At 30.6% G+C, this 51,123-nt stretch overlaps 6 protein-coding genes across 10 annotated transcripts; 4 read left to right on the plus strand and 2 right to left on the minus strand.

The window, feature by feature from the left end:
* Positions 1-510: 510 nt before the first annotated feature.
* On the plus strand, positions 511-5,629 carry LOC113847194 (DNA repair protein recA homolog 3, mitochondrial). Its single transcript, XM_027476141.1, has 8 exons — positions 511-758; positions 979-1,033; positions 1,372-1,589; positions 1,724-1,811; positions 2,431-2,603; positions 2,920-3,066; positions 4,033-4,167; positions 4,906-5,629. The coding sequence occupies exons 1-8, from the start codon at positions 702-704 to the stop codon at positions 5,293-5,295; spliced, it is 1,263 nt and encodes a 420-aa protein (XP_027331942.1). The 5' UTR covers positions 511-701; the 3' UTR covers positions 5,296-5,629.
* Positions 5,630-7,727: 2,098 nt separating this feature from the next.
* Positions 7,728-12,070, minus strand: LOC113848503 (putative transcription factor bHLH041). Its single transcript, XM_027478055.1, has 8 exons — positions 11,955-12,070; positions 11,679-11,810; positions 11,413-11,518; positions 11,295-11,309; positions 11,117-11,179; positions 10,394-11,023; positions 9,523-9,915; positions 7,728-7,847 (listed from the first exon to the last, which is right to left on the minus strand). The coding sequence occupies exons 1-8, from the start codon at positions 12,068-12,070 to the stop codon at positions 7,758-7,760; spliced, it is 1,545 nt and encodes a 514-aa protein (XP_027333856.1). The 3' UTR covers positions 7,728-7,757.
* Positions 12,071-17,954: 5,884 nt separating this feature from the next.
* Positions 17,955-21,947, plus strand: LOC113848501. 3 transcript variants are annotated; one of them, XM_027478054.1, is made up of 8 exons: positions 17,955-18,004; positions 18,135-18,219; positions 18,315-18,433; positions 18,520-18,602; positions 19,364-19,485; positions 20,089-20,250; positions 20,538-20,631; positions 21,454-21,947. In XM_027478054.1, the coding sequence occupies exons 2-8, from the start codon at positions 18,195-18,197 to the stop codon at positions 21,653-21,655; spliced, it is 807 nt and encodes a 268-aa protein (XP_027333855.1). In that variant the 5' UTR covers positions 17,955-18,004; positions 18,135-18,194; the 3' UTR covers positions 21,656-21,947. The 3 variants fall into 3 exon arrangements, with proteins under 3 accessions (XP_027333855.1, XP_027333853.1, XP_027333854.1); XM_027478052.1 differs by lacking the exon at positions 17,955-18,004 and having other exon boundaries at positions 18,023-18,219; XM_027478053.1 differs by lacking the exon at positions 17,955-18,004 and having other exon boundaries at positions 18,039-18,219; positions 18,303-18,433.
* A 1,043-nt stretch (positions 21,948-22,990) lies between these two features.
* LOC113848500 lies at positions 22,991-27,749 on the plus strand. Its single transcript, XM_027478051.1, has 8 exons — positions 22,991-23,198; positions 23,813-23,931; positions 24,082-24,164; positions 24,775-24,896; positions 25,329-25,490; positions 26,575-26,668; positions 27,179-27,380; positions 27,495-27,749. Exons 1-7 carry the CDS (start codon positions 23,006-23,008, stop codon positions 27,378-27,380), a joined length of 975 nt encoding a protein of 324 aa, XP_027333852.1. The 5' UTR covers positions 22,991-23,005; the 3' UTR covers positions 27,495-27,749.
* Positions 27,750-28,909: 1,160 nt separating this feature from the next.
* On the minus strand, positions 28,910-33,658 carry LOC113846397 (CRM-domain containing factor CFM3, chloroplastic/mitochondrial). Of its 3 annotated transcripts, XM_027474597.1 has the most exons (10): positions 32,800-33,636; positions 32,170-32,340; positions 31,860-32,118; positions 31,650-31,780; positions 30,590-30,940; positions 30,351-30,507; positions 29,954-30,249; positions 29,822-29,881; positions 29,634-29,726; positions 28,976-29,471 (listed from the first exon to the last, which is right to left on the minus strand). In XM_027474597.1, the coding sequence occupies exons 1-10, from the start codon at positions 33,601-33,603 to the stop codon at positions 29,382-29,384; spliced, it is 2,412 nt and encodes an 803-aa protein (XP_027330398.1). In that variant the 5' UTR covers positions 33,604-33,636; the 3' UTR covers positions 28,976-29,381. The 3 variants fall into 3 exon arrangements, 2 of the variants coding, with proteins under 2 accessions (XP_027330397.1, XP_027330398.1); XM_027474596.1 differs by having other exon boundaries at positions 28,910-29,471; positions 31,860-32,340; positions 32,800-33,658; XR_003501676.1 differs by having other exon boundaries at positions 28,975-29,471; positions 29,954-30,271; positions 31,860-32,340.
* A 13,766-nt stretch (positions 33,659-47,424) lies between these two features.
* Positions 47,425-50,837, plus strand: LOC113874738 (cytokinin dehydrogenase 3-like). The gene is made up of 5 exons (XM_027512951.1): positions 47,425-48,052; positions 48,728-48,855; positions 49,572-49,847; positions 50,079-50,347; positions 50,513-50,837. The coding sequence occupies exons 1-5, from the start codon at positions 47,425-47,427 to the stop codon at positions 50,835-50,837; spliced, it is 1,626 nt and encodes a 541-aa protein (XP_027368752.1).
* Positions 50,838-51,123: the final 286 nt, after the last annotated feature.

Genomic DNA, 51,123 nt, shown 5'->3' on the forward strand with positions numbered 1-51,123 from the left:
ATTGATTCGGTTTTGGATAAAAAAGGAAATTCACTGACCCAACCCGACTATAAATGGATTGGCTTGGCTTAGTGATGTATAAAAGAATTAAAATTCTGTATATAATTGATGATCCAATTTTAATATCTTAAATACTAAATGTATTAAAATTAAGTAAAAATCATTTTTTAAAAATATAATATAGTATTAATGAATTAATATTTATTTAAAATAAGAAGTTAAAGCAAAATAAAGTAAAAAATAAATTTTGATAATTTTAATAAATCATAAAGTAAAAAGTTCAATATTCATTTCACATTTAAAGCAAATATAATATAGTTTTTATTTTTTAATTGCACTGAGCTGATTGTTTCAACAAAACTCACCAACACCTCCGGAAAAATTGTATTTGGAGTCTCAATTTGTTTTAGTTGCGATCAACCATAATTTAGTTTTTTTTTTATGTAGTGAATGATAGGCCCGGCCCAATAAAAATGTATTTTTGTTGTTGTTGATGTATCTCCAGAAAACAAAGCAACGCAAATCGCTCGGTTGTGTTCTCTTCCTCAGAGCACGATCCTCTCTCCGACGTTGTTGGGATGGAGTTGAAAAGGGAGGGAAATCAAACGAAAAGCCTCATAAAACGCTAAATATATATTATAAAAAAACTAACAAAAACGTTGGGAACTCACTTCACTTGATGACATGCCAAAGCTGCTTCTATGGCGAGGCTGCTTCGGAACATTTCATTTCTCACCCGCTCCCTGTTCGTCCCTCAGGTTCATCCATCCTTTCCTTCTTCCTAATCACATGATTACGTTTATGCACAGTGATCCGTTCTTTTATGATCATCTTTTTGTCACCAAACACCTTCCATTCTTCGCTCTTTCTTCTTCCTCGTTATGCATTTGATGCAGTTTTGTTATTTATTTTTCTTCTTTTACTTTTACTTTCAGATACTGATAATGGTGCATAATCACTTCTTGCTTCCACTTGCAGGGCTTTAAACTTGGAATATTCGGCACTTCTCAGATTTTGAACTTTTCATCTAAAGGTTTATTGAAATTCTCTTGCTCTCTTCCCTTCCTTTTATCTGAAGCCTAAATTTATTAATTTGGAGGAAATAATTTATATTCCAAGGTTATGTGGGTGAGAACCAAGACTTGTGAATTGCTCGAGTATATGTATTTTTATTCTTTGGAGAGAGTCATACCAGTTCATGTACATATCTATCTCTGCTATTGATGTCGTACTGATATCAATAGCAGGTTTATGGTAAATGGTGCAGCGTTTCAGATCAATCTGCTCTAGTTCCCTACCATCTCTGATTTTTTCTTGAAGTTTGAACTGATTTGAAGTTGACAACATTTTTTCATTTCTACATACCTGAAGGTAGAAGGCGCTCTAAATCTGATGGAAGTGACTCAGGTGAAGAAAACATGTCTAAGAAAGAGTTGGCCCTTCAACAAGCTCTTGATCAGATCACTTCCACATTTGGAAAGGGATCTATAATGTGGCTTGGTCGCTCTGTCTCACCAAGAAATGTACCTGTTGTGTCTACTGGTTCTTTTGCTCTTGATATAGCACTAGGAGTTGGTGGACTTCCAAAGGTATCCTTATATCCTTGCATGAAGAACTTTCTTGCTCATTTGTTACTTGTGAATAAACTCTGAACCTTTTTTAATAACATCTACGTGGTTACTGGTAAAAAACTTTTCTATTGTCCTCCAATTTATGGCTATAGGGACGTGTTGTGGAAATATATGGTCCAGAGGCTTCTGGAAAAACAACTCTTGCTTTACATGTGATTGCGGAGGCGCAGAAGCAAGGAGGTTATCTTTATATCCTACTTTTACCATGATAACTGTAATGTCTTTGATTGCATTGGATTTAGGATTCTAAGTTCTAACTTTTGTAGATGTGACCATAACCTTGTAATTGTCATTATTATTGTCATCACAGACTATCAGTTACAGATGATTTAATCTCCTCATCTCCCTTCTCTTTACGCTTGGTAGTTGTAATTCCATGTTTTCTTTTCTTTAAGAATTCTTAATGAAGTTAGAAGTGTCTAACTGGCAGTTTGATTCTATACATGGTTTCTCGCTGTCTATATTCCTGCTTCATCACTGTGCCTACAATTTTTAGGTGCTAGGCTCCTGGCAGTTTCTCATTTGTAAATCTTAACTTGGGTATGTTCTGCTTTTCACTTCTCTTGCCCTTTTAATGGAGAAGGGAGAGTTATCTGTGTCTGATTTTAATTCTAACAAATAAGTATATTGGGGATTGTGTTAATCTTTCAGACAAATTTTTTCATTAGTTTAACCATAATAAATTAATAATGAAGATAACGATGCCTATATGTTTAGTTCTATTATTTACTTGCTTAGAATCTCTGTTAAGAATTTTGCAGTTGGTTTATGCAGAGATTGATATGTTTGTTTCATACAGGGTACTGTGTCTTTGTTGATGCTGAGCATGCCCTAGATAAGACACTTGCAGAGTCTATTGGTGTGAATACAGCAAACTTGCTGCTCTCCCAACCGGACTGTGGTGAACAAGCACTTAGTCTAGTAGATACGTTAATCCGTAGTGGTTCAGTTGATGTAATTGTTGTTGACAGTGTATGTGTGGAGCTCTTTTCCTATTGGTTCTGTCAATACTTTTCTTGGTTGTCATTGTAATTGTTAATGATTGTACTGGTAACTGTAAAAACATCCTTTATCTGTTATAGGGTTCATTTAATTGCTGTATTGAGTGTCATGCTTTCACCATCTAATAACTTATTTTAGGAAGGTGATTTTAGCCAATCACCATTGAATTCTGCCTAGATATTGTAAATTACTCATCAAATAACATATTGTTTATACTATGTCATTCAAATCTTGTCATTGGTGCAAATACGTGTGTACTAACAATTTGTAGTCATTTTATTAATAGGTGGCTGCTCTTGTTCCTAAAGGTGAGCTTGATGGTGAAATGGGTGATGCTCACATGGCAATGCAGGCTAGGTTGATGAGCCAGGCGCTTCGAAAATTGAGCCACTCTTTGTCACTTTCTCAAAGTATATTAATTTTTATAAACCAGGTATCAAAGTTTTTACCAACAATGTTGTCAGTTTTCCTTTGGTCAGATTATGAATATTATTCAAATTTAACGCAAGCAAGTTACTGTGTATAGGAAATTTTTGTTTGGGTTAGTCTGTCCTCTAATTATATCATCCTTGGTCTATGACTATACACTTTTGACTTGTGCTGAGCAAAGTTCCCCTTATCATGAATCATATATTTATTTTTGTTGAGATCATTAAACTTTTTTCTCTCGGCTAATTTTGTTCTGCTGCTGTCCTCTCAATATAATCGCATAGATTCAATTCATCATCTTTCCTTTTTATGCATGTAAAGCTGCATTGATGCAAATTTTATGGTATGGCTTTGTGTAAATCTTAGATAACAAAAGCTATTTGCTGCTGGGGCGTCATGAATCTTTTTTTTTTTTTTGAAATTACTAAATGAAAAAAAAATGTTAAGAAATAGAGTGTGTCTGGATAATTGTTTATTTAAGCACTTATTCATGAGCTCTTTTTAAAACTATGACTTTTGTCTTGAATTTAATAATGAAATTTATTGGGATAAGTTGAAAACAACTTATGTTGATAAATTATACCAAAAAACTTATTGAAATAAGCTGAAAACAGCTTATGAGAATCATAAATTGTTTTTCATAAGCTATTTATAGGCTCTACCAAACGAGCCCATTATATAGTTTTGGGTCCATTGCTGGGTTAAATATTGCCCTAAGCTTTAAACTGAGAAGATGGAATTCCAAATTATCTGAATTGATTAAAAGTAGTAATTATCTTCTGGCAATGAATTGGTCAGCTGTGTAAACTTATGCATGAGCTGAGCTTGCTCTGCCAGGACTAAATTTGATGATCTTTTCTGTTTGTAAATTCTGTAGGAATATATTAACTTTTGGGCAGAATCTGTTCAAATTACTCGAGTGATGTGTTTGTCTTTTAGTAACAGGATTTTTTTTTTGTATGTATCTCAGGTGAGGTCAAAGATTTCGACTTTTGGGGGATTTGGTGGGCCTACTGAAGTTACTTGTGGCGGTAATGCATTGAAATTCTATGCTTCTATGCGGTTAAATATCAAGAGAATAGGGTTTGTCAAAAAGGGTGAAGAGGTAATCATATTTTTAGTTCTTCTTTTGTCATGATCATTGCTTTAGTATTGACATGCCTTCTCAAGTGTTTGTTTCAAAGAAGTAAATATGTGAACTCTGTTTGATGGAATCTGCAATGTTCTATTATGATTAGACTTTTGTTCTTAATCTATCTACCAAATTGCTTTATCTGGTTCATATGTTTTGGACATGAGCAATATGGATGCCAAGGTTTTGAACGCAGTGATATTCTTTGAAATTTCTTGCTTGTTTACATTAAGTTCAAAGTAATTAATTTTTTATAATAAACAGATTTTACGTCCTGCAGTAAAGTGACTGTTGGTGTTTAGTATGGAGTATAAACTGCAAAAAGAGAAAATGCAGTAGAATTATTTATTTGATACCAATGTCGTATTCTTTCTAAACATGACGACACATACCGGTTTGATTGTGCAAGAAGTTATCAGCTGTAAAATACAAATGCATTGAATATACTTTTTAGTACTTCAACCTATGCACTTCCTATATTTGGATGGTAGATATCTATTTTTTAATTGCTTGTTTATTGGATTATTGATCTAAAAATGTCCTCCTTACAAAGTAGAGCTTTTTAATTTTTATGTTGGATACAACCCTTTCTTTTTCTTACACTTAATATTTTGTATGTTATCTCTACTCGTGCAATATTTTGGGGGTCTTCAGATTGCGTTGAATCTAATATCTGAATATTTATCCTATATGGTCTTTTTATTTCTAAAGATTTTAGGGAGCCAGATTCTTGTCAAGGTTGTGAAGAACAAGCTTGCCCCTCCATTTAAAACTGCTGAGTTTGAGCTTCAATTTGGCAAGGGTATATGTAGAGAAACAGAGATTATAGAATTGAGCGTAAAACACAAACTCATCTTAAAGGCTGGTGCAATGTATTACTATAACGAGCGGAATTTTCGTGGTAAGGATGCTCTAAGAAGTTTCCTGGCTGAGAATCACAGTGCATTAGAAGAACTTGAAATCAAGCTCAGGGAGAAGCTTCTTAATGGTGATGAAACAGAAAAGGTGCAAGAATCAGATGTGATTAGTGGAGAAGTTACAGAAGAAATTGCAACCATTGATTCTACTGACGAGGAAGCCACAGATGTTGTAGAAGCATGATTTTATGAACGACCTTAAAGTATGGCTCACTATTTTCCCTGCCTCAATATGGACCCATGTGATTTATGTATGCTGAGATTGATGAATTTGTCCACTCAAATGAAGGTCCTAAGAAGCAATGCATGCCTCCAATGCTTCTATTTTGGAATCTCATTCTTGCCTCACGTTATTGATTGCACTACCTCTAAATTTGACTTTGTATAGGCATAGTAATATGGCACATATAAATTTAGAATGGAATGGATTGACTGCTTTGGTAGCAAGGTCATTTATACTCCAGAGTTGTAAGGATTTTCCAATGCAATTTGTATATTGATGCATATGTTTCTCATTTGATAACTTCCTTTTTATTTTCCCCCTCCGTCCATTGCTTCTTGGGACCAGAATTTCATATCGGGCGATGAAATGAACTGGGTTGGTTTTTATTTGTAATTCGAAAATGTAACTTTTACGATACTTAAAGATTATGTATAATAGAATAATCATTACTATTAAATATGTATAAAACATAGTGGAGATAAACGGTCAATCTTAAAAAAATATAAATGTTTTTTAATTTTTAAAATATTTAAATATTTATAAACATCGATTTAAGAATAATATAAAATGTCATTTCAAGTTTATAGATACAGTAGAAAATACTTTAAAAACAGTGTAAGATGAATCAGTGAAACTACGTGTCTAATAACTTGAAATTTGTATAATAATATTTTATATCTTTTTTTTTTTAAATCTCTGGTAAAATAAAAAAAACTCAATTATTTTGGCATAAAATTGAAATATTAAAAGAAAGAGAGAGACGTGTATAGATATAGGCAGTAAATTTTTATGATCAAATAGAAATACTAACAGAGTAATATCATAAAGAGATATAAATAATAATAATAATGGAGTAACATTATATTTATAAAAGTAAAAAATAAATCCTTAAATAACCAAAATAGTAGTACGATACTATTATAAAAGGGAAAAAGAACAATAAAAATAAGAAATTAGTTAAATCATAAATTGAAATTAAACGACCAAATTTTTTTTAAAAAATATTTCAGTAATATAATATAAAAATTTCTTATCCTATTTTACATTAAACTGAAGCAATTCGTAAGTATCTTACCTTAATCCATACCGGAGCACCTTTAGTCTAATAATAGTTAATATTTTTTTTGGTGAAAGATAATAGTTAATTTTAATTGCATATCCTATTTTACGTATATATTTTATCTTAATTATATATTTTTTATGCCATCTTAATTATATTGATATTCAAATAAAGACGACGCATGACTAGATAGTGACCGTTAATTATGAAAATGTAAGTTTTAAAAAATGAATTCGCCAAAAACTTCTCTCACTTTAATGAGACGTGAATCCTCTGATTCTAAATCTCAGAAAATAATCGGCACGATGCACTTAAAATTCAACGATGACTCTGACATTTCCCAATAGTCTTTTTTTTTTTTAATTTCAGAATAAAAAACGATTTTTATCTCATTTATTATGTACATAAGTAAAGGATTAAAAAATCATTAGAAAGAAAATTATTTCATTAAAATTATATGAATAATCTATTATATCGAAAACATTTAATTTCTTAATCTGTATGGATAAAACTCAAAAACACAGAACTTAAATATTGTGATCCACTGTACTTTAAAAACAATGGCAGAGATCCTCCAACCTTTTTCTTTGGAATAGAAGAGGAGTTCTCTAGTCATCCACTTCCTAAGAAGCATATATGCTTCTAAATGACAGCTGAGTTACAATGTTATTAGATATGTATGTTTGTGTTATATTATATTCACATATATATTTTTAAAGATAATAAAGTTATTCATTCATGTATAATTCAAAAGGAAGATTATAATCTTTCAAGAGTGATCTAATACTTCAATGTATAACTATTACACATTAAAGTATGTTCACTTAAAATAAGCAATGAATAATAAAAATTAAATAGAACAAATAATCTCTTTAACTATCGTCATATCAAACCATTCACTTCAAGCAATAATTTTTTCCTAACCCTTCATTGTTATTATTTTTTTCCCTTTTTGACTTTATCTTAACTCAATAAAAAAATTAATAAAGTTTTGTATTAAATTAGTCAATAAAGGTTTATCTACCATGAGTCAGAGTCAACCGTGATTTTAACAAACCTTAGAAAATTAAAAAAAAGAGTAAATATAATTAAAGAAAACTCATAAAGTAATAAAGAAGTAAAAGAATAAGAAATCCATATAGTGATTAAAGATAAATATATATATATATATATATATATATATATATATATATGCATATAGAATTAGCTTAGAAAATAATAAAAACAACTTACAGTAATGATAAATTTTTTTAACTGAGTGTCACTTTTCCTCCATAAAATTGAATCAGGTGTTAATCAATTTTTCATTAATTGTGAAACTACGAAACAAAAGATAAAGTAAAGATGATATAGCTAACGTGGGTTAAAATGATTGGTCCACTTGGCATTGTACCAAATCATCAACCACTCTTCTGACAGCTTCCAGGAAGGCAGGTTCGTCCCATTCACTTCCCTACGAACAGACACAGAGGCATATTATTCTTCTTCTCAAAAACTATACTTTTTTGGGTATTCTGAGTTATTGGGTGTGTCTCTTTTTTTTCTTCTATATGTTGGATGTATTTTAAGAAAGTTAAAACCTATAATTTGTTAATATTTTTTAGATATTTAATATATATATATATATATATATATATATTAAACAGTAAAGGTTGAAAAGCTTTTTAAAATAATATTACTGATAAAAAAAGTTCATATAATTTTTACGTGCAAGTTATCTATAATTATAGGTATGGTGTATTTGAGAATATAACTTAATTAAGTATCTATTCAATAAATTTTTCAAGTAAAAACTTTTATCATAATTTTGATTATAATTATTTAAAATAAGTTTAAAATATTTATTTTAATATATTATATTAAAAAATTATTCAAAAAAATTAAAAATAACTTATAAAAATTATAAGTTTTTCAAATAATCCGTGCTATCTATTTTATAAAACACTAATAATTTCTACATGAATGAAGTAAACTAACCTCTCATTTTTCTTTATAAAAATAAAACGATAAAAATAATGCTCATAATATACGTCCAAGAATGTTTTTTAGGTTATTTTTTTTCCAAAACTATAGATAAACTTAAAATATTATATACACATCTTAATTAATGCGAATATAAATCTAAACTTTAAAAAAAGTGTATCCTTCTATTTGTTAAAGTGTTCCGAAAGTGTAGCATTTACATAGTATTGTATTTCTTATAAAAGAGAAAGATCCTTCACTTATTTTTTTAGGAGTATAACAATAAGTTACAGGTTAGATTAACTAATTAATTAAAATACTTTTAAAGGTGTAATTACTAACAAATCTCAGGACAGCACAGCACACCAAACCAACTTCACAATTACAGCTGCACTTTCTGAGCACCTTCCTTAATTCAACACGTCAATGTTGAACATTATACGATATTAAAAAAAAAATTGATTTTATCATTATGGTAAGAAAGGTTGAATCTAGGATATTATATTATATTGCAGCTGATACTTTTTCTGAAATTGTGAGATCGAAGAATTCTGTTGTGATGATAGTGCAGACTATAACTAGGTCTAGAGGTATATAGCTTTGGTTAAACCTAGACCAGTGAGCAATACTACTAATAAATAATTCACAAAAATTGTTTCCGTTGATTATCCCCTACATTTTCATTCTCTTCTCCACTATGTTCATGTTAGAACAGGTTAATCAAAGGTGAAGTGCCTTGTGGTTTAACCAAAATACTTACGAAGTGTCCTAATTAATATATATAAAATTTCTATGTAAAGCCTGCACAGCTGGGGGTGTACGTGCACTTCACTGGCTAACACTCTGAAAGAAAAACAAAACTATAAATGTAGAGGTTCGGAAATTTTCTATAAATAAGGTTCGTCTAATAAAAATTAAATATTAAGATAAACATTAAGAGTCTATACTAAATATAAATAATAAACTATTATATTAATAATGTGATTTTAATATATATCGATTTTTTATATATTAATAAAATTATTAGGTAGTATAATATATAATGTTTATATTTTGTTAAATAAAAATATACAAATAGAGACAAATGATTTTATGACCATAAATATATACGGTTCCAAAACATGTTACGTACTACTACTTCATGAAGTGTTGTTTGTGGTACATACCTCGAGAATCCTTAGCCTGAACGTTAATTGATTAATGGCTGCCCTTTGTGTAATGTGGTTGTTTGCAGCCATGGAAATCAAGCTTACGTTCTGAAGTCGTTCTAAGAATCTCAACAAGCGAATCAATATATCAACTTGAGAACTTTCTCCTCTCACACTGATCACTTGCAAGTCCACCATTCGTCCCTCTGATGAACTCGATTCCAATACATCCGAAACCTCAACTTTGAATCTTTCATTTGAGGAGATAGCTATGTTTTCTTCGGTACTAAGAGCTCCTTTTTCTGACAAAAATGTCATCAACTGCTGATTGCTTATGTAAAGCTTTTCAATTTCATCCATCAATGATTTCATTGTTTCCTTTGCTGTTGTAAGGATCGACGCTTTGTCTTTCTAAACCGTCCAAATTCAAACCTCCCAGTCAATAATTTGGAATTATTACAGAAAAAAATCATATACATACTAACCTAAAATAATTCTAGGTGTTAAGATTGCCTCTATCAATACATTATTATCTAATAAAAGTTAAATTACTAGTGTAAATATTATGAATTTTATGTTAATTAATAACATGGTAAATATCAATTTCATATAGTAAAAAAAAAAAATTGATTGATTAATTATACTAACATGTATACCTGTATATATATAGGAGCATTTTAAGTGAAACAATTTTGTTATTATGAAAAGTGAGAGACATTAATAATGACCATTGAATTAAATAAAGAGTTTATATTTGATATTATTATTCCACTATCTACTTTCTTCTCTCTATTACCAATTAATTTTCTTTTTTCACCTTTCTTAATAACAAATTTTTCTCATTTGAAATATCCCATATATATATATATATAAAAGGTTTGATACATACCTTAGTTCCTGGAGGAAGTATTGCTCCAAGTGCCTGAAAACTCTCATTGAGTTTTTCACGCCTTCGTCGCTCCGATATGATATGATTCAGTTGGGTACCAGTAGGAGGGGCTACATGAATGGGTTCTCTCATTCTCACAAAATTTAAGCTTCTAAGGAGTGAAAATGATCTATTCAGAAGGCTTTGCCTCTGAAAATTGGACCCCATTTGGGGTGTTACATTTGTGCTTACATCTGATCTATATCTCTTGAAAGCAGTACTTTCTCGACGTACTACTGAAGTATAATCGGGCAAATTTTGCTGGGGTTGATGCTGTTGAGAAGTTGAAGAAGAAGGTGAAGATATAACATGCAAAAATGCTCTTATCAATGCATCATCTTCGCCCTCTGGTGTGGGGAAATGACTTGGAATGACTTGAGCTAACGGTTCCATTCTTTGTTGTTGTGGGCTAGTTTGTGTGGTTGGCATCGCGGGAACCACACCAAGGGTTATTTCAGGGCTACCTGTAGATAATGATATGAAAGAAGAAGATGATGATGTTGATGAAGGTGGATTTTTCTGATGAATTGATTGGCAATGTGTAGAGAAATCTTCTGGAAATAAACTCCAAAGTGCTCTCTGAATGTCACCCTGTAGGATACAAGTTAGTATATAGGATATTGTAAAAATAATGATTGATTAAATATTGGAATTACATAATAAATATAATGTAGTATTGTTTACTTGAGACATATATGAGAACCCAAGTTCAATTTCTCCTTTGTTGCACCCCATGAAAACAGCAGTCTGTGAAAAAAGAGCAACTACTAAATATATTGAATTTTTTTTTCTGCTTCATTAATTATAATTTAGGAAACAACCATTGACTAAGGGTTTTCAGTTTTTTGAACCATGAACCTACCATAATCCTTGCCTCCTGTAAAAGCACAAATTACATTAGCAAACGTTTACTTCATAAAGATATATAGCTTTAATTCTCAGTAAATTAGTTATTTTTTTTTTATTTGTAAAGTGAATACCTCAATGAACTGTTTTTGAATTTCTGTTGATGAGAGTCTTAGAAGATCCAATTGTTGCAGCTCTAGGTAGGGAAGGTGGTTCCTGAAAGCGACTCCAGGAACACAGCTAAGATCAAAAGAGAAACCAACAATTATTACAAAAGAAATTTGATGACGATGAAGAAGAAGAAAACAACATTTACATACTAATTAATGCAAAAAAAAAGATCATGTTAATTTGCATTAAAAATAGATAAATCAGAGAAAGCAAAGTTAGTTAGCCTTACTCATCATTAACATCAAATGTTAAACGCTGATATTGGTGAAAAAGCGTTTTGGCTAAAGTACTCCCTAAAGATGTGCTTGGCTGCAATTGGTTGTTCGTTACATTGTAGAACCCATCCAAGAAGAATAAACGACTATATTCATAAAAAAAGATGCAGATCTAAAGATAAGTGCAAGCTTAGAAATCAGAATTTAATATACAAGTCACATTCACAGATTAAATACCAATATATCTAATGATATGTGTATATATATATAGTGAAAAATATATATTATACTTGTATAAATCGGAATCATGTCTCCACAAACAAACATAAGCGCAGCCAAAAGAGTGCACTAAAGAGCGGAGAAAATCAGTTCTGGCGGCTTGAGGGAGGGCGAAGACGCCATCCATGGGGCGCAAGGAAATTTGATGCTAAGGCTTTTGCATAATGATGAGATCAGAGTGTTTGTATATTTTGGGTCTCTATGATTCTCTTGTTTCTACCTTTATATGTCATCTTAACTGATTGCTTAATAACGTAATGGAATTACCAATCTATTCCTATATGGGGGCTGGAAATGGAATGACTTGGTTTCGTAGATAAGAAATTGGAACTTTATAAAGAATATTAAATTGTCTATGTGTATATATAGGGAGAAAGAGAATTGATGAAAGAATCTAAGCTAGTTGGTGGATTAGGAGACACTTGATCGATCTCGTTTTGCTGGTCATAGTTCATGAAATTGTTAATTTATGTTTGAAAGGAAAGCAAAGATGAAAGAGAGAAAGGTTTTTGAAAAGTATGGAGATGGGGTGGTGACATCTTGTATGCTGAGAAAAGTCTAGCTCACACTATGTAACGTGAAATTATTAAAGTGTGAAACCCAATGAAAAAAGGGAAAAACATAACACTAAACTTACTTAAACATTTAAGACATGAGAGGGCTTATTGAGTAGTCGCACGTAACTGGAAGCTAGCTTTGAATCTATATATACGTCATAATAGTGAAATTAATTACAGACTAGGAAGAAAAGTAGAAAGTTAGTGGTTGATGTCATCGCATAATGTTTTGAAAATCAAAATTGGACGGTGTTTTTTTTTTAAGAAAAAAAATTGGAGTGCATTTTTTGGGGCAATAAAAAAAAGAAAAACGATTTAGAGAGATATATAATTAATTGTATATAATGTTATATATAATATTCTTATTTTCATTGTAAATAATGAGACTGAGATGATATTTGATGCTGTGAACAAAAATTTATTTCCGCGTATATTTCATGAATTCATATATATATATATATATATATATATATATAGGCATATAGTATAGTTTAATATGTTTTTATTTTTATGAAACATCGCAAGAAATAAATACCGTTAAATTTGCAAAGCATTGATAATTTAGAATCGAAACCTTATTGTGATTCTCAAAAAATTCTTAGGACATTGAGTTAATTTTAAATACATTATGATGTTATTTTATTCGTCAAAAGATACTTTTTTAAAGCATAAAATAATTCTTTATTGTTTAATAAAATGTAATTAATGTTAAGTGACAATGAAAACCATCATTTATGAATCAGTTTGACAATGCTAATCTTTGGATATCTACGCATAAAACTTGAGATGGATGCATTTGTGAGAAGTTTTTTTTACGTGAAAGATGTGGATTTTATTTTCTCTACCCATTTATTGAAGGACAAGAGTTAACTTTAATTAAGCAATTTTTGTTCAAATTTATTTTTTTATAAATGTTATAATAAAGTTCAACATTGAATATCGGATCTCCTTGTAAGAATAAATTTTAATTTAACTGAAAAAATTTATTTGAATTAACTAATTTTAAATGAAAAATGAAAAAGACATTTGGAGCTAATTTGTAGACTATTTTAAATTAACCAAGAGGCAAAATACTCTACAGCTGAAAAGAAAAATAACGTAGACTAAATTGCAAATTGACTTATTTAATTACGGCATTAAATAGGATTATTAAATAACGACCAATTTAAATATGAATATATAAAAATTAATCTGTTTAATCATATCTTTATGTAAAGTGGTACGAACGTGGCGCAAGGTTTATTTATATATAACGTTTGATATGAGCAGTCTTTTATTTTTAATCAAATTACTTTCTTAATCACATTCTTAAAAATATTTAAATAAAATGAATTGTCAATTTATTTTATGATAAATAGAAAATCAACGATAGAATGTCATGTCAGTAAAAAAAAAAATATAATGACATGATTTAAAAATATAATAATAAAATATAGTTAATTCCAGCAAATATTTATTTATGTTAATCTAAGTTATATGATAAAATTAAAAACAGAATTTAAATTTTTTAAAATACTCATTTATGAAATAAAGTATTTAGTTATACTCTTAATTCATATGATTTTATTTTCTAAATTATATTTTAGAATTATCATATTTTGTTTATAAATTTATTCTATAATCATATTTATGTTATTTTTATATAATTATTCTTAGAGTAAATTATCTTATAAATCGATCCCTGTTGATTTTTTTTTCCATAAACTGCATAAGATATGAAATAGGGTTTAAAAAATTGACACATTTTTAAAATTTTTGCTTGGTATATTTTGAGCAAAAGATAATGTAATCATTTTAATTTTCATTTTTTTAACAAAAATAATAATTTTAGACTTTTAGATAAAAGAAAATGAACAAAAAAATCAAATTTAATAAATTTTAAAAGTAAAACAGTTTAATTAACTGAAAAAAAACTAAGATTGCATATGACGTAAACTAAGAAGACAAAAAAAAAAAAAAAATTTGAACATTTAATTTTTTCCCTTTTTATTGATTAATAATATTCTCATATATTTTTATAATCGTAAAATATATTTATGTTTGTGTTGTACATCGAAAATGCTTATTTCCATAGTAAATTACTTCATCAATAACATTAAAATGATAAAATACTGAGTCAAAGTTGACGCTCTGAAAAGATTTGAAATTGGTCAATGGAGGAAGCCACGCAGTTCTTTTCCAATCTCCATCACACTTATTTGTTTGTTTCCTCACGCAACCACCCTTTCTGAAATTCATTGTCAAACATTACAATGTGGACACATTTTGTTTTTGCTATAATCAACACACTAGAATAATTTATTAACTATTTATATCCAAGTATAATTGAGTTAATAAGTATAAACAACATTCTTGGGCAATTCGATTTTCCAACTACATGAGAACTTTCCTTTGGCTCATTGTCAATGAGAGGCTTTTCATCATCATCTAAATGTCACCATGCAATCTACCAACTCGATTAACAATTGACACAGATGTCAATAGGTTTGTTTTGGGTTCATAGTCATTCCCCTCCATTCATCTTAACTTGCTTCTTCTAGTCATGGATCACAAATTTCTCAACTAGTCCAAGTTTCAACTACTCACATCATGCTTTCCTTTCAACCTTCTATTTCCTTTCATTTTGAAAATTGATCAATCGAAATTCATTAAACCACAATATGTCATGACTCATGTAATAGAAAAATATATGTAGAAATATAAAAAAAGATTTATCTTTTTTTTTTGAAAGATTTAAATACATCTTGACTCTCTCTATTCTTCTTAGCCTTCCAAATATCACCTACTAACATCTGTTGAAACTTTTTCTCCACATCAAAAAGTTTCATCACAGAATTTTTATCATCAATCAAACTCAACTCAGTTGTCAAATCAGATATCACTTTATCAACATTTCCAAATATCTCAATATTCTATTTTTTCAATTCAATCTTAACATTTCTTAACCTCTGGCTAGCTCTCTGGGCTCCCCATGGGAGGGTAATATCTCTTTTCCACGCTTCCTCCACCACCTCCACAACTTCTTTATGAGTCAGCCAACAATTATTAAATCGAAACGGCTTCGGACCCCAGTTAACCACTTTGTGCTTAAGAATAATGAGACAATGATCAGACACATCTCTGCTCAGAACCTGAATAAAACCATCTCTCCAGTAATCAAGTCAGGAACTAGAAACAAGGACTCTATCCAGCCTGCTTATCATAGAAGCATCCTCTTTTATTCATGTAAATTTTTTATCCACAAGTGGAAGATCCACAAGTTCCATTTCCTGAATGAAAGAATTGAAGCCCTCCATTTCAGAGATACCATGATCTGCTTAACAACCCTTCCTCTCTTTCACTTGTCTCACAGCATTGAAGTGACCCAATATACACCACATAAATTTGTCAAAACTCCTTCTTGTCATGAGCAAATCATCCCATAACTTTCTCTTCTCACTTAGTCTACACGATGCATAGACATTCACCACAACACATAGGTTTCCAGTAGCCAATACCTGCAAGCAAACACCCAAGAATCCAGTACCAGAAAAGGAGAAAAGTATTTTACCTTTGGAAGTATCCCAAAGTGAAAGCATACCCCCACTTCTGCCAATGGAAAGCAAGGCACACCAATTAAAATTCACAGAACCCCACAGACGTGCACATAAATTACTATTACATATTTCAAGTTTTGTTCCTGAATCGCCAAGAACTCAAGACCTTCAGAGCGAACAATCTCACACACCTTCTTTTGCTTTACCGCGCTCCCCAGCTCTCAACAATTAAATGAGCCAATCTTCATTTAGTATCAAAGCGAACTCCATATTCTTTCGCAATCATTCTATCACGTAACTCCATCTCAATCAATTTCTCTCGAATCTGCTCATCATTCCCATGTACAACCAAACCAACCTTCTTGCCAATGTCTAGTAACTTCGATGTCATTACCTCATCATCACAATCTGTAGCAACCATTCGCTCCCCCACCTCCACTGAAGGATTGGAAGGATGTGAGTTGTAGGAGCTCTTGGAAGCATTAGCTGAGATTTCATCAGTTAGCGATACCTGTCCTCTAAGTTGCGATGGCATTGACGCTTCTTTATTATGATTCTTAGGGTTTTTTTGAGAGGGTTCTATGAAAACTGCGCTCTTATGTCTCTTCCCTCCTTCATTACCTCGACTACCTTTCACAGAGCGTGCCTTCCGAAAAGATTCACGCACATTGACCCTATTTTTCTCATTTTTGGATTGAATATCCCGGATTTTTTCAAATCAATGCGTCTAATCCAAACGAGTCTGACAAATTCAATCTATCTCTTACTATTTGGACTCCCCTCTCCATATTTTCAGAAGGCTCATTCACAGTATCATAGATAGCCACCGTCGGACCCATAGCATCCACACCACCAGCCCCCAAACCCTCATCCACCAAACACCCTTTTGGTGACACTTCACCCCTAATCACAGAATCAACCAAACGACCCTTACTTCTGATATCACCTTGCAGCACACCCTCCTTCTCACTAGAATAGTTATCCAACGCTTCCAACTCCATTGAACCAACCTCAGAAGAGTCATTGTCGTCCTCAGAAGAGTTAGCCACACCTTCCTCTGTTGCGGCTAATACGTCACAAGCATGCTCTTCAAACATGACTATTGAGTAAAAACGATCATTGACTTTCACTGTAATGTTTTGCTTGATAAGCTCAGCAATAGTAGTACCTAATTGTATCCTCCCATAACTCAATCGTCGTCTTTCTGCCATGACTTGGTCTATCTGGATAAAATCACCAAGTGAAGAAACTAACTTACGGAAGAATAATTCACTCCAAGCATGCAAAGGGACCCATAACAACGTACCCAAGTCACCCTCCGCACAGCTACCATACTTGGGTGCCACTCTCGTAGATTATAGAACCATTTCTTCCATATATTTAATCTTATTGGTACAAAATTCATCATCATATGGTTTTAATATTTAATCTTATTGGTACAAAATTTACATAAATTTATTTTATTTATGTACATAATAATTTACATAAATTCTGCTTCGTGTCTAATTGTTATTTAATACATAAATTTTTCAGAGTTTTAAATTTTGTACCAATAAGATTAAATATAATCAGTCACTATTCTTTCTTTTACTCTAATTTATAACAAGAAAATAATTTTTTATTATAAAAATTTAATTTCCATTGTTATTTGAGTGTATAACTCAAATTATTGGCTCAAGACTAAACTGCACTGCAGAGGGTCGGTTCCGTTAATGTGACCATACATATTACTCCTTATATTTTACATTAGGTAATTTTTAATTAAATTATATAAAATAAAAATCGTTAAAATTAATTAACATTTTTTTAAAATAATGTTATAAATTTAATTATATTATCAATAATAAGTACTTCATAAAAATTATAAAAAATTTGGAAACATTAGAATGATAAGAGGGAGTAACACATTGTTCCTATGCTGAGTGAGAATTGAGAAGCAGACAAGTAGAGACAAACACAAGGTAGCGGGTAAGTAACTGTAAGGGAACTCAACGCTTTCCTAATGGAAACCCTTTGGCCAAAAAATGCTTCTTCGATTTTCTCTAATTCATCACTTTCTATTACGCTTTCTTCATTGTCTAAATTTTCCCATTACCAGGTTCGCGTTTCCATACCACCCAATCGCACACGCAGAACCAGAAGAGCCTTCAATTTGAGCATGGCTTCGGCTGCACACACCCCAGGTGATATATGTTGCGTTTTTCGTTGCAAAATTGAATTTGTAATAAATTTAAAAAAAATGAAACTGATACATTTGATCTTTTAATTACCCTTTTAGCCATTGAGCAACAGAGAGTTACAATACCCAACAAGCACGGTGAAAAACTAGTGGGTCTATTGCACGAATCTGGAAGCAGGGAGATTGTAATCTTGTGCCACGGTTTTCGCTCCTCAAAAGTTGGTTTCTTTAATATGATGTTAAGCTTTTATGCATACCCCTTTTGCCCCAATTAGTTTCATTGCTTTGGTTTTCTTATCTTCAGGAAGCCAATGCCTTGGTGAATCTTTCTGCTGCATTGGGAAATGCCAGAATCAGTTCCTTTCGCTTTGACTTTTCTGGCAATGGGTAGGTTTAATGCTAGTACGAACCAAACCCACGAGTTCTAAGGATTTTATTGTATATACTTCCTCGTGATTGAAATATGCAAGTGGCTTTATTTGTTAATGCAAGTGTTGTGAAACTGGATTTGCGAATGAAAAGAGAAAAAAAGTGGCCTTGTTAAGGTTTGGATTGCTTGAAAGAATGTGTTTGATAAAAATACCAATATTTGAAAACATTAAGCTTGGGTCCAATTGAAAAAAAAAGGAATATTTAGAGTTAGATTAGATGAATAATAGGTAAGGATGCCACATTTTAAGAGTTGGAGGTTGGTATCTCTGTATGATATAATTCAAGGACAATACAACCATTAAAATTAAAATCATATTGGGGCTATTCAACAATGTAACGGCGGTCTTTGTAACAAACACAGCCCCAAAGAGATCGTTGGTGCAAGCTGCTTAACGATAGTTCATTTACAGTAAACTTGGACATTACCGATATACTATAGGATATGAATTTTTCCAACAAAGAGATTTGTAGGTAAACTAAACAGACATGACCGGACAGTTATTATCACTGCCTGCAGGGTTAATCTTCATTCTTCAATACCTTTTAAACATACATGTTTCTGGTCCTATGATCTCATGGAGCAATAGGTTGTAAAATTGGTTGGTACTTTCTACATTTACACTGTTATGTGGACTAAAATTTCTGCGAGCTGCTCTTGATCACAGTCTTGTTTCACTCTATGTGCCCTTAATTTAGCTGTTCAATATTCCTTCTAGGGAAAGTGATGGTTCATTTCAGTATGGTTACTATTGGAGGGAGGCTGAAGATTTACATTCTGTAACTCAACATTTCCATGAATCAAACCGTATAGTTAGTGCAATTGTTGGGCACAGTAAAGGTATTTTAACTTGTTCTCCTCATCTGCAAGTATTTCCCCCAACAAGAAGAGATTGTGAAATACGTGTCAAGATAGCGTTTAGGATATAGATGCTGATTTGAATAACTATTCATCAATTATGCCCCATTATATAACTGATGATGTTATGAGACTGTTTAATCTAATTAATTTCCTATTGACCTGGTTGTAAAGATAGAAGCCTAGAATGATGCAGTGTGAAGTGAGTTATGTTCTTCTTGACATAGAACCAGGATAATAACTGGCTGAATCTTTTATTTGAGCTTAAGAAATATATTGAAATAGATTTAGCTATATTCTGAGCTGCTTGGCAAAATCCGGCTAAAGAGGAACTTGGTGAGTATTTTTCATTTGAACTAGTATTGAGAATTAGTATTATAGAAACATAGGTATTACCTGTTATATTTCTTAACATGGGATTTTGTAGGAATAGTTAAGATTGATGACCGTTCCTACACTCCCACACTTTATGGACACTACTAGTGCTGCTTTGACCAATACATCTCAAATTACTTCTCTCAGTTTGTTTTTCAATTTTGCATGCATAATTGAACTATTATTAATTGTTGCCGCATCTTGATGTAGGAGGAGGTGTGGTGCTTCTTTATGGTTCTAAATATCATGACGTTAAAACAGTTGTCAACCTATCTGGACGCTATGATCTGAAGGCAGGAATTGAAGAACGCCTGGGAAAAGATTATATGGAAAGAATTAGGAAGGATGGTTTCATTGATGTGAAGAGGTCAGGTAACCTATCATTTACACTACAATACTTTGATTTTGCCACATTTCATTCTCTTAAATTGATAACAAAATAAACACAAAAAGAAAGGAGAAAGAGGAAAGGTAAAAGAGGCGGAAATGAAAAAACTAGGCAATAATTATTAACAATTGTCTTCAATACTTGAAAATTGGTTAGCAGTCATCTTAGTTAATCTGGCTTATGACATGGTATTCTCTGTTTCAGTCTGTCTAACATAGGCACACACTTATTTTACTATTATATGACCATTTGGGGGCATCTTCTGTTACAGGAAAATTTGAGTACCGTGTGACTGTTGAAAGTTTGATGGATCGCTTAGATACAAATATGCATGAAGCATGCCTTCAGATTGATAAAGATTGCAGGTTACGGAAATTTTTTTTCATCCCTTTTGATTTTGCCTTTTGCATCCTTTTGTTGATAAAGTTGTGAAAATTACAGTTACTATAAAAAGTTTTATAATGCAGAAGCAATGAAATATATGATATGTTCTTATCTCCTTCTCTAACTTTCTCGTACTCTATATAAAGGATTAATAATATATACCCATTTTTTTAGAGTTTTAACTTTGTCCTAGGGAGAATTGAGAAGAAATATTAAATAAAATTTTATAACTAGTTTTTCCTTCATTACATTTGTTGGAAGGAACATAAATAGTATTTAGATTCATTGTATAGGCTAACCAAATCATGTCATTGCAGTAATCGTATCTGTGATATCCTATTTATTACTTTTTGTCTATTTAATTATGCTCTGTTGTGTTGTGTAAATACGTCACTTTCATCAAATGTCTCGCACATTCCTTTCTAACATGGTATGAGACTCTCATTAAGAGGCATCCCTATTTATTTTTAACTTTTTTGAAAACTTATAAACTGAGGAAGAGGAAATTTGCCATATTAAATATCTAGTCTTGAATCTTGATCATTTAAATTGAAATTGTTTGGTTTCAAATTTCAATTATGATGTACTCTAATCAAATGGGAAAATCATTTTAGTATGCAAATTTGTGTACAATATTAAATTTAGGAGCACATTATGTAAAAATACAGGATAGTATTTTGAGTATTGGTAGTCTATTCGAGTCACAGATGATGAAGGCAAGAAGGTGGTACTGCAAAAAACATTATTAGTAAAGCTATGAATGTAATAGAAGTGCTAATCTCAAATCACATAATGGCTGACAGGGTGCTTACAGTTCATGGTTCTTCGGATGCAATTGTCCCCGTTGAAGATGCACACGGGTTTGCCAAGATTATACCAAATCACAAGTTACATATCATAGAAGGAGCTGACCATTCATTCACTAATCATCAAGATGAATTAGCCTCTGTTGTTGTGAACTTCATAAAGGAATCCTTGCACCAGGATAGGGGTACATCTAGCTAGGTGCTAGCAGCATCTGAACATTACATTTTTTTATGGACATTCGTTTTTCTAATGATATAAAATTGCGGTAGATCTTGCAGTTTAGAGCCAGTTGAATTTGATGCTCTTTACAAATTTTCTCTCATGGATGAACCTCATGTTTGAGCTCTTTTAGATTTTGCATGTTAAAATAGTGAATCTTGCATCAGGGTTGATCTGCAGGTGATATTTATCTCTGATTAGATGGTAAGTTATTTTGACACTAACAATTATGACGTTGCAAAACGTTACCTCATGGTATTGGTAGCATATTGTGGGCAGGGCAAAATCCTAAGAGGTTTTAGTCCCATAATTTGAAAGTTGTGGGGACACTTTATTACAAATAAATAATAAAACATGCTTGGGCTTCTTGTTTGTGTTTTTTCTTTTTCAAATGATGAAAGCATTTGTTAAATTGATTCTGAGATTATCGGTTGCAGAGGCTGTATAAAGCATGAATCTAAAACACTGTAGACAATTTTTCACTATCGTGAAGGGCAGATTACAATTCCAAACTAAAAATAGATTTGGAATTAGTAACGTTAAAGCTAGTTCCGGTTACTTGCATAAATTTCATTCAAATATTAGTGTGCTTTCACAATTTGAGAGATTTTCAAATTAAAGAGTGAGAGAAGGAAGAACCACGATTTTTGTTAAATGAAAATGAAAAAAGATTAACTTCGAACATAGTGTTTTTTTTGGAGAACTGATTTTTAAAATTGTAGTTACAAATTGTTTTCTAATACATTAGCTTTTGTATTTAATGTTGAAAAAATTATTAAAAATGTTATAAGATGATATAACATTACTTGTAAAGAAATATATTCTCATTTAAAATTTTTATGACCTTACTAGCAATAGCATCTAGGGTCCAAGCTAACATATAGTAAGCTAAAATATTATACAATAAATATACCAATATATTATATATTTTTAACAGTATTTTATTATATTTTTCTTCGTCCCTCGTCTTTGATCTTTCTCTCTTATTCTTAACTCTACGGTATATACAACGTCTATAACACTCATTTTTATATAGTTAATGTTTTTTCTGTGTGCTGCACGAATGTTATTAAACTAAATAAAAATTTTAAATGAATTATAAAATTTTATTATTAAATAAAATAAAAAAATTAAAATTTTGAGTTAATATTAAGTTAAAAAAATAAATACATGACATAAAGTAAATAATTTGGAAGGATTAAAAAATGACTAATTTTAAAAATACTTATTTAAGAATGCTCTTTAAAATATTTTGATAAAAATAAAAATAAAATTGAAAATTCATTGGTTGTTTTCCATATAACAAATTGTATCATAGTGTGATGAGATATGATGAAAGCAGCAGTGTTAAGGAGTTTTGTGGCACTTGCAACTGGTGTTCATAATCATCATCATCACTCTTTGGAATTTAGAAAGCTTTCACAGCCTATAGTTTCTGATTTTTGTCGCAACTCAGTTCGCATTTCCATCTCTCCCACATCCTTCAACTTGAAGATGGCTCAAGATTCTGCACAAAATCCCCGTGAGTTGCTTTTGATATGCAAGCTATGAGATTGATGACATCACTAACTACCCATCATCATTAGGTAGCAAAGGCTTCACCTTTAAGTGCTTGAAACTGCTTCCATGTGGTTTATGTTGAAGCTACTGATTCAATTCGCTGTAAAATTTCCAGAAATGGTTGTTAAGTAGCAAAAGTTCGACCTAATTAAAACTCGCTGGTCCAAGTGCTATAAATTTGTTGATGAGTTCTATGTATTTGTGTGACACTGGACAGAAGACTCAGATCATGTTTTGGTTTGCAAGTTACCTGGAATTGGAATGTAAATTTACTTGTTAAGTTAGCAGTTTCTAGACAGAATAGTATGTTATTTGAGAAGTTCCACTGTTTATGTTCAAAGTTTTTGGGTTGTCTTCAACTCTTCAAAAACTCCTTTTTACATAAATAACGAGAAAACGCATTTTATCTAAGCAACTAAGCTGTGGGTTGTCCGAAACAACACCACCTTACATGCTTTGTGATATTTGAAAAGCATGATGTAATGATGCTGTGTATTTCTTTAACCTATGTTGCATTTTCAATATTCAATCAATTTCAAAGAAATTGACTCAAACTTGCTGAATTATTTTTTTCAGCTTTTCAGCAACAGAAAGTCATAATAAGCAACAAGCATGGCAATAAACTAGTGGGCATATTACATGAATCTGGAACCGAGGAGATTGTTATTCTGTGCCATGGTCTTGGAGCCTCGAAGGTTACTTTTCCTGAATTATAAATCATGAACCCATTATTTTTACTTTTATGATACAAATGTTGTTAGAAATTAATGACATCTGATCCCATAGACAAAGAAATACCTTGATTCAATTATTCTCATTGTTTAATTATATTTCCCCATCTCCAGGAAGACAACATCATGACAAAACTTGCTTCTGCGCTAGAGAATGCAGGAATCAGTTCTTTTCGCTTTGACTTCACCGGAAATGGGTAGGTATCTTTGAATTAGTGGACAAACTCTGAACATATATATGCTTGTCATCTTGACCTTCAAAATGTGAAACCAACTCTACTTTTATTATTAATATTGATTTTTAGATTCCTAACTATGCTGAAAATGTAAGTTAAAAGCCCTAGTGGAATTATTTTGCGAGCAAGATGTTTGAAGAAGCAGATGCCAGATGCTTTTATGTTCAAACGTTGATTAATAGTGTGTTATGCATTGCCACTGAACATTATGTTAATTATTTCACTTATTGTTGGAACATATATGTATTAATTCTCAAGATCCAAGATCCAAGTTAAAATTTTCTACCAGAAAATAACACATTAGAAGTCAATGGCAATATATATTTTTTGCAAAACTAGAGTTTTAATTGACAAGGGAATGTAGACACATTGTGCTTTTAACAAAGTAATTATTTCCTTTCACAATAGAAAAGTTAAAACATCTGAGATGGGATTTTTTGTCCTAGTGATAGAAGTAATGGATCACCACTAGCTCCTCCATTTATGCCATGTTCTATAAAACTTCTGCTATCTAATCTTGACTTATTGTTCAGCTGTTTCATTTTGATTTATTGTTGAATTTTACTTCTAGGGAAAGTGAAGGTTCATTTGAGTTTGCTCACTACTGGAGGGAGGTTGATGATCTACATGCTGTAGCTCAACACTTTCATGAAGCAAATCGTTCAGTTATTGCAATTGTTGGGCACAGTAAAGGTTTGTTGTATTACAGTGATACCATAATCCTACAGATAAGAAGAGGTGGGGGGGAGGGGTGTGGTGTTACTGAATTGTGTTCATTTTTTTTTTCTAATAGCAGATGATAAATAATTTCTGGTCAACAATGATCTGCCTGTAAGGCATAAATCTTGAATGAAGTGATATACTGAGAACAGCGCCATTTCTAACATAAAACAATAATTTTGCTTATAGATGGTTACCCACTGAAACTAAGCATGTACTTAGTCTGAACTCTGAATAAAATTTCTTTTGCTTAATCTACTGAGGGTGTCAGCAGAAGTACTAAAATGACAACATAGTCATTTTTACCTCTGTCTGTTGTCCTGTGTACGGTTTTAATAATAATAATACCTGGTAAACATAAAGATGATTATGTGAAATTTTATCACTTGCTGTATCTTGATGCAGGAGGTGGGGTGGTACTTCTTTATGCTTCTAAATATCATGACATTAAGACAGTTGTCAACTTATCTGGACGCTATGATATGAAGGCAGGACTTGAAGAACGCTTTGGAAAAGATTACATGGAAAGAATTAGGAAGGATGGTTTCATTGATGTGAAGAGTTCAGGTAACCTGTCACTTAATCACACATTAATATGCCGACCTAGATCTACACTCTTGTGAGTAATAACTTTAATGCTTATATACCTAAATACCAATACCTGGATTCATTACTTGCATTTTAGTTAAACTTGTCTTGTTTTTTAGTTACAAATATATGTTGTTTTTTTTTTTTGGACAAACTAGTAAAATAAGAATACTATTTTAAAATCAATATTAACTATGAAATATCAATAAAATATAAAGTATTAATTAAAAGTGCATCATGTCTAAATTAAAAGAAAATCAAAGCTCTTTTAAATCCTCCTAATTATAAAATATAACAAATATGCAATGATATATAGATATAGGTATGTGGCGGATTGGTACTTGTATGTGCAACCTGTATCCGTTCAAGCAATTTTTGCAAGTAGTTATGAGCCCGTTTGTTTCAACTTTAAAAAAAAAATTAGGATATATAAAACATGATTTATTTTTGGAGATTTTATAAAAATTAAAAGTGAATTTTTTTTTTTGTGATTATAAAAGTACTTTTTATTTTAATGGATAGTTATAATTTTAGCTTTTTTCTAAAAGCTATTCAGAACAATTTCTCTTAAAAGTTAAAACCAGATTATTTTTAGTTTCTGATTTTTATAATCTTAACCAAACAATCTAAAAAGTTATTATTATTTTAATAAAAATGCTTTTCTTTTTATAAAATAATAATCTTAAACAAATGGGCTCTATATAGGCTTGGACTAAGACCCATTTGATGATAAGGATCTTACTTCTTACAGGTCAGTTTTTGGGCATTGACTTTAGTCCAAATGTTATCCCAAATATAAGAACAAAGTTCTTGCTGCAGTATTTTTGTTTTGCCACAGTTCATCCTCTTAAATGTTTGATAACAAAACAAACCCTAAAAGGAAAAGGAAAAATGAAAATCCGAGCAATAATTATTAATAGTTGTCTTCAATACTTGAAAATTGGTAGGCAGCTGTCATAGGTTATCTGGCACATAACATGGCATTCTCTGTTTCTGTCTGTCTAGCATAGGCATGCACTTTTTATATTATTATGTAACCATTTTAGGACATCTACTGTTGCAGGAAGTTTTGATTACCGTGTGACTATGGAAAGTTTGATGGACCGCTTTAATACAAACATGCATGAAGCATGCCTTCAGATTGATAAAGAATGCAGGTGAGGAAAGTTTTTGTCTCTTTTGCTTCACCCTTTTGTATGTATAGAGTTTACAGAGTTTCTCTGAACAGTTTTATAGAACTAAGGATAATTTTATGTTTTTATTTCTCTCTCTAGATGTATGTTTATCATGTATACATAAAGGACCATTTTAAAAAAGATAAATAAACTCTTAGATGTAGTTTTTTCTTCTTTACATTTGTTGGAATGTGTGTAAATAATGTCTAGATTCATTTTATAGGATAACCAATTCATGTTATTACAGTAATTAGGATATGTATGATCTTTGATTCATTGTATTTATTAAATATTTTTCTTTGTTATTTTTTGTTTATATAATTTAGCTCCACTATTTAGTTTAAAGATGTGAATTTCATCACATGTCCCTTGTTTTCTCTTCTCTTAAATGGTATGACAAGAGGCATCCCTATTTATCAACTTTTTATAAATTATAATGAAATGAGTGGAGGAAGTTTGCTATATTAAATATCTACTCTTGATATTTGCCAGGGTCCTTACAGTTCATGGTTCTTCAGACACTGTTATCCCTGTTGAAGATGCATCTGAGTTTGCCAAGATTATACCTGACCACAAGCTACATATCATAGAAGGAGCCGATCACTCATACACTAATCATCAAGATGAATTAGCCTCTGTCGTTGTGAACTTCATAAAGGAATGCTTGCACCAGGATAAGGGTACATCTAGCTAGGTATTTGTTTTTACTAGAGGCGTTTGAACTAATGTTTTTTCGTTGAACATCCACTTTTCTTATGATAAAATTGTGGTAGATCTTGAAGTTTCGAGCTTATTGAATTTGCTACAGGTGATAAAATTTCTCTTATGGATGAACCTGCTTATGATGTTCTACGTTCTACAGCATGTTTGAGCTCTTCTAGTTTTTGTTTATTAAATGAGTGAATCTTGATCAAGTTGAAAATAATGGCTAGAGTAATATCTGCCAGTGTTATTTGCCTCAAGATCTGTACAAAATTCTTTTAACATTATGAATTATGAGTATGACAGACGGCTCTCTCATGGTAGAAAATTGTGGCCAAGGGAAAAGCTGAAAAAATTAGTGATTAATTTTACAAAATAAGTTAAACCAAACATATATTTAGGGCCATTTTGAGTGAATAAGTCCTCAGAATAATATGAAAAATGAATAAAACTTCTTTGTTCAAAATAATTTATCTGTTTAAATTTTAAAGATGTTAAATGAAATTTTTTTAAAAAAATAAAAAAGTATAAGCTTGTTTTAATTTATGAGAATAGTTTGATTTATTTTACTACTTAATTTTGTATTTTTATAAATATTTATTGAAAAATTTATCTAAATTAAACCTTAATCTCTTGTTTAAAGTGGTTTGAAGGGTATGATCGTATGGGATTAATTCATTATTATTGGAAGAAAATGGTTAGAACACCTTGTATTACTATGCGTTTGGATTTGATAATTTTGGTTGATCATTTGACAAAAGCTATAAAGAAACATCATTCAATCTTGTTTGGTAACTTTTAGAAAACCAACAAATAATATTTCATGAATTCTTTTTACAAAAGAAACAATTTATTTTAGATAATCAGAATTTTAAAACTTATGATTAAAATTTTTATTTATTTTTATTCTTATAATTAATTATTTTAAATGTATAACTATTACACATGATTTCATATCAGTTTTTGTAATTTTACTCTATAAAAAACATCTAAATACTATAAATTATTTTAATATTTTTCAGCTAACATTTAAGTACAACTTATTTTATGTGACTAATTATCACACTAATTCATTGAAAAATTAAATATTAAAACATTGTTCCAGCTAATCTAATCACGTAATCTTAAACAATAAGGATAGTTATCATGAGGTAAAAAAAGGATGAGGATTCGGGGCCTCGTAGTTGCGTAAACCATGACCATTCAATGGATCCCCGTATGAACTTTCGGCGGATTCAATGATCCTCCTACCCTAACGGTCGTAATTAGTCACGATATTTTTCTTATATTTTATTAACGACTGTTACAGTAAGAATGATAAAAAGAAAAAGAAGATTAGGTAAAAGGCATTAAGTAAAGTGGGAAAATTATACTAGGTGTGGTAGCAACCAATCTTAATGATCATGGTTGAAAATTATATTTGAAAAAATCAGAATCATCCATGTAATATTAGTTCGTCCATAGAGACTTCCAAGTTTGATACTGGAAGAAAAGAGAAGAATACAAAGAATAAAAATATCGAAAACGACTTAAAATGATTAATAGTTAACGCTGAAAATCATACCTTTTGACACACATTATTTAGTGCAATATGAACATGTTATGTAAGGACAGCAGTTATCACAACATACCTCGCAAGGGATAGTATTAAGCATTTATCCAACTGAATTAATCAGTTGTCAATTGATGCAATTGACATTCATACAACTGAGGTAACCAGTTCACATGTTATAGGTAGCCTACCCCTTCGAGGTATGATAAAATTCCCCTACCATAAATGGTGCTCACGAGAAAAAAAAAAAAACAAAAAAATATCTCTTTTCTGCTCCCCTACAATCTTGAAAAATTTTAGTGTGGGATGCATAACAGGCATTGCTCAAGTGATTGTGATATCATCTTTCCTCCATCAGTTGCAAGTTTCAGTACTTTCACCTTTTTCTTCATTTCTCGTCACTCACAATGTTCAAAGTCTGCAACTATTGCAATTACATTGCTAGTATACCAGGTCATGTAGATTGTTTTGGTGTTTCGCATCCTCATCATCATTGTCATCTTCCTCAAAATAAATCTCACTCCCTTCATTCTAGTTCACCAAAGAAAATAATGGAGCAAAAGAATTAGAGCACAAAGAAGATTAACAATCACTTCTTGTAAGTACTTCTAAAATTGCTATTACATATTATTGGCAAAGTTACCACTTAAATTGCAAGCATTCGGTAAATGTTTACGGAAAGAAAGTGTTTACCTCTTCCAAGTCATCTTCAGAAGTAACAAGATTATCCAGGGTTGAGTATAGAGTTTTTTCACCATCAATTTCCTTTCCATTCATCATATCCTCCTGAAATCAGTAACAAAAACTTAAGAAGGAACTTATAAAATAAACTATTAAAAATAATTAAAGCAGAATCATATAAAAGTGAAAAAACATCATACCAGCTCAGATTTCAGTAACTCAATTCTCTCCTCTAAGTCTGAGATATGATGTTTTAGTGCCTGGAAAAATAACTTCATGAGATGAATGATCAAGTAAAGATCTGAGTTTACCATAAGTCATTGCTTTATTACCTCTCGTCTTTGAAGCTCAGTAGATCGAGCCAATGCCTGTCTTCGTGTTAACAAGTTTTTGGGTCTCAGAACATGCGGACGGAAATAGTTCTTCCCACGATAAACAATAATTGTATAGTGGCCTCTGGTATCCTTATCTACAGACACTAGCACCCCACCACTCTCAGCTTCCAAAGATATTGCGATATGCTTTACTTGGGCCACGTTTTTCCCTCTTACAATTATCTTTACCAACTCACGATATTTCCAGTGTAGGTGCATGTTTTCTATGGTGCCAGCATAAACATCTCGCCTCCCTGAAATAAAAATTTTATGCTTCTAACATTTATTGTGTATTACCCTATACTAATAAAACAGCCATTCATTAAGCTATCATAACATTGTTCGTACTTCTTACCTAGAAAAAAGTATGGCTTCATACTCAGACCAATCTTCCTAAATAAAAATCTCTCTTCATCAGTTAATGTTTCCAAATCAGTAGGAATGTCAGCTGGGTCCAGATCACGCTGCACTTTTGCCAGAGCCTTCTCAGCTTTCTTGAACTTTGCTTTTGCCTATTATTACTATCAGAAGTTAGATGCAGTAACGGCAGATAATTTTTGGGAAGTTATTTCACTTGATTCATTCATGACTTACCAGAGCAAGTCTCTTCTCATGGTTTTTTATTAAAAGAGAAAGTTTATTCAAGGCAGAATCTCTCATCATGTTCTCAATATCCTGTTTACTTGTTTGGTGTCCCCAGTTGGTGGTTGCTGCCCTAGTCTCAGCAAGGGTGCCAGCAAATAATGGTACTCGAGATGCTTCATTATTTGATACAGTACTAGATGAAGCTATTTGTCTTGCTTTCTCTTCCTCTTCTTGTTGGAGGAGGGTCAGTTTCTGTCTCTCAGTCAGTGTATTGATGACAACAGGAGGCAAGAAGTCATTGCCCCTGTAAAATACAATATATTCCTTATTTCTAGAAAGTAGAGTTCCCCCAGTCAATTCCTGCATTCATTAAATGCAACCGCCATAAGTCTGAAGAAAGGAATAATTTACTCACTTTAATATGCCACCGGAAAAACTAGGAACCATAACAGCTGTCAAAGTTTACAAGTATCAAGTGCTAAGCATTAACTACAAAATGCAGACACATGGTGCTTTTCTTGTTTTATAGATTTCACCTAATATTTTCAACTGATAATCCCAATTGAGGGAAATTTAACAAACTTATCTATCTTATGGTACAGAAATTGGTTATTTGTCTGGGAAAGATATCATGGTAAATAACAATTAGTGAATTATTTAGACAACTCATCTGTACCTGAAATTTTCTATTAACTGACTAGTTGGATGGCTAGTCACTCTGGCAATTCCCTAAAACTTTAAACTCAGTTGTTGCTATAGCAAAGATAACTAATCTTTCCTATATCAGGAGGAAATTAGTGAAATACAAATATGCTTTGTGAGACAGGACTCATTTTGATTGATTATTCTTCCTTTATGCGTACTCTTTAATCAATGCATTAGACAAAAAATTAATGGGTTTAGAACCACAATCATCCCCAATATATTCATTTATAAGATATGAAAATTTCATTAGACTCAAAGGCCAAGCAGATGGGTAGATTTATATACTCTCTTTAGCACAATAAAATTTCACTTCAATTAAATTTAGTAGTGTGTCAAAATTTCCAGCTCTGTTTATGAGAAATACCCTGAGTTCTTCAGCCATCCTGTCATTGCATGTATGGGGGACACCTCGTTTGATGGCAATTTTTGCAATAGCACTCGTTTCCCACAGCTTCACCATAGCACTTGCCAGACCTTGCAACTCTCTGTTTCTGCCTGCAGTAGTAAAAAAGTAGTATCCATTGGAAAGAGATGCTTGCAAGACATGAATGTAACTAGGTAGATATTTGCATACCAAGGGCAAAGTGTGGAGCCGTTATTCTTGCAAGCCTACGGAATTTAGTCATATCCTTGTTGCTTAAACAATGCCTTATCCCATAAGGAAGAAGTCGGAATGGGGTTTTATATCCTGGAACTACAGCAGGTAATAAGTCTGCATCAACGGGCAATGGTTCACGGCCTGTCCAATCTTTGAATCGTGGGCCCAAATCATCTAACAAATGGTTGAGGTCGCACAATTCCATTAATTCTTTTTCAGTCATGTCCTTCAAATACTCAACAGAGTTTCCAAGAAATGATTCAGTAGTTCCAACTATTTCATGCACACCTGCTTGATCATCACTTCCACTTCCAACATCAACTGAGTGGTGCACAACATTCTCCTTAGTATGATTCATCTTTGTATACAATTCTACACAGGGAAGCTTGTAGGTCATTCCTCGATATAACACTATGGAACTGCCCGATCGCCATATCACTATACCTCCAGTTTTGCTCTGACTAAGCATGAAGAAAATATTGTGAACAAAAAAACTCAAGCAGTTCAAAAGTTGCACAAGATAAAAGCAAGTCACAAGCAATCACAACTTGAATTGCATCTTTAAACTTAGATCTTGATGCGAGGGTGCACAGACACCTCAAAATAGTAAATGTGTTGTGTCGGATACTGAGATTTTCTACACTCCATGCTGCATTTTACAATTTCATTACAAATAGGAATGATAAGATAACTAAATAAATCATATCAATTTATTGTGTCTACAATGACTCAAGCCCATTTTTAAACCATTGATTTTCTATTTTAAATTAACTTTATATGTTGTATTATAGCCGTGTGATGCCTATGATATTTAAAATCTGTGATATCTCCATGTCTTTGTGCATGTTTTCAAGCAAATAAAGACTTATTATCCAAAGCATAGATAACTAAAGGAAGAGTAGACAGACAGAGAGACCTCTAGAATTTGATGAGCCCTTTTCATGTTAGCAGAGAGCGGAGTATCAAACTTGAACTTGACAACTTCACTATTTCTCCACTTTTCGTGAACGGAAGCTACCAATTCTTGCGTAATGCCTCTCACTCCAACCTCGAATCTTTCCATCATCCTCAACGCAACATTTCTGAGCCTCCGCAACTCATGTCCAGGAATCACCCTCTCCGCTAACTCCGTGTTGCTTCTTCTCACTTTCCTCTCCCCATTCATTCTTCCTGATTCACTCGCCATTCCCTCTCTTTCTTCAGTAACAGAACTGCGAAAGCTGTTCTGTAACGCTTTACCTTTGCCATTGACGTTGTCCTCCTCGTCCTCGGAAGCATCGGATTCAGTATCTGACTGTGGAGTGCTGGGGTTTATTGCCTGAGACCAAGGAGATAAACGCTTCGGAAATTGAAAATCCACAGCTGAAAGCTTCTTTTGAGCCTGCTCACACTCTTCTTCTTCTTCTTCTTTGAGTGCTGTTTTTTGTTCCTCCTCGTCGTGCTGTGGTTCTTGCCATGGGAATTTTTCTCTTTGGGAAGCTAATTTGAGGGACCATTTATCTCGAATTTGATGAAAGAAGCTTGGTCTGGGAGCGTGCTTCTTTTTCTTCTTTGCTACCTTCACTTCTTCAGTGTCAACTTGAGTTGTTTGGTTGGAACAAGAAACTCGGAATTTGAGCGAAGCGTGGCTTTGGGGTTTGATAACTGGAAAATGCAGAGAAGAGGAACGACACGGTGTGGAAGAAGAAGAGTAATTCAGCGGTATTGCTTGGAGCGCCATCGCATTATTATCATTATCAAAAGCATAAAATCTACTTCTCCACTTTCACACACTCAGAGGACCTATGTTTTGCCTTCACAAAACATAGCCCTCTTGGCCCAACCACCCATGTAAAGCCCAACAAAATAGCCCATAGTAAAATGGGCCAGCCTTACCCCATTCTTGTCAGCAAGGACTGAAAAGATAGTAATAAAAACCCTTTTGCTATTGTTGACCAAAAATAAGAGAATTTTTTGCTATTGACCAAAAAGAAGAAAAAAAAAAGAATTTTTACTAAGCTTGGAATGTAGCTCATGTGATACCATGTAGATCAACTGTAGTAAAATGTTCCAGCTTAATCTGTGACCTTAAATTTGAGTCCTAATAAATATTGTTTTTTTGTAATATTTTTGTTACTATATCAGAAAAATATATCTCATGTGGTGAGAGATAACAAGTTATCTAGAAGATGACCAGGTTTGAACCTTGTGTCTTGAAAATTTTCACATTTATTTTCTCCTCCCTAATGACAAAAAGAAATTGTTAATTGGTACTTTAAAAGAATTTTCAGCGGGTAATAATATGCATTGCTGTAAGTGAACAATAAGGGCACATGGCATTTGTTGATTGCAGACAAGTACTTTACAATGCTGTTGTGCCATCAGCAGTTGAGGTTGTCTCTTCTGCTGGTTCATGCTGCCAAATTGACATGCTACGATGGGCCCCACTGAGTAGGTCACTGTTGGGCCTTGGAATGATCCATATCAGATTCTAGCAAGCCATTGCATGCATGCCAATAACCATCGCCACCCGAAATTATTCTCTCCCGCACTCAGATTCTCCGCAGCACAGGCTTAAGCTGTGTAGTTTAGTTTCTTTTTCTCATGCCCAACCTAAGCCCCATCTTTAACCCAACAGTTAGAGAATTAAATACACATTCTTATCTTATTTATAAAAAATTAATACTTAATTTATTGAAAAAAATATATTAGTTATGTGTTATAAATGTATATTTTATTCCAAAAATACACAGAATTAAATAATTAAATTAGTCAATTGTATATTAAATGAATGAATATATTTACTTTAATAGATAAAAGGTATGTACTATATTAACACAAATCTTATAATAAATAAGGTTACAAAAAAATTAATTAACATATTTAAAAAAGTATTTATTTTTTATATTTAAGATAAAAAGTATTAGCCGTTGCTTCTTATAATAGGATTGGAAGTAATAGTATGATATGTATACTTTATTTCTTTTGAATTTCACAAAAAATTGAAAGTAATTGATCTTTTGTTTTGTCTGCTCCATCAAAGTTTATAAGTTTGTCCAATTATTATACATATCAAGGTTGGGGCAGTGTTAGGTGCTTAGCAATTGGGCTATTTAGCTTGAAGGTACAAAACAACTGATATAACTTGTAAGTACTCAACTAGTGGTTCAGGTGCATGGATCAAGGGAAAGGAAGAGTTTGATTGCTAATAGTTGGCTTACTAGCTGTTCCAGCAAGGGATTATAGAAATTAAGTCAATTTGTTGGTTACAATATTATGTGATCAATGTATAGGTATGGTTTTGGAAATAAATGGTGAACTGGATATTGGTTGTCTAGATATGAACAAAAGATAATAGAGATAGATTTAGGGCTTGAAAGAGTTTATACTTTTTACTTCTTTTTCTTGCTTGACATTTTTGTACTTTGGTCATTCAATTATTTGGTGTTCTGTACCAGTTTTTGTGTAGGTGTGTTTGTTGTTTTTCATGATTAGTTGGAGGAAGGAAAATCAGTGTCTTTTGTTTTAGGGTGATCTTTTATTTATTTTTTAAATAATGCACAACATTCTCAATGGATGTCATTAACTAGCTCATGTTTTCAACTCATTGTTATATAAGCTTGGAATTCTTTTGAATGAAAAGGAGAAAAAAAAGAAGAAGAGACAAACCTGTTAAATATTTAAAAATTAAAAGACTAAAATAAAGCAACATGAATTCAAATGGAAACATAACCTAATGTCATTATTAATGAAGATAAAGAAACCATAAGAAAAAAACCACTTTGCCATTATTAGATAATTAAGTACTAAAATTTTAGATATTGAATAATTAAAACATTGTTAACGGATTTAATTATCACATCTCCAACAGTATCTTTTTTAAAGGAAAAGTCAATTCGGGTGGACCATCGAAAGATTTAACGATAATTTACTTTCATCTCAATTTTTGTCATATTGATCACAACCCCTTTAATTTACATATTGGTTGACACTGGACAAGGGATTCGATCTCTCGCAATATTATTCATCTCAATTTTCTTTATCTTCATAATTGTAGAGAATCACAATCCACAACCACCGTCCTCACAATTTAACTTTAAAGATATGCAATAAGTTACATCATTTCATTAATTTCGATAATGTTGGGGAGGTAAAAACAATTAGGATACGTGTTTCAATTAAGTTTGGCAGTACACATAGGAAGCATAATCATCGTCACGTGAAAAATGGACCAGTTTGACATATTAGAAAAAACAAAAAGTGAGTCTTGGAGAATCGATTATTTTGCAACTCACTGTCATCCACCGTGATTTTCATGAGGAATCCTAGCTAACACGTATCAAGTATATATTAAAGAGTGATGCTACTAATTGTATATGTGACTACACCCTAAAATTCTCATTGATTGAGTTCAGGTCCACACGGAAAAAGAGGTTCCTAACTAGAGCCGGACATTGCTTAAGCATCAAATGAAAATGGTGCTAACAAAATAGCAACCAATTGGCAACACCAATTGCTCTCTCCGTGTTTTCTCTATGCTCCTTAAATGTTAATTATGATAACATCAAATTTGTATCTTTCTTCACTCGTGCATGCGGATCATCTTTAGAATCTTTAGAGATCATTACCATTAAGATTCTCATGCCACTTTTTCTACACAATAGCTTAATATCGTATATCACCCACGACAAAATAATTACTACTCCTTGGGAAATTTTGAACGATGGATGCTACAAACTGAAAAATATGATGTGATGTGTCCAACTTTAATAACCTCGACTTTTAAAAGAAAAAAGTGCACCTATATACGAAGTGAACAGAAAAGCATATTTTACAAACACCTTAGGGAGATACGCATCTCATAGGTTTATATTTTGCTTTCGTTATCAATCCACAATTGTCTAATAGTTTAAGACTTGAAGTTATTCTAAAGTTCTCCAACTGGATTTTAAAAGTGGGAATGTAGACTTGGTTAGAGTGACATGCGGCTTTTTATATTCAAACTTTTTCGCTATACCATAGTTTTAGATATTTGGTATATTTTTACTAAATGAAAAGCTACAACCACAATTTTGTGTGTGAAAAAGAAATGCTACTTTCAGTCCGTGTGATTGATTTGAAAATTCATTTCTCAAATGATTAACGATTATAAATTAATTAATAAGCAAAATTATTTTTTAATGAACATAAAGGCCTAATTATACTTTTTTTAACAACTTCATTACTTCAGCATTAAACAATTCACAGTCTAATTTACACGGGATAAAGTTACGTTTATTTTTTATCTTTTTATGTACATACATCTCAAAAATTTTAAAAAATTAGCTTACTTTTATTGTACAAAAAATATTATTTTATGAATTTAAACTTTCATGTCACTTCGTAATCGTAGGAGATTTGGTGCTCGATACTACTAGGAAATCTCACCTGTCACCGTCTTGTCGTTGGGTAGGGGAATACTGAATAGGGAAGTAGGAATACTATAGTTTATAGACTTTCCCTTGTCATTGAGACTACCCCTTTCTATTTCAAAGATACATGCTTTCTAATATATATGTGTGTGTAGAAATTTACTATGAGGCAATAAAATTTATACGTTTATATTATTATTTTTGAAATCACCATTTTTGTGTCAAATATTGTCAGTTGAATAATAATAAAAAAAATACATATTAGAGTATAAATATTATATATATATATATATATATATAAATCAGTGTTTTTTAACAATATTAATAAAATATAAAAGTATAATCTTTTAATCAATATTTGTAAGATATATTAAAAATAAAGTTTCATTAATTTTGTAATTAATATTCTTAAAATACTAGTTTGTAATATATTTTTTTTTGTTTTTCTACAATTTTATTAACATTTGGACAAAGATTCTCAGGACATTGTGTGTTTAATAAATATTATAATAAATAATATTTAATATTATTGATACATTAAATTTAATAATATGATATATTTTTTAATAAAATTTTATTATATAATATTTTTATTATGTGTGAGTGAGTACACATTAAAAAGTTATATTTTAAAATTATAAAATTAAGTTACACTTTTTTTTAAAAATCGCCAGTAAATATATATAATTTAAATTAATTTAAGCATATATTACATTTATATTTAATTAATTAAAAAATAATTTAATGAAATATTGGAGAAGGATACGGATCCCCTGCAATTTGCATAGAAACTGCAGTCTTCGCTTAAGCGAAAATAGAATTACAATATCTTCTTATTTTTACGTATTTTTGCTTAAACAAATTTAAATTTATTTAAATAAAAATATGTAGAATGTTTGTTTGGCTTTCTCTCTTTCACCCACCCACTTAATTCCTTATTTTTTCCTATCTTTTCTTTCCTCTCTTTTACTTAGTCTCTTTCTTTTTTCTCTTCTTCTTTTATTTCTATCCAGTTTCCTTCTCCCTCTCTCTTCGTCTAGTTATCATTCCCTTCTCTTTATCCTCCCCTTCACTCTCCTTTTCTTCTCATCTAACTTTTTTTTTTTTATTAGCCTTTTACGCTTTCTCTCTCCTTTGTGTTATTGTTCCAATCTCTCTTTTAATTTGTTTTTTTCTTTTCTTTTTCTAATTTTTTTTGCTACTCTTTCTAATTTAAGTTAAATTCACTTAAAGAAATTTTTTTGGTTTGCTTAAACTAATTTTTTTTACTCAAACCAAATTTACTTTTTATTAAATTTGTTTAAATAAATCTTATTTCCCTTAAACGAATGAAAAATTGCAGCTAGCAGTTTCGCCAAAATACCAGACAGTGGAGAAAAACCTGAAGAATAGATTGGGATTTGGGACATAAATGATATTACCAAGTTCAATACTTTCCATTAGATCTCGTAGATGGCCCCACCCTTTTTCATTTTTCTTTATTAGTTTTTAATTTGATCAAAGTGCAAACTCAAATTACACATTCACCCTTACACCTGTACTACCAAATATTCATCTCATACTGCTTCTCAATTTAAACACTTTTCAAAACACGTGCCTAATTTCTTTTATTTATTTAGCTGCTGTGTTTGTCTAAATACGAGTAATAGTTTAATTTTAATTTAACATTAATAAAATAACGGTATAAAGTCTGAAATTCATATTGTAATTTTATTTTATTTTTATTTAACATCATTAACAATATTTTAAATAATAAAAATTAATCTAAAATTTTATTTTTGTAATTTTTTATAAATTTATCATTTAACTAAAATTTAATTATTAAGTTGGATTAAACTCCTGTAAAAGTTTAGTTTAATTTAACTCGTTTTCAACTCGTAACGATTAACCCTTGATTTAGTTATTATAATTTGCTCATTGAATATATATTCAAATTAGATTATGTACTTGCATCACGCGTACTTGTATTAAAAAAATAATGATATAAAAAATGTCAGTTACTTTCATATAAAACAAATTAGACTTAAACATAAATTTTATATGTAAAATTGTTATTTAATAAAAAATAATATGTTAAATATAAATATACACCAGTAATATGATGCATTATATATATTGACATTTGATGTATTAATTTATATTAGACATAAATTATATTGAAAAAATAATTTATATAACTAGTTAGTAATTATTTTTTTATTACAATTTTTGTAAGTCAAATATATATATATATATATATATATATATATGGAGCAGATATAAGTCTAAATTTTTTTACACCAATTTGAACCTTTCATTTAACTTAAATCTAACATGTTATAATTTATTACTTTACTAATCGTTAGATTTAAGTTAAATAGAAAGCTCTGATTAGGCGTAAAAGTTTTTAGATTTACATTGGAATAAAAAAAAATTTTCCTTTCATATATATATATATATATTTATATATATATATATACATTCTACATGGCATGTTTATTATGAGGATGCATACATGCACGTGCGTTATTTTTATTGGGGGTAGGGATGGAAATAAACAAAGCTAGATTTTACTCTAAACAGACCTGACCTGTAACATAATTATTAGACAGTCTGATTTGTTGCATGTTAAAGACTTTATTTTAGATGTGGTCTATTTAAATGAACTGACCTAGCCTAAAACCTATTAACAAAGTCTGTTACAAATTTTTTTTTTAATATTAATAAATATATATTATCAAATTAGTTTATATATTTTTCTAATTTTTATCTATGTTATTAATAATTATAATAATATTTATATAATGTTATAAATAATTTTTAAAATATTATTTAAGCATTAATTATAAATATTTTATATTAATAAAAATTTTATTTTTATTTTTATTTTTATTGATTTATTTTTTAAAAATTATTAAAATATTAAAGATTTTAGTTTTATTTTACAAACATATTTTGTTTGTTTAAAAACATCTTATATTCAACAAATAAACTTATAGTAAACACATAAAATTGATTACAAAAAATAACATTCATACAATTTATTGAATCAATTAAAAAAAATATTATATTTTAAAAAATAAATAAATTTAAACTTAATGCAATATATATATATATATATATAATGACAACAATAATTATTAAATTAAAAAAATAATTACAAAATATTTAATTTTATTTATTTTATTCATTTATTATTTTAAATTAACAAATAAACATAAAATTAACTACACAATAACATTAATGTAATATAGAAAATATTACTGATACAATAAATTAAAACACATAATTATATATTACATAAAAATTGATACATTAACTAATAATTTAATTAAAACACGTACAAGTTACAAAAATATATATTATTCTATAATTTATTTATAATTATATTATTTACTGCATGGTCTAATTATATATATATATATATTATAAAAAGTTTTTTATTTTATTTTATTATCATTTTTTTTATAAATTTATACTTTCAAATAAAATATAATTCATATTTAAGTAATTTTTATTTATTATAAATAAAAAAATTATAACATAATATATTAATATAATAATTAAATATTAATATTTATTTTTAAATTTTAATTCGTTTAGTTTTAACTGTATCATATTTTTGTTTAAAGACTTAAACATTTTTTGGTTTATTTAAATATAACAAATGTAATAATTTATGATTAAATAAATTTATTTTTTAAATATACATAATCATGTATAAATATTTTTAGTTTTGAATATAATATAAAATAATTATTTAAAATTTAACATATTTATATTTAGATGTATGGCTATGTGTTATGTACTTAATATCTAATTTTTTTTTATAGATACTTTAGTAAAAAAAAATTATATCAATAAAGGTAAAACACATAATAAGTTATAAAAAATTTATTTTATTATACATAATTTATTTAAAATTATATTATTTACTATATGGTCCTATTATATATATATATATATATATATATAGTATATTAAATTTTTTATTTTATTTTTCTATCATTTTTTTATAAAATTTTAATTTTGAATAAAATATAATTCATATTTAAATAATTTCTATTTATTATAAAAAAGTTAAACATAATATATTAATATAATAATTAAATAATTAAATTAATAATAATCAAATTAAGAGTTTAAAAAATATATTAATATAATTTTATTATTTTATTTTTAAATTTTATTTCGTTTAGTTTTGATTGCGTCTTATTCTTATTCAAAGACTTAACTATTCTTTAACTTGTTTAAATATAACAAATATAATAATTTATTATTAAATAAATTTATTATTTTAAAAGTGTAATCGTGTATAAATATTTTTAATTTTTAATAGAATATAATTTTTGTTTATTATAATTATAAATAAAAAAAAATTATAACATAATATATTAATTTAATAATAACAGAATTAAAAATATAAAAAATATATTATCAAATAAGTTTATTATTTAAATATATTTTGACAGCTCTATTTTTAAATTTTATATATATATATATATATAAAATTGGGCGTGGCTGAATATCACACCATTACTTCCATAACCACTAAACTTCTATGGTTACAACAACTTCTTCATAAATTGGGTGTCTCTGTCCCCATCCTTACCATTCATTCTGACAACATTGGTGCAATCTACCTTTGTGTCAATTTAATTTTTCACTCCAATATGAAGCATCTAGCAATTGACTATCATTTTTGTTTAGGAACTACTAGCACAAAAAAAAAACTACATATCTCATATTCCATCTAGTCATCAACTTGCTGATTTATTGGCTAAATCCTTGCTAACAAAATTTGTAATAAGAAGTCCACTAGAGTTTATATAGTTTACCTTAGCCAAAATGCAAATTCTCAATCATGTAAAAAGTAGTCTACAGTACCTCGCTTTTCAACAGAGGCTAAATATCACACCATTACTTCCACAACTACTGAAGTTCTATGGTTACAACAACTCCTTCATAAACTAAGTGTTTTTATTCCCACCCATACTAATCATTTTGACAACATTGATGCAACCTACTTTTGTACTAATCTAGTTTTTCAATTCCACATGAAACATCTTGCCATTGACTATCATTTTGTTAGAGAACTTGTAAAACAACTGCATGACTCTCATATTCCATCCAATCATCAATTTGCTAATCTATTGATTAAACCCTTACCAATGACATATCATAATTTCCTTTAGTCTAATTGACTAATCTAAGAAGTTGTTGCCTACTTTATAGATGTTAAAAGAATAGTTGAACAACAAATCTCAATTACTATATATATATATATGTTTTGCATAAACATAATGACACATACTGACTTTGAGATCAATAAACTCAAATTGTTACTTTTATAGTTATATATATATATATATATATATATATATATTTATTTATTTATACAGACCGGCCTGTCAGACTTAACAAGTTTTATAAACAGTTTAGACTTAGCTTGTTTGTTTAGACAAATCTTAAAAAAAAACTTAAGTTTTATTTATTTATTAAAAAGGTCATGTCAGTCAAAGCCATAGGCCCTGTCAAGCATCCTAGCCTATTTCCATCCCTATTGGGGGTTAATTTCATACACATATCCACCACTATACTTAAAGTCATCGCTGCATTAATTTGTTGTTTTATTCTTTTTGTGATATCATGTACAAGAAATAAATAAATTCATAAATTTATATAAATATTTGATGAATGTTATGTTAATATATATGAAGTTCATAATAAATAAAGATAAAAAAAACAATTAATCATCTAAAATATTTATTTAAAATAATATCTATGAATATCCGATTGAAAAGAGTAAGTTGGAAGCATATTAATTGTGAGTTTAAGGTGGATATGGTTGCTTAAAGAGACACCGAAGTGGTCCGTGATAATCATAGTGTTTGAAACACATTAGATAGTGAAATTCGGCATTAATGATTACGTTAGGTGTATCAGTTAACATGTGCATGAATGAATCCCCAATAAATTTAAATGTATCCCTACATTCATTCTTTACAACTGATGAATTTTTTATTCATTTTTATTGGAGCTGTGTACTCCACATTCTACAAATGGGACTAAACTATTATTGTTTTTATTCAACTATCTATTTAAGACACGCTTTAGTTAATATACAATTGCTAAGAGTAAGTTGGAAGCACATCGATCTTTGAAAATCTTTAGAGTTCGAGTTTAACTCTTGCAGTATTAACTTTTTTTATACATAAAGATGTAAATCATGAAAGTATTTATTTACAAAACAAAAGACAATATTTTTATTAAAAATAATAATTATTTAAAAATGTTTAAACAGGTTTAATATATATATATATATATATATATAATTTTACAAAATTTTAATTAATTTAATATGTTTAATTAGTTAAAACAAACCAGTCTAACCTGCAAACATACAAACTTGAAACAGGGTGCATTAGCAAAATTTTAAGTATTAATATAAATAATTAATATGATATGTTTTAAGATTTTGTGTGGTCGTTCTTTGAAATTTCAAGTTACGTTTTAAAACAAGATATATTTAAATAAACTGAATTTAATATTTTGTCTGGATGAGGACTGAAATAAAGGATAAAGAAATACAAATTTGTGTTGTTTGAATGAGAAAAAAAATACTTTACTTATTTATATGAATAAAAAAAGATAAAATAAATAAGTTATATTAGGAAAAAATATTTATAATAATCATAAAAAATGATTTTAACAACAAAAAATTGTTTATTACCACATTTTTTTTTTCAACTTAATCAATCAAATAAAATGCCAATCCATTTATAGTAGAGCCTAACAAATAGGATGGAATAAATCAAGAGTGCTAGACATTGATACAATATTACGTACTATTACTAGCAATTTGAGGCAGCATATATATAATTGATGATCTCCAAAATCAAAATTGAAAAAACGTCATTAAAGATTGACTAAGCAAGACGTGCGTATATATAATTTGAGGCAGGAGACATTAGGTCCTCTCCCAAGTTGTAAATTCTTCTATATTGTATTTTTCAAAAATAATTTTGATAAATTATTAATATAAAATTTCAACTTCATAAAAAAATTAGATATCGCATTATATATACGTAATATATTTTACATTAAAAAACTTATATACAAGTAATATTGCATTATATACCTTACTTATTATATTACAAAAGTAGACATGGCTCTGGGCCCATCCCTTCCCCCCAACCCATTAGATTTCTCTTAACTTCTTCTTGAAGAAATTATATAAGAATTTATGGGTCCCTTGATTTCTCTTAAGGAATCAGCTAATGGCAAAATAGGATGGCGAGTGTGGAATGAATAATTTTTCTTCTCTCTCTCTCTCTCTCTCTCTCTCTCTTCTTTTGAAATGTTATTGCTTTTGTTAAGTTTTTTAGAGTAAGACCATGTGATCTGATTGCTTTTGGGGGTTGGCTAATTTGGATCCCCAAAAAGATCTTGAATATCTAAGAAACAGTTACCCCTTACCAATGCAGTGCACGGCACTGTCTTTCTTTGTTTCATTCCTTCTATTAGCATTAACTAGCATGCCAAAATACGTGTTTGAACTGAACCCGAAAAGCAACTAGTAGTATGGACCTCAAGTTCCACTTTGGACAATAGGACAAGTGGAAAATGTCCCTTCCCCTTTTCGTTTGTCTTTATATATTGCCCAAAATATAATATATATGTACATGTGCCTGTGTTATGTGGCCTTACTAAAGCCATTTATAAGGATTTATCAGAAACAGAAATATTGGCCTGAAAGCTCAAGTTCATTGTATTCTCATCAGTCATGATGATAACACTAGAAAAAGTGTGACGAAGACACATTGCATTTCTCGTTAAGTTGAATTTTAATTTTACCAAACGTTTCCAAGATACAAAAGATGGTACTACCGATCAAGATATTAATTAAATGTTGATACGGCATATATGTCAAGAGCAAGATGATTTTTTATACCAAGACCACCCCTTTTTACACTCTTTTCTTGCCCCCTACTTTTGAAGAAACAAGTATAAGAAGATGTTCGTTTTCATTAGGTAGAAGTACTAACTATCACTGTTTGAACAGAGGAAAAGGTATACATTCTGTTGTGCCCATCAAGAAGTCCTGAATGTGAGTATCTCCAACCAGTGTTAGAAGATGTCACATCTTTTAGTTTCTATTGACTCTATAGTCTATCCAATTAGCCTTGTGATCAAGTCTTTTGGCATTTATTAGTCATGCATGGAGCGCATGTATCGTCAAAGATTACAATCTTCAATAGGAAGCATTAGTAGAATATGGTTCCACAGAGCCATGATATGGTGGAGGGTCTTGTTATTTGATAGTTCCTCCTACCTGCGAGATCTATAGGTCAAAGATTGTTCTTTGAACGCTCATCTTTTGTTAGTCAGATTTATATGCACTTCCAATAGAAGTCTTAGCTTAAGAACTGAGATCACTTATATGTCTCTCGCTAATTTGTGCAACTTGACTAGTAATCCACAAAAGAACAATTTGATGTATACATTATAATTTCTATGGTTCAAATAATATATTTTTGTCCATTGCTAGCATATATATGTATATAAAAGTTGACGGAAAACTAGCCGTAGCCAAATTAAATTGCTAATTATAATAAGTTTAGTAGATTCTCTTGCGTGTTAATGGCATGCCATTGTTTTCTTCCCATATTTTTATACGACACATGCCAGGTGCTTATGATATTTATGTACTCGCATATCATGTAAGGCTGGGAAATTAAGAACAATTGGTCAGTTAGGAATATTTACACCAGGGGCCAACTAATTATTAATGATAATGAACCTTCTCCTTAATTACCAATCATACAATAGCACGGAATTGAACATGTTTATTTTCTTTGGCTTTGAACAAGTTAAATCTAAAAGAAAATAATAGTATGGAAACGTGTTAAGTGACTTATAACTGTTGTGAGACAAACACATTGGTGGGTATAATTATAGTTTCATTCCCTGCTTGACTTTTAATTGATTCCATGTTGCTTTAGATGCTCACAGAGAAAATCTTGGCCTGAAGAAAATCCGGTGCATGTCTGCCTCCGTTCCCATTGTTATTACCCTTCCATGAACCACAAAAGTTGAGTGCAATATAGTTTGATGAATGACAAGTTCTCTGATCCCGAAAACAAATCTTTAAAGATCCTTTTTATAATTGCCTAATTTTGACTCTCTTTCATCCTTAAAATAGGAAATGCCAATACCAAGTGGCAATATAAAATGATTGTGGGGTAATCTATATAAATTACTTGACGAAAGTTGACCAATGTTGACTCTCAGATGGGCAATCTACGGCCAGAGTTCAATCCCATTCTGGTCCCTCCAAAGGCCCACAATAAAAATGGTAGAAATCTGTGGGTTCAAATGTTCAATTGCTGGGAAGCTTCGTGATCATGATGATGCATAAATACACAATCACAAGAAACACGTACGCAAATTTTAAATTAATTATTTTCTTGTTTATTGTTCCTTCACATGAAACTTCATTCTCCATTATGTGGTTCCATTTCCATCGTATCTTTGAATTTGACATTTAGCCACCCCCACTTCTTTGCTCAGTGTAACATGTGGTTTTTCCTTCCCCAAAAGACCAACTTCTCCCTCTCTATGCACCCCATTATTTCCATACACTTGTTATATGAGTATCTAATATTACAAACTTAGACTCATGCGGGATATTTAGAAAGCTTAACATTTAAATTAGATATACTCTCATGCTATATTAAATAATTTAATTTAATTTAATTTATTATTAAAATATAATTTATAAAAATTATTTAAATTTTATATAGAATATTCTAATCATATCTCTATTTAACGTTCAATATTTTATCATTTAAAAATAAACATTGTTTATAATATTGTGTATAATTTTATTTTATTTTATACACACGTCTTAAATTTATTTTCTAAAATAGAATAAGACACCAACAGATATCCCCATTTTAGACGTAAAAGCAAACTTTTTTCTTTTCTCCAACCCTCTCTTTCTCATGCAAGCTCCTCCATTCTATTTATAGACCCTGCTACCTCCACCTTCCTTCACCCCTCCACCACACCATAACACCAAATTCTTCATCTTCTTCTCTTCCTCATCCTCTTCTTCTTCCTCAATATAACCGACAATAACCCAGCTCAGCTCTCTCTCTCTTTCAAAAATGGATGAAAGATACCCTTTTTCTACCTACTTTATACTACTACTAATAACCATAACCCGTTTGATATCCACTGTGGGCAAAACAGAGTTATGGACGACTCTGCTAACACCAGAGCTTGCTAGTGTTGACAAAATATCCCACAAGTTCCATAACAACCCTGAAACCATTCAAATGGCTTCCAGGGACTACGGCAATATCGTGCATGAATTCCCAGCAGCAGTGTTTCATCCATCTTCTATACACGACATAGTAAGCTTGATAAAATCCTCATACAATAGCCATGACCCTTTCAACATAGCAGCAAGAGGCCAAGGTCACTCCACTAGTGGACAAGCCATGGCTCGTGATGGGGTAGTGGTTGACATGGCCAGTTTCAGAAAACAAAGAAATGGGGTTGTTATTAGTGTCTCTAAGGACCCTTTGATGGGTTATTATGCTGATGTTGGAGGGGAACAACTATGGATTGATGTGCTTCGCGCCACGCTTGACCATGGACTTGCACCCGTTTCTTGGACTGATTATTTGTACTTGACCGTGGGAGGGACACTTTCCAATGCTGGGATTAGTGGCCAGACTTTCCGCTATGGACCACAAATCAGCAATGTTCATGAAATGGATGTAATCACCGGTATAAGTTTCTTCTTAGTTTCTCACATGTATAAAAATTTCAAAGTAAAATCAGCACATTCATGTTCTTAACCCATTTTTTTCATTTCATGAGTAACTTAAATCGGCAACAATTACCAACGTAAAATACTGATTTTGGATGAAAAATAATACCAAAAATTCTTACCTGTTTTATCTAAATTTTGTCCATTCTGTTTTTTTTTTTTTCTCAGAATATGTTAATTCATGTTGAATGTTGAAAGTTGAAAGAGAAAGATAAAATTATCTTAAACAGCTTGCAATCTATCACTGATTTACAAAATGGATAGCTTCTGTTTTCCTTCTTATGACATGACATGTGTCACAGATTTTCTGCTAAATATATATTATCATATTAAAATTCTGTAACATGTTTTTTTTTATATATATACCCAATACGTGGTTGTTGAGTCTAAAGCAGGAATGGTCTTTTTTATAATATGGGTGAATGACGCAAACGTTTCCACGGTTTAGAACCAGCTAACACGGTCATAGTCTCCTATTCTTGATTAACTTTTATGTTGGTCAAGTCTTACATATTTGGTCAATTCTTTCATATGAAAAGACTGAGATACCAAGATGGAAAATGTTACCCTTATTGATGCATGCATGCATCTAATTTATTTAATTTGATAAATAGTTGCTTTATTCGGTTCAGGAAAAGGAGAGTTCGTAACCTGCTCTTTACAGAAGAATTTGGAGTTATTTCATGCGGTTCTTGGAGGTTTAGGACAATTTGGAGTTATAACAAGGGCGAGAATTGCTCTTGAGCCAGCACCCAAAAGGGTACGTTTATAGGGAATTGACTAGAATTTTGTCTTGTAGCTTTTTCCCTCCAAAAAATTCACACTGAAGCCAAATGAATTGTCTTCTTTTTTAGGGTGAATTGTCATTTTGTTTGTTCATCAAGTTTTATGAGAGAAATTAAATTACATGTCCTTGTCCAAAACCCACTGTTAATATCTTTTTTACTTATCATACATTTTCATTTTATGTTGCTGTATTAGTCATCCATGATAAACACACACACACACACAAATGAAAATAGGATGAGTTAAACGCACGTAAGAATTTGAACCACTGAATGTGGATTTTTTAAATTATTGAAAGCACAATACGAGGTTGAAAAAAATAACGCAGAAGCCACTCTTGAAAACTTTTTATGAATCTTGGATCTTAAGAGATCAAACCAATAGAATTAGAGAAGTTCATATCATTGATGATCATATTCTTTCGATGACCTAAAATCTCATCCGTTTTATCAACTCAAGAAACAACTCTATTTAAAAATACCTTCAAATATACGAGTCCAGTATATATAATACTAATTCATACATACTTTAGACTAGGGATTCAGCATCACATGTTATACTACAACAATATCTTTATCTTTCAATTTAATTTGATGGGACTCGTTGCACACATGCATTATATTCCATTCCATTAGTAAATTTATATGTATAAGCATTAATTAGTAATTGTGAATTTTTGTTGCCATGCAGGTTAAGTGGGTCAGACTACTTTATAGTGACTTTTCTGATTTCACCAAAGACCAGGAACGATTAATCTCAATCAATGGAAGGAAACAAAAGACTGCATTGGATTTTTTGGAAGGAATGCTGCTGATGCACCAAGGCTTCATAAATAATTGGAGATCCTCTTTCTTCCCTCTATCTGACCATCCTAGAATAGCTTCTCTAATAACTAAACATAGCATCCTCTATTGCCTTGAAGTGGCTAAATATTATGATGACCAATCCGAGAAAAATGTGAACAAGGTACCCTCTAGTCATATGTAGTTAGACAATATTTCTTTCCAAAAAAAAAACACTATACTGCCCCAACTACACTCCTAAGCAAATCCCTAGTGTGGGTTTTCTTGGATTTCACATAAAAGAACCTATATGTTAAATCTTCATATACTAGCTATATAGCAAAAGATAAAAGATGGTGATTACATGTTGTAATTAATAAATGGCAATAATATTCCTTTTTTATTTTCTCTGTAGGAACTTCAAGACTTGCTCCAAGGACTAGCATATATCCCTGGATTTTATTATGAGAAAAATGTCACATATGTTGAGTTCTTGAATAGAGTCCGAAGCGGGGAGTTGAAGCTTCAGTCACAAGGACTGTGGGATGTTCCTCACCCATGGCTTAATTTGTTCGTACCAAAATCTCAAATCTTTGATTTTAATTCTGGCGTATTCAAAGATATAATTCTTAAAAGAAACATCTCCAATGGACCTGTCTTGGTTTACCCCATGAATAGAAACAAGTAAGCCCTGAACAGATTACACTTTAAAAATTTGTGTCATTATATGTGAGCCGTGTAACGTAATTCTTTTTTTTTTTCTAATTCGAACTATTCAAAACTCCCTCATTTTTTCAATTAAAATTATTAAAAAGGAATAATTATTAATAATATGACATTTAAATCCAGGTGGGACGATAGGATGTCAGCACCTATTCCAGATGAGGATGTTTTCTACACAGTTGGATTTCTGCACTCAAGTGGGTTTGATAATTGGAAGGCATATGATGCTCAAAACAGGGAAATTTTGAAGTTTTGTAGAGATGCTGGCATTAAGGTTAAGCAATATCTTGCCAACTACAACACACAGGAAGATTGGAAAAACCATTTTGGTGCTAAATGGAGGAGTTTTTTAGAAAGAAAACATCAGTTTGATCCTAGAATGATTCTATCACCTGGACAAAAAATCTTTGACAACAGTTATAAGCAGCTTTTTAAATATTTTCCTCAATGAAAAAAGGGAATGGTTATGGTGGGACTACCTCAATTAGCTGGCTAGCTAGGCACAGTACATACTATGACCAAGACCAAGATGGCTTTTGTATGTTTTTGTTAGAGAAATTTAGGTGGGGTTGTAAAGGTTGCATGACCTTGGAATCTATCATGTACCTTCGATATGTTAGGTTGACAAAATCCTATGTACAAGGAACACAGCTGTCGTTCTGTGTCCCTCACATTCACTGTCACCAGCATAATAGAGTGGAGAAAAGGGGTTATATTGGAGATATTATAAGGGTCTA

The sequence above is a fragment of the Abrus precatorius genome, unplaced genomic scaffold (genome assembly GCF_003935025.1).
Source record: "Abrus precatorius isolate BTA unplaced genomic scaffold, Abrus_2018 Scaffold8, whole genome shotgun sequence".
NCBI classification, from domain to species: Eukaryota; Viridiplantae; Streptophyta; class Magnoliopsida; order Fabales; family Fabaceae; genus Abrus; species Abrus precatorius.

Bases quoted from the DNA above. Each gene is read 5' to 3' on its own strand.
- LOC113847194 (XM_027476141.1), top strand. From the start codon at position 702: ATGGCGAGGCTGCTTCGGAACATTTCATTTCTCACCCGCTCCCTGTTC. The intron at 1,590-1,723 runs GTATCCTTATAT...TTATGGCTATAG, and splicing joins GAGTTGGTGGACTTCCAAAG to GGACGTGTTGTGGAAATATA. The intron at 2,604-2,919 runs GTATGTGTGGAG...TTTTATTAATAG, and splicing joins ATGTAATTGTTGTTGACAGT to GTGGCTGCTCTTGTTCCTAA.
- LOC113848503 (XM_027478055.1), bottom strand. From the start codon at position 12,070: ATGGATGGCGTCTTCGCCCTCCCTCAAGCCGCCAGAACTGATTTTCTC. The intron at 11,811-11,954 runs GTATAATATATA...TTATGAATATAG, and splicing joins CATGATTCCGATTTATACAA to TCGTTTATTCTTCTTGGATG. The intron at 11,024-11,116 runs GTAAACAATACT...TGTATCCTACAG, and splicing joins GGTTCTCATATATGTCTCAA to GGTGACATTCAGAGAGCACT.
- LOC113848501 (XM_027478053.1), top strand. From the start codon at position 18,039: ATGGAAACCCTTTGGCCAAAAAATGCTTCTTCGATTTTCTCTAATTCA. The intron at 20,251-20,537 runs GTAACCTATCAT...CTTCTGTTACAG, and splicing joins CATTGATGTGAAGAGGTCAG to GAAAATTTGAGTACCGTGTG. The intron at 20,632-21,453 runs GTTACGGAAATT...AATGGCTGACAG, and splicing joins CAGATTGATAAAGATTGCAG to GGTGCTTACAGTTCATGGTT.
- LOC113848500 (XM_027478051.1), top strand. From the start codon at position 23,006: ATGATGAAAGCAGCAGTGTTAAGGAGTTTTGTGGCACTTGCAACTGGT. The intron at 23,932-24,081 runs GTTACTTTTCCT...CCCCATCTCCAG, and splicing joins ATGGTCTTGGAGCCTCGAAG to GAAGACAACATCATGACAAA. The intron at 24,165-24,774 runs GTAGGTATCTTT...TTTTACTTCTAG, and splicing joins TTTGACTTCACCGGAAATGG to GGAAAGTGAAGGTTCATTTG.
- LOC113846397 (XM_027474596.1), bottom strand. From the start codon at position 33,603: ATGGCGCTCCAAGCAATACCGCTGAATTACTCTTCTTCTTCCACACCG. The intron at 32,341-32,799 runs GTCTCTCTGTCT...ATGCTTAGTCAG, and splicing joins GGGCTCATCAAATTCTAGAG to AGCAAAACTGGAGGTATAGT. The intron at 29,727-29,821 runs GTATGATGTTTT...TACTGATTTCAG, and splicing joins AGTTACTGAAATCTGAGCTG to GAGGATATGATGAATGGAAA.
- LOC113874738 (XM_027512951.1), top strand. From the start codon at position 47,425: ATGGATGAAAGATACCCTTTTTCTACCTACTTTATACTACTACTAATA. The intron at 48,053-48,727 runs GTATAAGTTTCT...TATTCGGTTCAG, and splicing joins TGAAATGGATGTAATCACCG to GAAAAGGAGAGTTCGTAACC. The intron at 48,856-49,571 runs GTACGTTTATAG...GTTGCCATGCAG, and splicing joins TTGAGCCAGCACCCAAAAGG to GTTAAGTGGGTCAGACTACT.